Source organism: Arachis hypogaea, chromosome 8, assembly GCF_003086295.3.
Source record: "Arachis hypogaea cultivar Tifrunner chromosome 8, arahy.Tifrunner.gnm2.J5K5, whole genome shotgun sequence".
Lineage (NCBI taxonomy): Eukaryota > Viridiplantae > Streptophyta > Magnoliopsida > Fabales > Fabaceae > Arachis > Arachis hypogaea.
In genome coordinates, this window is record NC_092043.1 from 12,830,597 (window position 1) to 12,902,685 (window position 72,089).

Here is a 72,089-nt window from a genome sequence, read left to right on the forward strand (position 1 = left end):
TGTATTCTATACAGATATCCCATACAGGTGTTTGGTGGATTCGTACAGTATCAATCCAAATATGTGACGGACGATGCAAGCATGCAGGAGATGTTTTCAATGTATATTGAAAACCGGTCTCAGATCTCGTTCATCGAGTTGTATGTTGAGTTTGAACAATCTGAGGCTGACCGGAATATTCTACAGGAAGATTATAATAGTGACAGTGAAGAAGAGTTCGAAAGCAACTATGAATTTGCTATTCCAGATGGTGATGAAGATCAAGGTGAGAGAACCATGTGCCCAGATGTGACAAAAGTGGCAAATGCACTTGCAAACGAAGTGCCGTTTGAGGAGCCGTCATTCATGCGAGTTTTAGACTTGGAAGCCATGCATGTTCCTGAATTTCTGGAATATATGACTGCAGGTACGTAATCGTGGTATAACTGTTTTTGTAGTTAGTCATTGATTGAGTTATGAATATTTTACCCTTTTTTTAGCATTATTTAATCATGCGTTCTGTGTCGTAGTTGTCAGGATCTAACCGGTCCTCGACCCGTTAAGGAATTTATTTTTTTCTTTTATATGCTTCATGTGTTTATTAGGAAATAATATTTATGTTGTATAAGATATGGTTGTAGCAAATTGCATGAGTTTGTAACAATTATCGGCACAACTTCGATCTATTGTACGGTTCAAATGGCATGAACCGGACAGGACCGACACGGTTCATTTGGTTTTCCGGTCGAACCGGCCGGTCCGGTCCGATTTTTTACATTTGCTGCTGATGTGCTTATGTTGTTTAGTGTGATATCATAAAATGTTGAACGTTTTTGATTTAAAGCATACTGGTTTTTTCCATTTGCTGCGTATTAATGAAATTTATCTCATGGCATTTGTCCCAGCAGAAATTCCTATGGTCGCAGACAGTGAATTCGTTGTTGGGATGGAGTTCAGTTCTAGGGAAGCTGTTATTAAGGCGGTTAAGGAGTATACCATACGACGAAGCGTAGACTACCGGGTATATGAGTCTGAGCCGTTGACGTTTTATGCCAAGTGTACACAGTATGGGTCAAGGTGTGATTGGCTTATCAGGGTTAGCTTGATCAGTAGGAAGTACTGTTGGGTTATAAGGAGGTATAATGGTAGTCACACCTGTACCACAGCCACCATTTCACAAGATCATTCGAAACTGGACACTATCACAATTGCAGAAGCAATAAAGCCACTGGTTGAAGTTGACCCCTCCTTAAAGGTAAAATCGGTAATAGCAGAAGTGCAATCGAAATTCAACTACACCATCAGTTACTGGAAAGCATGGTTGGCTAAGCAGAGGGCAATAGAAAAAATATTTGGAGGTTGGGAAGCATCGTATGAAGCATTGCCTATATGGTTTGAGGCCATGTGTCACAAGGAGCCATCAGCTGTTGTCCATTTTGAGACTATGCCTGCATATCAAGGCGATGACTTGGTGGGTGATATTCGGGTACTGCATCGTGTATTCTGGAGTTATTACCCTTGTATTAGGGCATTCAGACATTGTAAGCCAATTGTCCAGGTGGATGGTACTCACTTGTACGGAACGTATAAGGGTTGTCTACTTGTGGCAGTTTCCCAGGATGGAAACAACAATATCGTTCCGATTGCGTTTGCTATTGTTGAGGGAGAGACTTCTGATGCATGGCATTTTTTCCTAAGTAACCTCCGTCAACATGTTACTCGGGATGGAGTGGGTCTAATATCTGACAGGCACGAGTCCATCAATGCAGCTGTCGAACGAAGTAACGGAGCTTGGTCACCTCCTAGAGCTTTTCATATGTTTTGCATCAAGCATATAGAGTCGAACTTTCTGAGAAAATTCAAGGCACCTTACCTACAAAAATTGGTCGTTAACATCGGTAAACATTTACTAAATTTAAGCAAATTATTAATAGATGTGCCTTAAATAAATCTGTTGATTTTAATTACTTTGCTTTCTACATGCTTTGATCTGCTAGGATATTCGAGGACGGTGCGGGAGTACGAAGTGCGTTACCAGCGTTTAAGGGACCGCGGCGAGGCATACACAAACTGGTTAGACCGAATTCCTCGCAAACAGTACGCACTGGCCTTTGATGGCGGGTACCGATGGGGTCACATGACGACGAATCTAGTGGAGTGCATCAACTCAGTTTTGAAGGGTGCCCGCAATCTTCCCATTACTGCTCTTGTGAAGGCAACATTCTACAGGCTAAATGAGTTGTTCACCTGTAAAAGAGCGGATGCGGAAGCCCAGATCAATGCTGGCCATGTGTTTTCTGAGATAGTGACATCGAAGTTGCATACAAACCAACTTGCATCAGGAAACATACAGGTTAGTTGCTTTGACCGCCAGAATGAGGTCTTTGAGGTTCGTGAGATGCCAAGTGGGCAAGAGTTTGCAGTTGATCTACGTAGCCTTCGATGTGACTGTGGTGAGTTCCAGGTGGACCGGATCCCCTGTCGACATGTGTTCGCATGTTGTGCCAACCAGCGACTTGATTGGCGACTTTATGTTCATGATGTGTATAAGATGGATCAAGTGCAGCAGGTGTACCGAGCACGGTTTAGGCCACTAGGTAATCCCACTACATGGCCTGCTTACAACGGACCTCGGTTCATACCGAATCCGTACATGCGACGGGTGTCAAAAGGTCGCCCCAGGATGACGCGTTTTCTGAATGAGATGGACACGAGGATGTTACGTCGTCCTAGGCGATGTACTCTATGTGGTGCTGAGGGACATAGTCGAAGCAGATGTCGTCGGTCTGTTGGTTCAAATACCAACAGAGAAGCCCTCTAGGTTCACAGTTTTAATATGATATTGTATAATAAAACATGACTGAGCAAATTGAGGTAACATGACTTACTATATGTAACCTTATAATTAATGACACTCTAGTATTATGACATATCTATAGCATTATATAATATGATGGTTAGTACATCAATTGATAAATATCTGTAGTATCATATTAAGGTTTTAAGAGACATTATTACATGCTCCAGATGACTAAAACATCAATAATGTCCAACACATATAAAGTACTCTATACAAGGTCCAACACATACAAATAAGTCTAAATGATAAAATATTTTCATCATTACATAATGTCTAACCAATACAAATAACTCTAAACATTACATAAAGTCATCAGTACATAATGTCTAACAAATACATATAACTACATAATGTCTAACAAATACATATAACTCATAACATTACATAAAGTCATCAATACATAAAGTTTAACAAATACAAATAACTCTAAACAAAAGGAAAGAACTATTTTCTCATTTTCCACTTTACATCCTTCACAAGGTTCTTGCATTTCTTGGCCGCTTTTTTGAATACAGAAGGGGTGAAACGATTAGCACTCCGACGTGGCGGATCAATCTTCAGATTGTAACCTTTGACGTTGTCATCTGGACTGCGTGCCTGACCTGTAAACAATTTTGAATAAACAAGTATGTGCAGCACATTACATATTCAAATACCAACATAAATATCACAAATCAAGAAGAAAAATCCAATAAGATATGCCATTTATGCAAAGAAAGTAAATAAGTCATGGAACTGTGTAAAGCAAAATAGTAAACATAATACCATCGTTGCGAGATTCTTCGTCCTCATCGAACTCTTCAATTTCATCGTCGTCATCATCGCCCTCTTCATCCGGGTCATCTACTAGATACGCATCGGTTTCTTGTTCGAGTGCGTTAGTATCTTCCTCAATGAGTCCCATATTACATCGGTTAGGATTTTGACTATTCAGAACACCTCGTCCACCCTCACTCCTACTAGAGTCAACAGATACAAAGCCTCCAGAAGCAACGGATGAGGTATGGCCTGGATACCTTGCATCCAACGAATACCTGCCAAGCATGAACTCAGACTGATCGCCATATTGTGAATGTGCTCCATCTGCAGACATGAACCCGAGCAACTGGCTAAAAGAAGTTCCATCACCTATTTCAAACTGTGACATACCCCAATATTGTTGTTGTACTGGAAATGATGGGGTGAACTATGTCTGAGGTAGATACTTGGTTGAGGCTTGAGGTTGTTCTTGTGGAGGCGGAATTGGGGGTGATATATGTTGCTCCTACTCTTCATTGTCCTCATCCATATCCTGACTACCCTCATCGGTATCTTCATTACCCTCATCCATATCCTCATTGCCCACATCCAGATCCTGGTTACCTTCATCATTCTCTTCACCCACAAGATTTGACAAGGCTAAGCGGTCCCCATATTTTGATCGGTACCAGTTCAGGTAGGTGTCCAACGGATGCTGTGAAGGCATGGGAAGTTCAGAGAGAACGTAGTGATACCTATTGGTCCAATGCATTACCCAATTTGAATGAGTCGGTGTCGTGGCCCAGTTAAGATTTTTAGGTCCAGTCAGAATCTCTCCATGAGCCTTATCCAAATTCTGTTCCTGAGAAGGTACTCCCTGAACGAAACCGAACTATCGCCTGAACCTATCCGTGGCATGCCACTCGATACATTCAAACGACACCAATGGAACTGTAGCGCTCCAGACAACAGATTGCATGTATATTTCAGCAGGAATTATATTCGGATCCACACTATCCACAGCATAGGCAACCTAGACAAATTGAAAAATTAAAGAAAACTCATGATTACAACCCACAATATATAACTCTAACACAATGACTGATAGTTTTGTCGAAGCCCAATATTCCCAAAAGTAATGCTTCTTTAATTAAAACACACCTGACTTTCCTGAAGTTCATCAAAGGCCTTCCTAAAGTGAGCTAGCTTCAGATATCTATATCGTCGGTCACCACGCTCCCAGTTACGCCACCTGATACGATGTCCTCAATTAGCTCAACTGAATCTTAAATATCAAGAAATGGATACATTGTAACATAATACTACCTGTTTGCAAGTGGAAAACTGCGAGGTTCTCTAGGAAGCGGCGATAGATATGGCAATCGGATCCAAGCCCAACCCAGCAGCAGTGTTAGTGGACCATCTATTTCCTTACAGTTATAACGAGATGCCCTGCATAACGCCCTGTAAAGGTGTGCTAGGCATGCCGAACCCCAACTATACTGTCCAATATTCACAAAATCACGAAGCAAGGGTAGAAATTTCCAGTGCACACCTGCCCCAGACTTATCCCCAAACAGTATCGTCCCAATCAGCAACATAATGTGACACCTCACATACCTAGTAATTAATGACAATCTAATATTATAACATATCTGTAGCATTATATAATACGATGGTTAATACATTAAATGAAAAATATCTAATGTAGCATATTAGGCTATTATGAGACAATATTACATAGTCCACATGGCTAATACATAAATAACTTCAGCAACATAATATGACACCTCACATACCTCTGTATACTGATTTCATCATTCAATTCTAAATTCTCTTTTAGATTCCGGAGCCATGTCAGTTTTATACAGCTTGATCTACAGTCCTCTCTACGAGGTGCAACCCCAAATTGAAGCAGACACTCCGCCTCCATGGCTTCAAAACTACTCATTGTCATCCCTGTGACTGGAAGACCATCTGTGGGAAGACCAAGTATTAGAGCCACATCTTCAAGAGTCACGGAACATTCACCAATGGAAAGGTGAAACGTATGTGTGTCTGGGTGCCAACGTTCGATTAGAGCATTTACCAATGCTTTCTGACACTGAACTATCCCAATCTGAGACACATGATAGAACCCAGTAATTCGTAAATGCTCCTCCGCCCTATCGTTGTACCGATCCGGAGGAACTGGATGGTTACATGTCAACATTCTTAATTTCTACAAAAAAACATAACAAATAACTAGTCATATAATTAACAGTTACTAACTTACCATCATCAATCATTTCAGTAAATCCTTATATAAATAATTCTTTTAACTTCTAAAATTATTTAATTAATCCTTAAAATTATTAATAATTAAAAAAAGTCATGACCTATACATTTATTTATTCTTAACGAATATTCTCAACAATATTACAACAATTTAAATATTATCTAACACTAATTACTCATTTGTGAAACACATTTTTTCCTCAATAATAAAAAATATTAACAATCAGTATATGCCATCATCAACAATTCTACAAAATATTAACATTCATATTCTAAAAACTATAAACATTGTCATAATTAAAAAAATAGCATGGCTTAATTAAAATAATCCTATTAATCATTAAACATTAACATTTTTCTCAGTCACAATACCAATAACAATAACATTAACATTTAAATTCTTCTCTAACAGTTATACTTACTTTTTTAAATAAATATTTAAATATGATTAATTAACTAAAACATATAATTATACTAAAAATTAATAAAAATTTAAAAAAAATTAACATTCTCTACTGAATAAGAGATCTATTTACTTCTTCTTTTATACCTACCGAAATCTTTTCATCATTAATAATGATAATATTTTCTTATTAATAATAATATTTCTTATTAAAAATCTGCAAAAAAAATTTTTAAAAATTTAAGAAATATTGAAATATTAGTCATAATCCATCTATTTTTTTATTTATCAACTGTATTTTTTACCAACAATCACCATCATAATAATTAAATTCTTAATATTAATAATTATAAATATAAATAAATTTCTAAAACTTAAAAATAATTAAAAAATACTTACATAATCAGGATTACTGAGATAATGAATAATATGAAGCTCACATCGATCAACATCTTTAATTTTATATTTTTTGGGCATGATTGCTTCTCCTCCACCATGCAAAGATGAGCTTCAGAAATGAAGAAGAATGTTTGAGAGTGAACTGTGTGTGCAGCTTTCGTTTTCGGATGGTGAGAGAAGAGCAAATGGGTTTCTTTATTCAAAGAGGGGCACCGTTCGGGGGAAAACCAGAGAGCGACGCGTGTTAAGTGTAAGTAGGAACTCGGACCGTGCGATTGGCTTCTTCAGAAATCGGACGGTCCGTGAGCTTCTTCAACTCAGAGAGTCCAAGTTCGAAAGTTGCTACAGGAGATTGCATGGAACTCGGACGGTGCGAATTTGGTTTAGAACTCGGAGGGTCCGAGTTGTTCCCCCTGACACCACCATTTTGTGTAGCACTCCCCTCCCCCATATCAGCGCACTTCACCAGCTGAGGTTCCATATGTAAATTAAAAACCGACACCATAAGTACTCGATAAATTTATATTTTATAAAATGAAATATGGTCATTTTATATATTACATGAAAGATGGCACTAACCTTTCTTATAAAATACCATAAAAACTATATCGATGTGTTTACAAAAAAAATGGAATTTATTAGTTGAATTTTGTATTAATTATTATGTTTAAAATAAAATAATAATTGATTCAATTAAAAATAATTTTTTATGTTTGAAATGAGTAACAATTAAATCGATTATTTAAGTTTAAAATATTTTATTTTTATTACGTATTCTCTAATAATAATTTCATAACAATCCATTATCATTGTCAAACCACCATGTGCTTTAATTTTGTCTGATCACCACCACCCTCTTGGTCTCTAAACTCTCTCTTTAAATTAGTGTCTAAAGAACAAATTATTCTCTTTATTTTTTAAATTTAAATTAACCAAATTCAATTACAACCAAATTCTATAAAAAAGAATATTGAGAGAAATTGAAATGACAAATAAAATAAACTCATGAGATTTCTAACTCAAGTCAATTCTCATTTTTTTCTAATTTCATATAAATTAATTGATTTGCAAATCAAATCAATTCTATGTTAGATCTATTTATGGATATTATTTCATATTAAATAACTTATATAACAACTTATATAACGATAATTTTATTTATTGTCATAAATACTAAATTGAATAAGTCATTATTATTTTTGATTTAAAATTAAATGAGAATAAAACTAGATATACTATTTTATTTGATATTAGAGTTTAACGAGTATCCAACTCAAATATAAATAACAACTTCAGAGTTTTTGTCTATAACACATCAAAATCGTCTCTGTGCCCTTTTCTTATCAAATGAGTTCCGATATATTTTAGCACTTTAAAATTATATTAGTTTACAAAAATTACATTGAAATTTGACTATAAAATTATTTTGGTACATATATTAAATATTTAGTTAAAAAATTATCTGCCCGTCTAGCTCAGTTGGTAGAGCGCAAGGCTCTTAACCTTGTGGTCGTGGGTTCGAGCCCCACGGTGGGCGTCTTATATTTTAACCTTTTTCCTTTAATATTTTATTTTATTAGGTGTAGTGGACATTGCAGCAGGTGCTTTGTTTGATCTTACACTTTAATGTTTGATTTGTGCTTGGTGAGTTGGGCTATTCAAAGGTTCTCGTTGTCATCTTCATTCATCTTCCTGCCGACACACAAATTATTATATCAAACCCCTTAGACTTGACCCATCACATACCAAAACCCATCAATCAATTGATTTTCTTAACACTTAACACCATCCACTTTTTATTCTGATTCAATCTAATCTTCAATGATTACTACACTGAATTAATGTTTAGCTATGAATCCAATCCTCACCAAATCTTATTTATTGCTTTTAAATTACAATAATACACAATTCATTGCAAATGAACCTCACGTTTGCTACTACTCCTATTGAAATTGAACCTACCACAAATACACATTGACAATACGATAATAATTAAGCATTATGGTTTTGAAGAAAATTGAAGGATGATTAATTAAACACTGGTGTATAGTGTATATATAAATTCATAACATGGTGGACCACAAGCAAGCAACAACACCTTATTATTTCTAATGCTTAATAGGTTGTTTGGTCACCCATCTCTATATTGAAATTATATTATCATTCATTCAAGTCCTTGGTAATCCAACTTTATTACTCATTAAATATTCAATTCTGATGGAGTTCATTTTTCAATTGCTTGCATTCTCTCCTCCAAGTAATGTATAAGGATTGAGCAATAGAGGTAGAAACTCAGGTGCAGTCGATTTTACGTGAAGTTGATATTTGAAAGTCGTTAGATGATTTAATTTATTTTACTAAATTTTCATTTAACGACTTTCAACTATCAAATTCACGTAAAGTCGACTGTACCTGAATTTTCACGGAACAGTGGATTATTAGGTACAAAGAGTGTATAAATATATTAAGAAGTGTAATAATATTTGGTTTGGTTGATGGAGAATATCAATAGACAATAATAAATCAATATACATGTCAGCTATAAAACTGTATACAAAATTAGCATTATTCCAAGAACTTTATTTGAGCACGTCAAACTAAATTAGTAAATTACAAAACACTTTTTTTTTAAATGACTAAAAACACCACCTTATCCAAGAATGCTGAACTTGTTTATCCGTTGGTCGGTGTAACGTTTTATTCTGAATGACGTGCCATTGTCACAACTCACAAGAGAGCTCTCTTTTAAATTTTGAGGCCATGTATACATGTGACCAAGCTTTAACATGATACAGACTTTTCATATTGGATCAATGCATAAGAAAATTTTTGAAGTATTGTGAAAATATTAGGGCTTCACAACTAGTTTTAGTTATTTGTGTTTATTTTGTGATTGGCATAGACAGCTAAAATTATTAAAATATCAATATTCTTAATATATTGCAAACTCTTCCTAAAGTTTAGTAGTTTAACTATTTTTTTAAAACTGATAAATGGAAACAGTGAATTCATGAGATTTCGATATTTTAATCAAAATTTTTACTGCGTATTAATTTTTTTTAAATGAATTCATGGCACGTCCACTCATAATAATCATAATATATGATCCGAAACTGTCCTATGAATTAGTACTTTTAATTGTTTAATATTAATGATCATCATGAGGTTAGCTGGTAAACATAGGAAATTTGATTTTAATGTACTATTCTAACATTGGTGGATCGGTGGAAGTGAAATCAAGGGTGTTAAAACCTACTTCAAGGAATCGCTTCGATTTGTTAGCTGAGTGTGCTTCAAGTTAGGTCGCACTGAGGTGTAATTGTAGTAGGGACATTGATATATATATTTGTTTGTGGTTTTGGGGCATTCTTGTTTTCTGGTCCTCAGTTCTTAATTTCCCCCAAAATTTTGGTCACCTAAATGCAAATGATGAATCATGTGTTTCTCCTACGTTCTAGCATAGTTACCTACTTTAAAAGAAAGTACAGTATATGATTACGACGCATAAAGTGGCACGTTCAAAGTTGCATTTCCTGCTAATTAATAATCGCTTGATTTATAAACCAGGTACGTAGGCTAAGCAAGTAAGCACAATGTTAGTACGATAATTTGTCTCCCATAATTAGTTTGGATTGGGTCGAGTTTACATTGTTTTTGTATGTGTACTCGAATTAAACTAAACCGAATAAGAACGAATTGATTCAGTTATGATCATTGGATACCTAATAAAATAAATATTTATAAAAAAACAAAAATTTTATCTTAAAAATCTTATAAATATAAGGGATAAGTATTGTTTTGGTCCCTAACGTTGAGGGTCAGAATCGTAACCGTCTCTAACGTAATTTTTTATTTAGAATCATTCTTAACGTTTTTTTTCGTATTAAAATCGTCCTTTTAACTTTTTTTGGACAAAAATACCATTTATCACTTCCTGCACCTTTACCACCACCAACACCCTCCTTACTCCACCACCACTACCTCCCTTACTCCCATCAAATACTAATAATCAGAATCAATCAAATTAAAAAACAGAAACAACATCAAAATCAACGAGTACCCAATTCAACAACATTAAATTCAAAATCAACAACATCAAATTAAACAATAAAATCAACACACAAAATTAATGACTAAGTAAATAAAAGCAAGAGGGACAAAGGCAGTATGTCCTTGAAAGTTGAAAGGGCATATTGGTAAAGCATAATGCCTAGAACAAAAAAGAAGTGAATTATTGGAATAAAGTCAAACTTTAGAAACCACTTGAAGATCCTCCTGTTGTTGGATTTGCATTTCAATGGTTTCTTTAAGGTTGATGCCTTTGTACCAGCGAGAATAGAACAGGTAAAGGTAAGGGTGGTAACGAGGTGGCTAGGGGCGGGTTTTTGCTCTACTCGACCCCCGCCCCGTCGTACAACAAGCCGCCTAGAATTTGCCTTACTTCTACCTACGGATAGTAAAACGTTGAACCTTAACCCGTTTCTGTGGGTATCCGTCCCTATAATTATTAAAATCCAATCAATAAAATAAAATTTCAAAATTTATATAATCATCATCACATACATAACATAAATTAAAGTAAAAAATTTAAATATGATACAATATTATTAATCATTTACTAATTATTTTACATGTATTATACATCTTATATATTAAAATTATATATATTATATATATAGCGGGGTGGGTATTACCTAAATCCGACCCACCCCTCTCCTCCCAAGAACCCGCCCCGCTAAAAATCCGCCCTGGTGCGGGACGGGTAGAGGCAGGGTGGATACCCGCAGGTTCGGATGATATTGCCATCCCTAAGTTGAGGAGAAAGTCAAAAGCAGTGAGCACCACAAAGAGGAAGAACCACCTATCCATGTGGCCTTCATTGAGGTTATTGGGAATTCAGCTTGGCCTCTCCCTTTTTGCAGTGATCCCCATAACCATCAAGATCAGCATGCTGCTGACATAGTTTCCAAGAGAAATTGAAGCTATGCAGAGTGAGCTCCCAAAGCTCTTAATCCAGTCTGGGGCTTGCCCATTGAAAAAGTCCAATTGACCCACGTACATAAAAACCTCTGAGGCACCAACCAAAACATACTGTGGGATCTGGCAGAATATGCTTAGAGAACTGGTTTTCTCCCCCAGGAATCACATGTTTGAACCTTTCTATCTCTGTGATACCAGCTGCAACCATTGATAGTATTCCAATGATTAGGCCAACTCCTATTCTCTGAAGCTCAGTCAGTCCTTGGGGTTACTGCTCAATCTCCAAGCCAACGGAACCAGAAATTGGCGATAAATTCTGGTGCATAGCAGGATGCTGGTGATATTAAAGTATAAATAAAGCAAAAGCAAATGCGGAAGCAAAAGAAAATGCAGATGCAGAAGAAAAAGCAGATGCAGAAGCCAAAGCAGAAGAAGAAGCAGATGTAGATGCAGAATCAGAAGCAGATGCAGAAGCCGAAGTAGAACCACCGGCAGCTCGTGGGCGACGGAGCAACGGCGGCTGGGCAGATCGGCGGTGGTAGGAACCCAGCTTAGCCTCAGAACCCTCTCTCTCCTTCGCGTGCCGCCCTCCTCGCGTCAGGCTCCCCTTCCCGGCGACGCACTCCACGGCGGCAGAAGCATACATGAACGGCGGCGACGTCTTCCTCTGTTAGGGGCTCCCCCTTCCCCTTCCCGCCTTCCCCCTCCTTTTCCGCTTTTTCTCCCCCTCCTGCGCGCGCCCTTTCCCCTTCCCTTTCTCCCCTCCCCCTCGGTCCTTTTCTTTTTTATTTTTAATTTTATAAGTTTTTTATTAAGATAGGGGTAATTTAGTAATAAAATAAAAAAATTTTATTAAAAAGAATGATTTTAATATGAAAAAAATATTTAAAATGATTCTAAATAAAAAATTACGTTGAGGACGGTTTCGATTTTGACCCACAGCGTAGGGACTAAAACATACTTATCTCTAAATATAGTAAACATGTAAAATCAACCATGGCTACATTTAGAGAGGATGAGCTTCCAACAATAGTGTCCATGACAAGGTTAGTTTTTTCCATTTTTAAAGCTGCGAAACACATAACAGAACCATCAACTATACAGAATTTTTATACATCTTAGTATTTCACAATAATTTATAAACAGACAGCAAAAATTAAGCAAATAAATTACCAACAAGAACTAATAATTCAGAATTTCAAAAAAAAAATTTAAAACACAATAAAAATTAACAACAAGAATAAAAATTGAATAGAGAGTAAAACAATTAACAGATAACATAAACAAAAAATTAACGCTTAACCTAAAAAAACTAGATCCTTACCTAACTAGAGAAGACAACCACCATAGACGCAGGAGACGGTGTTGTTGACGAGTAGATGACGCCATAGACGTTGTTGACGCACGCTGGACGAAGCACGCTGTTGGAGAGGACGACGGAAGACGAAGACACTGCCGGAGAAGATGACACTAACAAAGAAGACGACGCTACCACTACTGGATAAGATGATGCTAACAGAGATGACGCTGATGAGGACGCTGATAAAGACGCTAACGGAAAGGAAGCTACCACCGATTTGGTAGGATGAGTAACGGTGAGGTCGTGAGGGGCTGAGGGTGCTCTACTAGGATTCATACGATGGATGATTGTCGCTGCAATGTATTTATGTTAGGGTTAGAATCACTAAAATGTGTGAGTGTGTGCATATATATATATATATATATATATATATATATATATATATATATATATATATATATATATATATATATATATATATATTATTAATAAAGATTCAAATTTACAGGTTGGTTTGGGTTTCGCATCTCCAGAACTATTATCCGAACCAATTATTAAAAAGTGTCATTGATTTTTGTTCGAATTGTATTCGATTACCTATTGATTTTAGAATTAATTTAATTGATTTGGTTCAAAATCGAATACTCGCTACCATAAACACCCCTAACAATGAGAGTGATTTTTGACATTTTGTGCAGCCAACTAAAGCAGCATTCAACCAAGGGACGCAAGACCATATAACATCTCAATCTATTAGATTAGGCAACGGGGTTTTGATTGGCTAAATATACTGCTTTTTACTATGCTACATTAAATTTTGACGATAGTCATGTAATAATCAAGGTTCTGAAAATTGGTTCGAATTTGTCGGTCGAATCGGTTGAACTGTGAACCGCACAAAAAGACGATTCAGACAAACAGTGAAACCGAAGATTTCAAAAATTGGAATTGAACCGGTGAACTAGCCGATAACTGGTCGGTCGAATCGAACCGTGACCCGATCGGTTTTTTGGCTGGGTAGCCAAACTTTGCCGTTTCAACCTTTGTTTAGCCCTAAATCCCTAATTCGATCCTAAATTCCCAATCTCATCGAGCTTCCAGGTTCCAGAAATGAGAACGCCTCTCTCAGACTCTCACACGACAGGGGTTCTGTCCAATCTCATTGAGCTCGTTGTCCGATCATCCCTTACCTCCGTCCAGCCACCATCTCGTGCCGCTGCCGTCGTTCCTTCGAACAGCCACCTCCGTCACGCAGCAGCCGTCGTTTCTTCGAAGGTACTCCACCACTACTTGGTCACTCGATGTCTTTGTCTCCCTATTGCATGCTCTGTTGATGGCGTCTTCGAGCTTCCAGGTGATTTTTTTTAAGATATGATTGTTTGATTGAATAACTGTTGCATGCTCTGTCTCTCTGATGAGTATGATTGAATAGTTGTTTGATTTTGTGAAGCTCTGTAAACTGAAGTCACTGAAGTGTGAACTGATGAACTCTGATATACTAATATAGTGATACTGATCTGTGATTTACTGATATTTTATTTTTCTTTGAACTGTGAAGTGTGAAATTGTGAACTGATTCAACTGATCCTACTGAACTGAACTGTAAACTTTGTTTAATAATTTTTGTTTACTGAACTGATTTTTCTTTATTTACTGAACTGAATTTTGTTGTTTGTTAAAAAATTGTGAATAATTTTGGATGTTGTCTGTTGTGAACTTGAGATTATTGGGTTGGAGTGAGTTATTGTGATATAGAAATTGAAAAAAAAATCATTATTGGATTGCTGGTAATGTTTAGGTATGGATCAGAGTATCAACCATGAACTACCTAGGAATAATAATGCTGAAAATAATTCTGCTTCGAATGAACCTTCTCTTCCTCCCGGATCTTACGAAAGTCAATTACAAACTTCTAATGTTCGGGAAAAAATTGATCCTACTTGGAGATATGTTGCTTTATATTTTATTTATTATTTTATTATAAAAAAATTTTTTCGATTCAACCACAGTCGAACCGATTAAACCTATGAACCAATAAACTAGTAGCTAGAACGGTTCGATGACTAATTCGATTCTCAGAACCTTGATAATAATAGAATTTTTAAATATGTGTATTGACAGACCCAACAAATATTTAATAGTAGAGACAAAAATATATTAAAATAAAATTTAAATAAAATATATTTATAGTTTGAAATTAAACAAAATATATATATATATATATATATATATATATATATATATATATATATATATATATATATATATATATATATATATATATATATATATATATACGTACATAAATTAAGATAAAAATATATTAATTTAAATTATGATGAAAAAATAATTTATAATAATTATTATTTTTTTATTTTTAACAAGACTAAATATTATTTTTGTATATGTATTCTTAAACAATTATTCAACTATTTATTATCTCCTATTTAATTGTGATATTTATTTATTATAATATTACGGTAAAAATAAATTTTTTTAACCAAAATAATTATTACAGAAAAGACTATTTTAAAAAAATATTAATATATAAATAATGTGTTTTTATATTTAACTAATATTTAAAAACATTACTACTAATTAAAGTTACATTTAATTATAAAATTAAGTTTTAATATAATTATTAACTAATTTGCTATTGTAGTGAAATTAATTATAACTATTTGTTGATTTATTTATTTATTTTTTAAAAAACCATAATCTAATAAGAAGATAAATATATACATCTATATATATATTTATTAAGAATAAATGACCATTTGTACCCATGAGAGATGAAAACGCTGATATTTGTATCCATCGTAGATGGAAATTGACTTTGTAACTATGAGAGATGAGTTCCGTGTGACAAAAATAGCCTGACTTGGGTTGGCACTTACTTCGGATTTGTAGGACCCTACGTGGCTCTCCGAACCTTCCAAAGCCCTATCTACGTAGATCTGAACGTTTCTATTTGAAGGTAATGCTTGAAATGAAAACTCTAGCTCATCTTCTTCCCCAATTCGAATCATACCCCCAAAATGAAATATTGGTGAAATTCAAGCGCACCCAGAGATAACTCATAACCCCAGCAATGTCACCACGCAGATTTAACTCTGATGCAAATTTTAGAAGTCGCAGTAGTTCTTCAAGTTGGAAGAAGATGAAGGAGAAGAACAAAACACAACAAAGAAATGATAGTGTGAAAGGCAAGTTGGCAGTGATCCAGTGAAAGTGGAATAGCGGCAGCAGATCGCAAACAGTATTTAAAGTGTTTAGATTGAGAGCTGTTTTCTCATCTTTCACCATTTAAATCCCTCAATGGCGGCTGCTTCTTCTACCTCCCTCTTCCACGCATCTTCCCCTTTTCCCCTCAAAACCAACCAACCCAGGCCCAGGCCCAGGCCCACCCACTTCCCTATCAAGGCCCAATCCTAGCCCACCACTCCTCTCACCTCCCCCAAGCAGCGCCGCCCTGCCGGCGAGAACATCCGCGACGAAGCCCATCACAACAACATCACCCACGACAACCTCTTCTCAGCCTGCTACGTCCCCATCAACGCTGACCCTTCCTCCACCGAGTGCTACGCCCTCGACGGCGAGTACTAGCGCAACCTCTTCGATTCTCGCGTCGGTCGCACCACCTGGTCCTACGGCTCCGGCGTCTGGTCCAAGAAGGAGTGTGTGCTCCCCGAGATCGATAGCGATGGCATCGTCAGTGCCTTTGATTTTTTGTGTTACTGATTTGTGGAATGCTTGATTTTTTTCAAAGTTTAAATTTTTTTTCCATAATTGATGAAGAGGAGAATGAGTTTGGGAAAGAGATAGATGAAGACGAAGGGGACGATGATGATGTTGTTTTTTCTTGAGAATTCTTACTACTTACTGGGCTGGCTTGGTTGACCGGTATGAAGAGATGGTTGAGAAGTACCATCCCGGATTTGGAGTGCGAAAGAAGAAGGGGAGGTGGAGAAGGTGAGGATGAAGGAAGAGTGGTTGGAAAGCATGAGAGTGAGGAGGGTGTCCTTGATGGGGTCAGAGGTGGTGGGGAGGGATAAGAGGATGGCTTTGTCGGCATGAAGGACGGAGTGGATGGTGAGAGAGCGAGTGTTAAGGAAGAAGAGGCCAGAATGGGGTTTGAAGAGTGAAGAGTGGGGTTTGGAGAGAGAGAGAGAGAGGGTTTGAAGATAAGGGACGAAGTGCCACGTAGTATTGGAAACCCACAAACCAAGCTCAGATCCAAGCCAGGTTATTTTTGTCACACAGAACTCATCTCTCATGGTTACAAAGTCAGTTTTCATCTACGATGAGTATAAATGTCAGCGTTTTCATCTCTCATGAATACAAATGGTCATTTATTCTATTTATTAATTATTTTATAAAATATTTGTGGGGATAAGTATCCCCTCTCTCTACTATCTCGATCGGTTTCGGAATATGTGTATAGATGTATAATATGTGTGAATATATAATGTAATATCTAAAATTAAAGATTGTTGAATCTATTTAAAAAAAAGGCTAGTAGATTAGAAATTGCTCAAATTAGGTTACAACTTACTTCGAAGTTGATTAGGGCAGGTGGGAAGATCTTCTTCTCAAAGAAATAAAAGTCTATGCCTAAGATCAAAATTAAGTAATTTTTGTAATTACTAAAAAAATATCATTAAAAAGTTACGTGAAAATAAAAAAATTAACTACATTAGAAAAGATAAAATATATCTTTTGTTTTTAAAATTTATTAAAAATTTTTAAAATATTTTTAAATTTTATTTTGTTTTAATTTTATTTCATAAATTTTAGATTTGTATCAAATATATTATTAGTAGCTAAATTTTTAAAAAATTTAAGACCAATCAAATAATAATACATGACAATTATATCTGATTTATTTGTGTTAAAGATTATTCTTGTAAAATTGTTATTGAATTGGTCATAAATTTTTTAAAAAATAGACATCAAAAATATATTTGATCAAAAACGAAAAAATATTAGGACAAAATTAAAATAAAATAAAATTTAAGAATAATTTAATAATTTTTAACAAATTTCAAAAACAAAAAAACATACTTTATTTCATTATATATATTATTTCACATATTTTTAATATATATTTTGCATTCTATTATATATATTATATAAATAACTAAGTTGGTGGTTGCTTTTTTTATTTATATATAATATGACCAAATATTGTCCATTTTATCTTTGAGTAATGTTGTATAGCTAAAAAATTATAAATAATAAATAAAAAAGAAAATTATTTTAAAGGACTGTTAGGAAGATTTAATTATTAAAAAGGATCTTTAATACTAAAATTATTAAGAATGATCAAATTTTTTATAATATTTAAGAAGAAGACTAAATCTTTTTATAAGGAGATAAATATATCCTTATTTATTTATTTATTTATTTTTTATAATTTTTAATATATGCTGTTTGATTTTTAAGGCTATATAGATATGTATGAATATTCACTTGAGATTAATTAGTTAATTAATTTAAAAAATTACTCTAAAAAATTATTAGAGAAATTTAATTATCAAAATATTAATTATTTTTTATAATTTTTATATTAACAATTTTTATTTTTTCTAAATTTTAGTAATTTTTATTATTTATTTATTACTTTTATGGTCTTTTGTCTTTTTTTTCGTTAGGTAAAGATCATAAAGATAAAAATAAATAAATAATTAATAAAAATTACTAAAATTTTAAGAAAAATAAAATTTATCAACATAAAAATTATAAAAAATAAATAAAAAATAATTAAAAATATATTTATTTCTCTATAAAAAAAATTTAATTCGTCTTCTTAAATATTATAAAAGGATTTGATCATTCTTAATAATTTTAGTATTAAAGATCCTTTTTAATAATTAAATCTTCCTAACGGTCGTTTAGAATAAATTTTTCAAAACGGTCGTTTAGAATAAATTTTTCAAATAAAAATGTATATGTAATAACATTTTCATTTACAAGAGAGTATAGATAATTTTTTTTAATTAATTGTTATAATTAATTTTTTTTATAAATATCTTCTTTTATTTAATTATACCCAAAACCAATTTAAATTTGATGGTAATCAAATCCCAAAAATTCTTCTGTCAACATTAACTTGCATCTATAATTATATAATTTTTATTTTAAATAAAACTCTTAAATCTTCATATTATGAATCCTAAACAATATTTTCAAATTATAACAACACATCTTATAAAGAAAAAATCCAAAATCTCAAATTCGTTATTCTTTATTATTAGAAGTAAAAAAAATACAAAAAACTGTTGGTTTATAATAACCTGCAAAATAAAAAATAAATAATAACGAATTAATTTTAAGTTGTGGATTTTGGATGTTATATGTTTAAAGTTATTGATGTTATATAGACGTGCTAGGTTGCTCAACATTTTTCGTCGTCGATAATAGACTCATTTGGCGGTTCGTCATTTTTGTTAGATTTTAATATTTTATCATCTTCTAAAAATTTATTTGTCATTTATTTGAGATTTTCGAATATCATTTTAATGAATTTTAAATCCAAGTATATTAACATTAGGAATTTAATTTGACAGTGGGGCAACTTTTGCTAGATATTTTTATTTCCTGGTTTTAAATATGAATCTATCCCACCAAAAAATACTTGTTATGAAGATTCATTCTGCGAATACGGAATACAAACTCATATTGCAATCTTTAATTGGATTGGATTTAACTCGAAAGTTTAAAAAAAAAAGAATAATGTACAGTTAACTAGTTAAGTGAATTCATCCTTGTTGATTTGTTGTGAACCAAAATAAAGTGAAAAAAAAGTTGATAGGTAAATACCAGGTAGGAGAAATAATTTTGAAGTTGAGGTGCACAATATTTTGAAATTTGAAATTGAAACGTAATTAGCGTCTACAAGATTTTGCTTTCCAACGGATCACTCTATCGTTACATTGCATGCCGTTAGGCCGTTACACTTCCTCAAACCAAAACCTACGTTGCACTTGATTGACCAAAATGTCCTTATACCCACCGTATATATTCACCTGTTGACAATAAATGTATAAATTTAAATAAATTTCATAAACAGAAGGTTTAACTTGTTTCTTAAAAATACTTATTTGTAGATGTTTTACGTTTCTATTCTATTTGTGTTTTTGGGGGAACTTTTTTAAGTTGGGATTGGGATTTGGGAGTGTGGACGGAAATTTCCAAAGAAGGAAAAGAAAAGGCTGAAAAAGTAAAACCTTAGCTTATGAGCATGTGAAGGAGGGGACGACTTTCTCACTTGATAACACAAAACCGATCATATAGTCTTAATCATGAATCACACAAGTTGGCATTTGGCAAAGAGATGCTCATTCACCACACGTGACACCTTTTCTTGTTTATTGCTTCTGTCCCACGAATGGTTTCTGATTCATTCAAATATGTATTACATAAGGATAACCAAGAAAAAAAGGGAATTTCACTTACCAGAAAAAAAAAAGATAGAATTAAAGCTCAATCTATTAATTCTGGAAGAAAGTTCACTTGATTTAATGCTTGTTGCTTCTTTCCCTCTTAGATTATGTTATGCTAGTGTATAAGAGAGAATATTAATTTTCCAAAGTATGACAAATTAGTTGGCAATGCTTGACTTTTTGCACATGAACATCACGAGATTTCTGAGCACAAAGAATGTGTAGCAGCTGTAATGTTCGTGTGTAGAAGTAGAACCCACTACACTAGCCACTAATATCGGGTTGCCAACAAGCTCTATAGAACAATGGTCATTAGGAATGTGCCTTAATAATACGGAAGGAGAGTAACGGAAAGAGGGTTTTTGAGGGGAGGGTAAAAAGGTAAAAGGGGAGGAGCGAGCCGGGAGTAATGGCGTGCTCATCTATAGCAACCGACATGTGGCGGTACGTGGTTACCGTCCATAATTAAGTTTAAATAGAAAAGGGTAATACAAAAACTAGAAACAGAAATACACGAATATGGGCGGTATAAGATTCAAAATTTTAGGGGAGAGAGTGACAGTAAAGGGCAAGAAAAGAATTAAACGAATTAAATAAAATAAAAAAGAATAAAGGAAAAGGGTGAGGTAAGGTAAGAGAGGAGTGGGGAGTGGATAATAAATAAGGGAGATATGCGAAGCGAATGGTATTGTTGGCGTTTGCTTTGTTTTTAAAACACAACCAAGTAGAGTAGCTTCTACTGCTTCTTCTACTTGTAGCTGCTTTCTTTTCTTTTATACTTTGTACTGGTCCTGTTCTCTCTATTTTCCCCCAATTCTCTCATCGTATAAAATCGAGTGTGTCCTCTCATTCCGAAAAGGAATCTTCGAGATCAGCAAGGTCATCGTCGTCATTTGCTCACTGCAGAGAGAGAGAGAGAGAGAGAGAGATTAGTACTAACATTAACAAGACACACTCACTCATCACCAACAGGCACGTCTCTACTTCTTACTTATTTCTTTCTTGTTTGTTTGGGTAAAGACTAATGAGTGTTTGGTTGGGTGGATTGGGAGAATAGGAATAAGAAGAAGAAGAATAGGAATAATGGAGAGGAGCACTCCGGTGAGGAAGCCACACACATCAACGGCAGATCTGCTTGTTTGGTCCGAGATTCCGCCAGCTGATTCTCCAGCTCCTTCCTCCGCCCTTCGCTCTCACCAGGTTTCTCTCTCTCTCTCTAGTAGGTATTAATGGAATAATAGTAATAATAATAATAATAATTTCTGTGATGGAATGATTGTAGCCGTCCGATGGGATCAGCAAGGTGGTGTTTGGGGGTCAGGTCACCGATGAGGAGGTCGAGTCCTTAAACAAACGGTGAGATCTGCTCCTCATTTTCTCCATTTCTTTTTTTGTTTAAATTATTACTTATTATCATTATCTAATTAATAACATTCCTGGAATAAAACTTTCCCAAAATTGTGTTTCTGTATTCCTATATATGTAGTCAATTAATAATTACTTCTTTTTTAGGCCATAGTCCTCCATAGTCCACTCACACATCCAGCACCCCGCAATAGAAAGCGAATGTCTGAGAATTGGTCTTATCTTTTTGCTTAAATTGTTTTACTTGGATCAGCGGATCTATCATTTCAAAATTTCAATCGTAGTTCCTAGTTTTCTTCTGATTTACGTTTATTCCCAAGTGTTCACCTGCTTTACTTTTTTTTTTCTTCTTTCTTTCGTTTTTCGTTCATCATTTCGGAAAGGAAATAGGGGAATGTGATGCTTCAGTTCAGTGTCATATCAATGTCATTCTAACATTAGAGTACGGAAATCTCATGTTAAAAACTTTTGGGGTTGGTTATAAATAGTAATATGAAATTCAATTCTGTGCTTCTTTGCTCTAATCCCATCCCGCCCTATAATAAGTATCGCCTCTATTTTTTCTTGGGACCGTATCAATGATGGTCCTAACATCATCGTAACTTCTAATTATGTCACGTCTCAGAATGAAGAAATCCCTTCACTTGTTTATCTATCCTTTCCACCAATTTGGCCCAAATCCTGGGGCTTGCAAAACAATGATAAGCCCCCAAAATATTTGACGCTGCAGAGATCCATTTCGATACAAAATAAAGAAGGGCTATTTCACTAATTTCTTTTAATTGATACTTTGTGTATGTGCTGCTATAGCTCTGCTTGCTGCTTATATGATTTGCAAACTAGTGTGAAGAAATGGATTTAATCACAATAAATATGATGACAGAACTATGTTTTTCCCATAAATGAAATCCCATATCAATTTGGTTTGTGGCTTTATGTTTTGCGGCATCTAACATTGTTTACATGTGGACTTTCCAGAAAGCCCTGTTCAGAGTATAAGATGAAGGAGATCACAGGTAGTGGAATTTTTGTGGGTGAAGGGGAAAGTGACGCATCAGAAGCTGGCAGTGCCAACCCTTCTGCAAATAAAACAGGATTGCGGATGTATCAGGTATCATTTTAATTTTTATATGAACATGGATAGTTGGTGAATTTCACAAATTATATTGATTCGTTATTGCGGTGGATCCCTGCTAACAAGCACTGTGATTGTTTTTGGAAATTGAAGCAAGCAATTGCAGGAATCAGTCATATCTCCTTTGGTGAGGAGGAGGCTATTTCTCCAAAAAAGCCCACTAGTTTACCAGAGGTGGCCAAGCAGCGGGAGCTAAGTGGAACTCTGGAAAGTGAAGACTCTCAACTGAAAAAGCAGCTTTCGGATGCCAAGTGCAAGGAGCTTAGTGGTCATGACATATTTGCTCCACCACCAGAAATCAAACCCCGGCCAATAACTCCTCGCATAATGGAGTTGAAAGGGAGCATAGATATTGGGGAACCCGCTGCACATGTATGCACCACTATAAGTTGCTAAACCTGAATTCTTGGGGGGAATATTTTTCAAAATCTAGTTAGATGTCTTTAATAAATTATGGATCATACTTCATCTATGCAAAAATGATTAGTGCTGTGATTCCACAACAAAGGGAAACTGAGGTTAATTGTGTCATAGAATGAATAATGGAGACTAGACATTATAATTGACTTTTTGAGATGCTAGTCCATGTTGCTTGTGCATCTGAAATATCTAAGTTGCTTGTGTTGTGGCTTTGTTTCTAACAGGGTGATGGGAAGTCTAATGGGGAACCACTTAAAACAGCAAAGAAGATTTACAACCAGAAATTCTCAGAGCTTTCGGGAAATGACATATTCAAGGGGGATGTGCCGCCTTCATCTGCCGAGAAATCGCTGAGCGGGGCTAAACTACGAGAGATGAGCGGCAGCAACATCTTTGCCGATGGGAAGGTAGAATCTAGAGACTACCTTGGGGGCGTACGGAAGCCGCCGGGTGGGGAGAGCAGCATTGCATTGGTATAATTTGTTAGGGTCCTAACAGAGTCATTCTCATATACTGTCCTTCGTTTTGTTAATTTAGTGGGGATGTGTTATTATATATTATTTGACCATGTATTTTCTGGGTTTTGGTCATTCGTGTCTTTAGGCTTCTTGATGTCTTCTTTGACTGGGAAAAGGACCATCTGCTAATTGGTTGTATGTCCATAATCCTGTGTTTTCCTCCGTGTTTGGTTTAATGGAAGTTTGGACTGTTTACCTGATTTAATTAAAACGTACCATTGTACTTTGCTATTCATTTTGCATTAATTAACTTGTATAAATTTGAATCGGCGCTGTGTAGTCTGTAGAAGCATGTACTATATCTGATATTAATGAGGACACCAATCACCATATTTATTTGGGTGATGAAGTCAAGAAGTTGCTGGAATAAGGAGGATTATTGTAGGTTGCATCCTCAAATTTGAAAAGCAGTCAGGTAAAGAAAAAGTCATCTTAGGGTAGCTTTCAAGCGAGGCAAAAAAAAAAAAAATTGAGTTATATTGTTATGTATATACTTTTTTTTTTTACTAAAATATGTGGGCTTTTTGGGGAAAAAAATTAGAGGTTTAATTTCAGTATTCTAAATTTTTATCTTTCTTATTTTGTAAAAAGTGAATTCGGATAGTCTGATTTTAATTTAAAAATTATTTTAATTTTTTAAACTGAAAATGGAATGATTCAATTTTAATTTTTAAATTTTTTAAATTTTTGAAAAATAAAAAATGTCTGATTTCAATTTAAAATATTTTAAAAAATTTTAATTTTCAGAAAACAAAAATCAAAGATTCCCCTATTTCTAATACTTTTTAAATTGGTGGGTGTAATATTTACGCATCATTACCAGAAATTGAATATTCTCTGTAAGTGTCAGCTGATTTTTTTCAATATTAAAGAAATTTCAATATTTTTTAATAAATTTTTTAGTTTTTCATATTTGCAAGAGTTGTTTTTTTTTTAAGGAAAAAAAAAAAGCTCAACACTTATGAAGCTTATTAAAAAATAAATAAAGACAACTAAAATGCTATTAATTCTATGTACCTCTACAGTACTCGTTATCAACATCAAACCAAAATCTATTATGATTAGGAGGAACTGTAACAAGGCTGGTAGCATGGACTTTATCTGCGGATATTTGTAAATATCTAATTTTATTCAATCTGGTCGGATAAAATTGTTAATTTAATTCGCTGCAGGTAAAATTAAGTGTAGAATAGATTTAAGTGTAGGTCGAGTAAAATACGTGTTAAGTTTTAATTTTATTCGATCAACTTATATTTTATATGTATATAATAAAAATAAAAATTTTTTATTATTAAAGTAAGATCATCAATTAATAATTTAACAATTTTGTAAATAAAATTAGAGTTAGATTATTTTTAATTTACTGATAGAAAAGAATTGAATTTTAATAACAAATTTAATATATGGATAAAATTAGAATTATGTTCAAACTTTATTCTACACTATTCTTTATTACCCTGAATTCATAACATGGCATGTAGAAATTTTTGTTATTAACATTTTTTTTATGGTGTTTATGATAAACATAACAAGGACTATCATCGGATGAACCCTTATGATTGGTTTGAATTTGAAATGTTTACCAGAAAATCCCTTTCATCATCATCATTAAATAATAAAACATATATAAATTAAAACAATAAAATAAAAGAATAATGTTAAGTAATTAATTTTTTTAATTGACATTAATAAAATTTCTAAAAATATTTTTTAATTTAAATTTTAAATTCAAATCATAAATTCTAAATTTTACATTAAAAAATATAAATTTTAAATTTTAAATTGACTCTATTTTTTAGTAATGAAGTCCTTTGATGTGTTACAAAGGATTATGGAATGATGATGTGTTTTGTAGAAAAGATTTTTTTTTAATTAAAAAAAGCAAATCAAAGGTTTCAATTTGACTTCTTTAAATTTTTATAGAAATTTGATATCAGATTTGTTAAGAAGAAAAAAAAATTAAAGATTTAATTTAGATTAGATATATAAATTTAAGGGTTAAATTTGTATATTAAAAATTTGAAAAAATTAAAATACACAAATTTAAATGTCAGATTTATATTTCAAGTGATAAATCTTATGGTCCGATTTATATTTTCCACATTTGAAATAAACATTATCATATTTTAACATGATTGTAAAATATCATCTTCTTCACATTCACAATATAAAAAATAAAAAGTGCTCCTAAATTTAGTTAGGTTTTAATATTTTTTTAAATAAAATAAAAAATAATATGTAAATAAAAAGAACAACGAATTCAGAGTATTCAACCGCCTAAGTAGGAATTCGAGATTGGATTCTCACAATTTTATCGGATCAGGCCAACAATTTGCACAATACTGCAACTAAAGCAAAGCTGAGAGAGAGAGAGAGAGAGAGAGAGAACAAAAAGAAGGAAATGTGGTTGTTCCTAGCGTGGGTGGCTCTTTAATTTGGGGGCGTGAGCAGCAGCAGCACCCAGTACACTCACTCCCTTAAACCTGTCACTCTTACTCTGTCACTGTCACATTAATCCCCTCAGTCACCACTACCCACTCTCTCTTTCTCTTTTTCTTTTCTCCCAAATCCCCATGACACTCAGACATTCCATTTTTCATTGTCCTTTCTAATTCTATCCCACTTTCATTAACCTAGTTTTCAATACCCCAATTTCTTTCTTTTTTGGTTCTTTGTCTCCCATTAACCAGTAATGTTGAGGATCCCGGACAACAACAACACCAATAGAAGGAACAACCTTGAAACTACCAGGAATCGCAGAGATGACAATGAATCTTCCTTGTTCGGTGTCGTTCCCAATAACACCTCGCCGCCATTGATGAATCTTCGCCCCGACCACGTTGCCGTCGGCTCACCTCTCACCAACAGAGCCCCTTTCACCACCACCAACAACAACAACGCCGCCGCCTCTCGTTTCGACGGTGGCCCTGTCGGCAGTTCTCCTTATCCAGCTCAGTTTCGCGGCGACCACTGTCTCTGGATGGACACCGATCAGGCGTCGGGATTCCACGTGGCAAACACCACCTTCGGCGCCGACAAATGGGTCGACGATCTGGGAGGAGGAGGAAACGCACTGGCCAACAACTTGTCAAGAATGAGCATCGTCGAAAACGGAACCACGAAAAGCAGAAGCCCATACGACGTCGTGGAGGCTTACAGCAACAACAACGCATGCTCCATTGATTCCAATAACCTCCCTTTCTTCGATGAAACAGCACCGCCTCCATTCTGCAACGCCGCTGCTGGGGTTCCCGTATCGGTGACCCCGGGTTTTGTTCCCAAAGGTTACGCTTTTGAAGCTTCTCCAATGGCTGCGCAGCATCATGATCACCATGTGTACCATCACCATCATCACATCATGGACCAGAGGATGATGAAACAGGCTACAAGCGATAACAACCTTCATCAGTTGCAGCAGAAGCCGCAGCAGCAGCCGCCGCCAACACCGGCTTTCGTAAACCCTTACGTTTGTGACCGTTTCGTTGGGTCTCATCAGCAGCATTTCGGCGTCGAGTGTGAACCTCCCAATGGATGGGGCGGCGGCGTCAAGAACCCCTTCAGATTCTCTCAGATAATGCACCCTAGGCTCCCGGCGAATGCGCCCAGGGATATGGCGGCAATGGCAGTTGCTGCTGCCGCCGCCGCCGCTAACAGCGGTGAGTTTCCTCAGTGTATTTCTCCGATGAGAAATGGTGGTGACCGTGCTGCCTTTAGATGCGATAACAGCGTCATTATTCAAGGAAGAGAAATGGTAAAACCCTGCGTGGAAAGCACTGGTTACGGTGGTTCTGTAAGAGGTTTCAAGAAGGGTCACGGTCAAGGACAGGTTCCATGCGATGAGCTTCATCATCATTATCATAATAATAATGGCCAAGGTGGTGGTGGTGGTGGTGGAAACAACAACAATAACACCAACAACAACAATGGCGGTTTCGTGAGGGATCCATCGTCGGTGCCATTGATGCTGGATTTCTATAACCTAGCTGAGGCGCAGGGTTACGTGTACAACATGGCGAAGGACCAGAACGGTTGCAGGTTTTTGCAGAGGATGGTTGAAGAAGGCACCTTTGAGGATGTAAGGGTGGTTTTTGAAGGGATCGTTGAGAATGTTGTGGAGCTCATGATGGACCCTTTTGGTAACTACCTTGTTCAGAAGCTTCTAGATGTTTGCAATGAAGATCAAAGGTTGCAAATTGTTCTCATGCTCACTAAAGAACAAGGCCAGCTTGTCCGAATCTCCTTGAATACCCACGGGTATGTACAACCTAGACCTTTTAGCTTCCAATTACTCACTTAATTAACAACATTTGAGTTGAAAAAATGTTTTCATGCATTTCATATGTTAAAAGCTTAAAGTTTTTATTTTTCTATCAAAAACTTCATATTTTACGGATTCTTAAAAGTGCTTTTTGGTTAGTAATTAGTAAAAGCAGTTGTTGTTTTATGATCTTTAGTAATCCAGTGCTCTAAGACTACTTATTAGTAGAAAAACATGCATAACTATTTCTAGCTAAACACACTTGTTAATTATTGTTCTAATGAAGAAAAGTTCTCAAATTTTTATCTAATGAACACTTATTAGCAGTTTATACATCAAAACTTTTTCTAGTGAAAAACTTTAACAAGTCCTGTAAAGGCATTGGGTAACAACTTTTTTATACTATACACTATGGGGTAAGATCTGTTTACTGTTCACTAGAAAACTTTTTCTAGTGAAGAATTAATATGATTCAAAATTTGATGTATGTAATAAAAGTTGAAAAAAAAAACCCAACTTTTCCGAAATACTCTACATTGTTTTTGTTCTTGTGGTTCACTGAGGTGAATTTATTGTGCAACTTTTGGCAGCACGCGCGTGGTGCAGAAGCTGATTGAGACCCTCAACTCAGCGAAGCAAATTTCATTGGTGAAGGGTGCAATTCAACCAGGTTTCCTTGACCTTATTAAGGATCTCAATGGAAACCATGTCATACAACGTTGCTTGCAATGTCTTAGCTGTCAAGATAATGAGGTACTATTATATATAAAATACTAATAATTTTCTCTTTTAAGTGTTTACTGTTGATCAATTTTATCCATTACATTTGTGCATTCTTCTTGTGTACTTAATTCAATATCGTTTGATTTCATATGAGAATGAGACATTAAATTTGACTATGTAGCCTCCAAGCAAATGTTGTGAATGAATGTACTATTCAGTCTGATTGAAATGATTCCCAAGTGATAATAGTAATTCATGACATCCAAATTGGTAATGAAAATAGTTTTTTAGAGATTTTCTGTCCTCATGTTAATAAAAATGTTATTTTTAGGAAAAAAATTGATATCATCATAAGCTTTGTCTTTGGGTTAAGAGAATTTTCTTAGAAAATGTTTAAAGGAAAGCTTATAATATATATAGAAATATTATTAAAAAAAATAGCATAAATAACAATACTCTTTTGTCATTGTTTCCGTGGTAATATCATCATAAAACTATCATTTTTTTAACCTTTTACTCATGCATGCTAAAATCATAACTCATATATGCTTTTGGAGTGCATTATTCCCATAAATGCAGAAACCTAGCATTTGATTATGTAATAATTTAGTTTCGCCGAATATAATCTCAATTTTATTCAGTGTCATATGATGATTGCCATCAGTTTGAATCTTCATAGAAATCAACAACCTGGCACAACTTCACATGGAATTCAAACCATGGATGCATGCAAGCAAGTTATACAAACAAACTTGTTTTAATTTAATATTAATATTAAGTTTGTAGGATTTTTAAACACAACTTTTATGTTTGTTTTCCTTTGAAACTTATTGACGAAATTGCTTTTTATATTGTTCATCTTTATTGTTGTTTTTGTTGCAGTTTATTTTTGAAGCTGGTGTAAAGTTTTGTGTTGACATAGCTACTCATCGACATGGATGCTGTGTACTACAACGTTGCATTGATTATTCCGTTGGAAAACATCGTGAGAGGCTGGTCGCAGAAATTTGCAAGCATGGTCTTCTCCTCGCTCAGGATCCATTTGGGTAAATAAATAATACCCTTTGATCTTGCACCCTATAATTTTTTTTTTCTTTTTTTCCTTTGGGTAACTTGTTTCAATGATTTTTTCCATGGTGCAACATGTTCGTGTTCAATAGTTCTCCGTGCCTATTTGTCTTAAACACATCCATGGTTTTTCAATTTGGTGTTTAATAAAGACATTCGCTATTCTTCTATAATTTTGCATGCATGCATTAAATGCTTAATGGAAATTTTTAATCTGTAAAGTAAGTGTCTTTTTCCAATCCAATCAATTTTGCTTTGCCACATGAAAAGCACCAAGGTTTGAGAAGTTTTGTCCTTAGTTTCAAAATGGCAAATCATGATTTTCTGTATGACTGGAAAAGACATTATTTTTCTGTAATAGGTTTTCTATTACTATTAGTCACCGAATATTAGTGACAGTGATTTGATGATTTAAAAGACAAATGTTTGTATATTTTATGTATGGCAGAAACTATGTTGTTCAGTATATTATAGAGATAGAGAACCCAACTGCCTCAACGAAATTGATGTCTCAGCTGAAAGGGAATTTTGTGAACCTGTCTACACAAAAATTCAGCAGCCATGTGGTTGAGAAATGCCTCAAGCATGTTGCAGATAGCAGGTCCAGAATTGTCCGTGAATTGCTCTCTACACCCCACTTTGAGCAGTTATTGCAAGACCCTTATGCCAACTACGTCATTCAATCTGCTCTTGCATATACCAAGGTTTGACAAACCAAACTCATCTTATGACTTAATCATTTACAATGAAGAAAAGGTGCTTTCTTCTTAACATTAATATTCAATTGGGTGTACTGAAATGTTGTGATGATTAATTATATGTATAGGGTGCACTTCATGTATCATTGGTGGAAGCAGTTAGGCCATACAAGATCTTGCGCACTAGTCCATACTGCAAGAGGATATTCTCTGGAAGTCTACTTAAGAAGTGAGCCATGATGATCATGTTTACCTATCTGCAGTGATGACACAATTATATGTTGTTGTTCTCAAATAATTCCCCTCTAATTAGAAGAACTTCTTTCTTGCTGTTCTTGTTTTTCTATGTTGATTAGTGTATTTTGTGTCTGTTATGTTGCCAAGTGAATTACCAAGCCTACCCCTCATCCCTTCTCTGAAGGGTGATGGATGCTATGTGCTTTGGGTGATTCAGGTCCATCTTATCTTGTCTTTGTATTATTCTTATGTTGTCTTATGTGTTGTCTGTGATGTGTACGTACGCTTCATGCTATGGTCTCTACTGTTGAAGCTGCTTCCTAGGATCATGTACATTTTCTGGATTTTCTCCTTTTGTTTCTGGAGACTATGTTGTTTCGACTTTTGCTCCTCTCTTTTTCAATAATTGACACTTTAATTTGCTGCCATATATGCCTTTTGTTGCTTTCAATCATGATTCAAATTTCCAAGTTGATGTGCACAATTGCTCGTGTTACTAGCTACCTAAGATTAAAATTTTTTTGTAATATATATTTACTTTTGATTTTATTTGACTATCAATTACATATATGCTCGTTTGCTATTTTTTTTAATAAATACTACTCTATATTCTCTAAAATAATATATAAATTATTTTTTCTATGTGTCATATTTTAATAGATATTTATTTATTTTAAACTTTTAATAAAATTTATTAAATAATTAATTTATCTAATAAAATAAAAAATTAGTTTTGAGATATTAAAATTTATTGAAAATTTAACAAAATATTTAAAAAACAATACTATATATTACTCTTTCATTTTTCATACAAAATCTCTTATTTCTCACCATGTTTTCTTATTCAAAATTGCTTTCTTCTCTTTTTGTAGACGTATTCTCAATATCACATCGCAGCTCTCCTAGCACATGCTGAACCGAAGCATATAAAATTTAAAATAGTTAGATTAAGTCATAATGCAGAAACTTTAGCTAAGTATGTCACGAAAATTGAGATTTTGACTGAATTGGATTATTAATTAATTAGCCTTATTATACGGAGATTACTTTCAATACACTTATCCTGTTACTAATGAATAATAAAACAACTTGTATCAAAACCCAATCATCGACCTGTCTTGTACGGATATCCTTCCATTTGAATAGAATTATAGAACTATATCAAAATAGATTTATAAAAAATATATATAATTTAAATTTGAACGAGCAATGGAATTAGTGATCAAATAATGAATGTACTCTCAATCTATTTGATTGCTTTATTCTATATGCTCGTGTAAATTATTGTATGCACGTTTGAACGTGTCTCTATAGAGGATTTAACTATGTAGAAATTTTCAACGCAAATAATAACACTATTATATCTTATCCGAGAGCTAGCTGGTATTTAATTAAGGGGATGGTTGAATTATATTATGGTCTACGCCTTCTATTGCGTCCAAAGAACAATAACAGCAACAAAACCAATAAAAGTACATACTATATAGCTGGCGACAATTAATAGAAATACAACCTCTCAATTTTTTTAATAATTAAAAAAAATAAAATATAATATTTAATATTTAATTTTTTATATTTTTATTCTACTTATAAAATTAATAATAAAAATTTATATTTTATTTTTTAATTATTAAAAAAATTGAAAAAATTCATTCCCATAATTAATTAGTAAGGTTTTTATGGACTGCAAACAAAAAGGCTGGCTATGGTTAGAAAAAAAGAAATAAAAAAAGAAAATAAAAAAAGAAATTTAGTAAATTTTTATTTTCTTTAGATGTGTTTAGATGAAAAGAAAATTAAAAAATGTTATAAAAAGATAATTTTATTTTTATATTATAAAATATATTTAAAAAATAAAAGAATAATATTAGAAGTAGAGAAAAAAATAGTTTTCTCTTTATTTTTTTTATTGTTGGAGAAAAAAATTAGTAGGTCCTACTAATATTTTTTCATCCATTTTTCTTTTTTTCTTATTTTTCTCCTCAACTAAACAAGAAAAAATAACTATTTTCTTTCCAATTTCTTTTCCTTCCTTTTTTTTTTTTCTCCTATTTTTACCTCAAACAAACACACTATTAATTACGATCACTATGTACTATTAGCACCGTTATTTCTCTTTAACCACTTTTTTTCAGCTTAAACATTTAAAAAAAATAATTCTGTAATATTAAAATTTTATAATTAAAGAAATTTCAAATTTAATTTTTATTATTTAAAAAACATAAAATAAAAAATTTATAAAAATTTTAATAAATAGAAAAATTCTTATTTAAAAATATATATAAAAAATATAATTATTTATATATTTCTTCTAAGCGACTAAAACTTAAAAGAAATAAAATAAAATTCATGACCCTCTTTATAAGAAACCACCAAATCAGTCGCTACTATATACTTAATTATTTCAATGAAAAAACACTAATATCAAGTTAGCACTATATATCCTTGATTCATCACGGTGGTTAAATATTTTCGTGAATAAATATTTGTCAAAATATGTGATTCCTTTGTACGTCATGCGATGCTCCATATTATACAGAGATTAATTTTCGTATATAAAAGTGTCACATACCGTTATCTTAACTTATATAATGGACGTATAAACAATGTTATATTTTACATGACCCATGATTAATTAATATTAAATATAAACAAAACAGTACAGCTGCACTTTTCCGTTTTGTGATTTCAAACTTGCTCTTACAACTTGTTAATTTTCTTTTCAATTAAGTTGGCAATTCTTTGAATAATTCCGTTAGATAATTAATAAGGGATGTAGTCAATTTCAACTAACTTATATTTGAACTGCATTCTAAAATTTATAAAGAGAGCTGTGGGTGTTTTTTTTTACTAATGGGATATTTCATTACGTAAATATTGGATTTTTTTTAGTTAATTAAAATTTGTGAATTGGAAATTCATTCTCAAGGAATGATAGAAGTTTCTTTTTTATAATTGAATGTTTATTTTTTTTTATAAAAAATATCACGAAAAAACATCTACATATAAAAAAAATTAAATTACATCCAAAAAATCCAAATTACATCCAAAGAAGAGAGAAGAAGGGCGCGACGCGATGGAAGACGACGACGTGAGAAAAGGCACGAGGACGGGAGTGGCGCGATTGAGGACGGTGACGCAAAGGTGGAGGCGCGCGCGGTACGATTGGCGACAGCAGCAGGATAAAAAGCGAGAGCGAGATGAAAGAGTGCGATGTTGGATATTTTATAAAATCAGTAATTGACGTACCTCCAGCCATTACCAATAAATTCTTTGATTTAATTTGAAATTTACAATTCTTGAATCACAGAATCAGATGGAATCAAATTGTGTTTGTTTGTTATTGTGTAATCAGAATTGGGACCTAAATTTTATAAACAATGTAAACAATTAAACAATAAAAAAAGTACAGGCAGATAACAATTATTGAGTTTTGTTAGAGAATTAATTAAGAGTAAAACCAATTCCAACTAACTAATTAAGAAATATATATATATATATATATATAGAAAAAGTACAGGTAGATAATGAAAAATATTTTAAACAATGTGAATAATAAATATATCGAATATTTAATTTACTAGGTGTGCGGATGATTATTCTAATATTAAAATTTATGTGGATTATTTAAAGTGTAGTATATTTTTATTTTATTAAACCAATTTTAGAACTTATTATTCATATTGTTTTCAAAAATTATTATCTACTTAAAAGATTTTGTATATATATATATTATGAAAAAAAAAATTTCTACTATGGTAGTTGGTTCGTAGATTTTTTCTTATTCTTTTCTTTCTTCAAGTATTTCACTGTCACCTACGTAACGAACTATATTGCCGAGACTTTGCCGTCTATATTGTTTATACTTGAAAGATATTTGACAACAATATTTTGACTAAGTTCACTTGTGTATTGGACTCATAAACTCCCACAAAAATATGGCATTATGTTTAGTAGTTATTTGTGCAGTTGACCAGTTTTTTCTTTGTTTTTTCTTTGACCGTTCGTTCTGTATTGAATTTGTGGGTACATTTCTTTCAGTATCAATATTTTCAGAGTCTTAGAATGTTGTTGCAACGATTATCTATCTTGTATTTTAAATGTATATATATTAAGATTATAAATTAAATTTTTTATTAAAAATATAAAAAATTTAAATTTTTAAAATATTTATTTTATATTTATTAAATAAAGAATAATCTTTTTATTAATGATAAATAAAAACACATGATAACTACACCCTTATTATAAATGTCATGTCTGGTCTTTGCATAAAGTAAACAAGTGGTAGGTGCACCCAGAAAAAAAAAACTAAATAAATAAAATAAAGCTAAGGTAGCTTTCATTCTGTGGTCATCAGTGTTTGAAAGATCAGATTTGGCTGCTCATCATAAACCCGGTCTTCGTGTGGCGCTTACTTTGAAGAAATTCGAAAATTTTATTGTTACGTTAAAATTAGTTACTAAAATTAATTATTAATATATTTATGTATAAATATATATAATTTAATTTATTTTTAATATATATTTATATTTTAATATACACGTAACATATTTTTAAAAAATTTAATTAATGTTAAGATTGAACGTGCAATTGATGCAATACTGCTCTCTACATATGGCTTGTTCGCAAAATGAGGAGCAATAACTTCAACCCTTCTATGTTGTAGGAAGAAACTTTAATTTTAAACTGTTTCTAATCTCATATTTTTTTTTTAGAAAAAGTATGAAAAGCTAATAGAAGTATTATACAATGTATATAATAAAATTAAATTAAAAATTAAAATATATTATAGATAATTAATTAATTTTAAATTATTTTTAATTTAAAATTTAAAATAAATTAAGATTATTGTCAGTTATAGAATCAAAACAACAAACCTTTTTTTAATATACTGTTACTTTTTTTCTCTCCATTACTTTTTTTCTATCTAATCTTCATCTCTTTTTTTCGTTTTCTCAACTTAGATCACCCTAACTATCACTCCCAGCCAACCAATCACCGTCGTCCACTCTTTCTCTTCTCTTTCATTCCTCTTTTCACATTTCTCTTTATTGTGTTCGGTGCTCATGTTGGTCGCAATGAGCCTCACTAATTTAATGGGTTCATGTCTTTGTCAAGCTCATTCGACAATAATTAGTTTCCGTTGGACATTGCTTTCAGTACGTAATTCATGTATTAGATACTATAGACGAAAACGGTTATCTAGTCCGGAAAGAATGGATTTATTTTAAAAAAAATTGGATGTTCGTTTCTAAATATTAATGATGTTCACCGTTATTGTATCCATCTGGATGATTAATTTATTAGACAATATAGATGTTCATTCTAATTATATGATCCCACTTATTGATTACACGATTATCCCTACTCACAAATGTTGGATGTTCATCTTTACATATAACTGGATGTTCAGACCATGGTCACTATAGCGTACATGTTCAGGACGCTTCGTGAAATCTTGGTTCAATGTCAAAATTCAAGAACTCAATGCTTAACAAATTCAAGTCATTTGACTTTGAAAAAGTAAACATAAATCTCTCGATAAAGACTGGATGTTTGTTATAGTATGAATCTAGATAGTTACTTTCACAGGACAAATGGATGTTCACTTTTGTTGTAACATCTATTCAGAACGCTTCATGAAAACTTGACTCAAGTTCAAAATTCAAGAACTCAATGCTTAACAATTTCAAGTTGTTCCACTTTAGAAAACTAAAGATAAATCCTTTAATAAAGACATAGTTAGACAGATGTTCGTTTTAGTTAGAATATGGATGGTACTTTTCACAGAGAAAATGAATGTTCACTTTCATACATTTTTTAGAATGTCATGCCTGAGTGAATGAAGACCAACATATTCACAAAATTATAAAAAGGTAAAAGAGGGTCCACAGTTACGTCCTCCTGATTTCACATAAATAAATTCTCAAGACTAGAACCAGTGTATAAGAAAAACAAGCAGATCAAAAGTTATACTCTAGTATGAGTATGCTAATTTTTTCTGCCCTTGACCTTTTCCACATGTGGTAATCCTTCAGCCCTTCGCGTCAACGTCCTCGTACTAGGTGTTGTGAGTATGCTAACACATTATCACGCAATTGGTTCTCTGCAATGCAATGCAAAGTTATTTTTACTTTATAACAAGAAAAAAAAACATAACATGATAAATTAACAATTAAATAATCCAACTGCTATTTTTGACTCAAATCATATTCCCTACAAAAATAAGTAGAAACAATGTGCAAACACCCTCTAGTACGCACATTAAACATTGATCACTAGTTCATCATTGCATGTTTGAATAAGTTGCTAGACATAGAAACTACACTATATAAACCATTGCAATATTATAACAAGAACAACTCGAACAACGGTCACGTCAAATGACTTAACAAATAATTAATATAATAGAGGGAGTAGCACAGCAATAAAAAAAGATCTACATAGAGCACTCCTACATGCCAACAAAAGGTACTCGTATACAAGAGCCAGCAACTATAACAAAAAATTGAGTACATATTATTCTTCCCGCGCTAAACTTAAATCAATTGCAACCATCTAAACCAACATATTATTCTACATGTTCAAACTTACTGAAACTGCAACTATTGAATACATAAGAAATAAGGCAATCATCTCAGCAAAATAATTTGAATCTATAATAAGATGAAATAAAAACAGAAATCATTCACACTAGAAATTGACCCACTAACCGTAGATTTTTTACGACGCTTGGGGTTAGGTGGCCGTAACAGATCTGAGACCGTAACCCTTTCAATGGTCACGGCTTCAACTAGCAGGCACAAGAAACAAGGCCCATGCCTCAGTCAGACGCCGAGATGTCGCGCGCCAGGGGTTTGGTGCTGCAATTCATGTTGGCGATGATGGATGTTGACTCCTCAGCAGACGGATGTTTAGCCGCGTGAGGAGCAATGGAGTTCCTTCCCGCGAGGGCGTAGGTGCGACGAAGTTGGGCGCTACAGCTCCGGTCGGAGAAAATAGAGGCTCCACGTCACACGGGAGCGGATCGGTTGGCTGCAGGTTGCTGCGCGCGGACAGCTGGACGGCGACTGGAGTGGGTGGGATCTTACCGAACGAACAATTGGGGTTTGGGGGTGGGGGGAGGGTAGGGTTACGTTGGGGGTAGAAGGGTTAAAGGAAAAAAATTTAAATTAGGGAAAAATTAGGGATAAAAGGCCATATGAAACGAGAGTTACTGATAGTTAAATTGCATTATTAATTTAGATTGGACCAATAAACAACTCATTATATGTATTGTATAGATATCTTATTATCTCTCTAGCGAAATTCTTTCTAAAATTTAAGTATTTTCATATCTTTTTAAATAATGAGTAAATAAATTTGACTATACTTATTCATTTCTAAAAGGAATTGAAATCTAATATGTGCACTGTTTGTTTATCGGATAAGAAAAATTAAAAATTTAGTTGGTAATTAAAATTTAATTTAATTTTAATACATTATATCAGTATAAAACAGTTTTATACGTACATCCAATCACATAATATTATGTAAGTTAAAATAACTAATTTTTATATTTATCGTATAAATAATTATTAAAAAATATAAATTTTGATTGAACAATTATATAAAAATATTTTATACTATCAATATATCAAAATTAATTTTATTAAAATTTATTAATAAATAAAAGTTTAATTATTCTGTCGATTTCTATAATTTTACTGAATTTTTAATTAAGTCCTTATATATTTTTTCTTTTCGATTGAGTCCCTATACCATATTAGATTTTGTAATTAAGTCGCTGTTGTGACAAAAACGTTGGAATTAACAGAATATTCCGTTAAACAAAATGAATATGTCTAATACTTGACTAAATATTTTGTATAATTAAACAGAATATTCTGTTAATTCTAATATTTTTGTCACGGTAGAGATTTAATTACAAAATTTTATATAATATAAGGACTCAATTAAAAAAAATTATATAAAAACCTAATTAAAAGTTCAATAATATTATAGACAGAGTAATTGAACCATAAATAAACTATTTGACTAAAAAAATGAAAAATGATGATTTGAGAGTAATTAATTGGCTAAATCGTTGTTTATGAATCAACTCAACTAGGTATCCTTTAAAATCGGTACAATATTCAGCTTTTTCTTACAATAATTCAAAAAAATAAAATAAACACATCTAAAAAATGTAAATAGATTTAGTGTCTTTAAAAATTAAATCCATATTTAAAATTTAAATTAAATCAAACTAAAATTTAAAATTTAAATCTTAAATTTTCGTTTCAAAATTAATACATTTAATATAAAAATATATTATAATTTAAGTACACAACTAAAATTTAAATGAATCAAAATTTAAAATTCAACTTTAAAAATATATTATAACGATTATGGATGTGTTTTAAAAATATTTTGTATATAATATCATACTATTAGATGTGTTATAATTGAAAAATAAAAATACAATTATTATGATTATACCAACTACATCTTCTCTCGTAAACTCTAGATTTTTTATTTGCTTCTTTACTCAAACTAATTAAGTATAAAATAATTTATGTGCATTTTTATTTAAAAACTAGAAATTTACGATTTTGAAAATGTGTATATTTAAAAACTAGATTTTTACGATTTTAGATGTGTTTTAAAAATATTTTGTATATAATATCATACTATTAGATGTGTTATAATTGAAAAATAAAAACACAATTATTATGACTATACTAGTTATATTTTTTCTCGTAAATTCTAGATTTTTTATTTGTTTCTTTACTCAAACTAATTAAGTACAAAATACTTTATTCGTAACCATTCTATTAATAAAATCAAACTTGTTCCAATTAAATAAGAATGGAATTTTCTTGTTTATTTTTAAATATAATTAAAAATGATGAATATGATATTTCATAACATTAATTAAGCACAAATATAAAAAGTGGTGATACCTTTCACCAATGAAGATTAAAGGATGTTTCAGCTACCTTCACGGATGAAAATGAGAGAGGCTTCGGCTCGGAGGTTTCTGTTTTTGAAATTCACTAATGCAACTAATAACAAATCATGTTTGATTGCGAGGGTGCTTCATAGTGTGAAAGTTACGATAAAAAAAGGAACAACAAATCAAGTTTGTTATAGGAGGTTGGGTAAAAAAAAGCAAAGTTCTAATAGTTAACTATGAAATTGGAGAGAAGTTAGATTGATTTATGTTTTTATTATTTAAATTAAAAATATTTATAGATATGTACCCTAAAGATAGGGATATATTTTAATAAAAAAATAATTAAATATTAATAAAGACCGATTAAAGGCTAATTAGTGTTGTACATGTAGCATTTTCCTTTTCCTTTGTGAATTAGAATTTTTGAGAAAAAGAAAAGGGCCATGGCATAAAAATTTGAGGTTACAAAATCTCAATTCATAGATAATTTCCAAATAAGCACGAATTATACGTACATATATGGATCATAAATTCAATTTTGATACTGATACATATCTGCTCTGAGGTTGACTCGAATTCTTTTTTTCATAGCCACATATAGTCAATGGACATTGTATGTATTGTGTAGACGTGTATAAGCTAAGAAATTCTAAACATTGAATGCTAATAATTACTAACTAGCGTTCATTTTTCTCTTTTTATCAGAATTCAAAATTAATTATGAGAGATTAAACTAGTTAGACAGACATGTAAGTAGACTGAATGGTTAGAATTTAGAAAGAGGAAATTGAACATGAAATTCAAACTCAAATAAGACAGACAGAGAATTATATTCGTTATTATAAATGTATGAAAAGAAGACTGATATGGATGCATGGTGAAACTAACATAGAAGACTTATACGTGATAATGATATCATTCCTACAAGAAAAACGAAGCATCAATAATCAATTAGTAGGTTAATATGGGGAACAAATTATCTTGGAAGAGAAAACAAGGAACAATTATTGTGTGATAGTAGTACTGTATACGTATCGTAGCCAAGACTAGCTAGCTAAAAGAATGAATCATATAGTACTAGATATTCAACAATTTTTAAAAGATTATTTAATTCATGGTTGTAATTACTAATTGGTACTATGAATCAATCAACAAATTATAGATGGTGTTACGGTGGCCTATATAATAATTTTTTAAAAGAATACTATTAATATATTAAAATAAGTCCCTAAAATTAATTTTATATATATATATATATATACACGTGTAGTTTAATTTATTTTTAATATATATTTAATATTTTAATATATATTCTATATTAGTAACTAATTTTTTTTTATTTTTTCTGATATTTTTTAATCTAACAAGTCAAAAACTAATCTGTTACGGTACTGAATTTTATTGAAAAGTTTGTCGTTGAGCAAGCTAGTGAGACTGATTTTAGTGATTAATTTTAGTATACATCTTAATTTTTTTAAAGAAATTTTAAATAAAATTAAAATGATTTCATATATATATAAACATATATATGAAGATATTTGCAAAAGAACAAAAATATGAAAATATTTACAAAAGGACAAACGTGTGCACAGGCTACGACCCTATAAATAAGTTTCCACACACTCGTCTGTTGAGTGTGTCCTTCCACAGAGTTAGACTCAATTACAAAAGCAGCAAAAACCTTGCTGCTATTTGAATCTTATAGAGTCAAGGAAAGAGACTCACAGAAAATGGCGGGTGGCGGATTTGCGGTTGATACCCCGGGCGGTAGCTTCGACGGCAGGGTGACACTCTCAGTTGTCATCACTTGCTTTGTTGCTGCATCCAGTGGCCTCATTTTTGGATATGACATCGGAGTTTCAGGTTCTTAATTCATCTTTTCCCATGTTATTAATTTGCCTTGTTATTATGACATCAGTCAATTTTTTTTAAATTATTTTATTTATCATACATTTTAGATTAATTAGTACTCGGTACTTTTTGCTTTGATAAATACCAGAGGAGTTAACTAATAATTGTTTGTATAAAAAATTCAGGAGGTGTGACAACAATGGTACCGTTTCTTGAGAAGTTCTTCCCAGACATACTGAGGAAGGCAGCTGGTGCTAAAGTGAACTTGTACTGTGTGTATGACAGTCAAGTGCTTACTTTGTTCACGTCTTCTTTGTATCTGGCTGGCTTGATGTCGTCGCTCGTTGCAAGCCGAGTCACGGCGGCCCTTGGCCGCAGGATCACCATGATGATTGGTGGCGCCACCTTCCTTGTCGGCGGTGCTTTCAACGGAGGAGCTGAAAACATTGCCATGCTCATCTTGGGTCGTATCCTTCTCGGCTTTGGGGTTGGTTTCACTAATCAGGTTAGTCAACGCTCTTTTCTTTATTTTAATTTTTCCTAAAAAATTGTTAACATATCTCTTAAGAGTATATTTTAAAAGACTTTAGCTATAAAATTAATTGATATCAACTAATTTTTTAATATTATTTTTATTCTATGTTTCAAATTTTAAATAATAAATTTTAAATTCTCTAAAATATAAAGTTAAAAAAATAATTTTATAATAAAAAGTTGACCAATATTAATTACTCTTTAAAAGTATATATTTAAATAGATCTTTAAAAAAATTTTTATGGAATTTTTTTGTCTTTAAAAAAATTTATTATATTAAAGTCTTTAAACTTTATAAAAATAAGACACATAAACTCTTACTTTAGAATTTAGTCATACTCTTTGTTTTTACTTAAATAAATAAATTCTAAAAAATTTGAAAAACTAATCTATATATCTTATTTTTATAAAATTTAAGATTTAACATATAATTTTTTTTAAACGAGAACATCCCACACAAAATTTCTTAGACTCTCAAATTAATAAGTATATAATTAATTAAAAATATTATAAAATATTTAACTAATTAAAAAAAATAAATTAATTTTAGTTTTTCAGTAACATATACTTTTAAAACACATTCCAGATATATTTTTTTTGAAAATAGCGGATTCTAAAGGAAAACATTTTTTAAAAAGAATATTCTAATAACAACCAGGCCATTAATTATTTGTGTACCTAGCTTAAATTGCTAGTTCACTCATTTCTTATCATGTCCAACTTTGACCATGAGTGATAAGTCCATGAGTCACATGCAACAACAAGGGAATACTGCCAAGTCCAATATTATAATGAGCAAATCATAGAGATCTTTAATTTCAGGAGGTCTTTTCATATTTACACTAACTCCAAATTATACTTTCCTCATCTTCATTGAGGAGAAGGTCAAGGAACTAATTTTTAGTGTAAAAAAAGTGATCAATATTAATTTAAAAATAAGATAAAAACCAAACATTATGTTAATCACTTAAATTTCTTAATTTAAGTAAGTTCCTTCATTACTATTTTATATGGAACGAAAATGTTAAAAAATTAATATCTAAAATTATATAATTATTTTAATAAATAATTAATAAATATTAAATAAAATAATTTTAAATTAATTAGACTAATTTTTTACTGATCGCCAAACATTGTTGATAAAAAAAAAAAAAAAGAAAAAAACTAGCGTTCCTTCCACAATCAACCCACCTACTCCAAACTCCAAAGTCCATTATACTGAAATGAGTTTACATATGGCATCTTATGTACACTATCTTAGTGTTTCTTGTTAAAGGTGGAACTAATTAGTAGGTGGGAATTTGATTAATCAGGCAGCTCCACTGTACCTATCCGAAATCGCACCACCAAAATGGCGAGGCGCATTTAACGCAGGGTTCCAATTCTTCTTGTCAATCGGAGTGGTGGTTGCGGGCTGCATCAACTACGGCACAGCCAAACACACTTGGGGGTGGCGCGTCTCCCTGGGGATCGCCATCGTCCCTGCCGCCGTCATCACCATTGGGTCCTTCCTCATAACCGACACCCCCAACAGTCTTGTCCAACGTGGCAAGATAGAGCAAGCAAGGAAGGCTCTTCGGCAAGTGAGAGGGTCCGAGACGGATGTGGAACCTGAGCTGAAAGAACTGATTAGGTGGTCTGAAATCGCGAAATCTGTGGAGAAGGAACCGTTTATGATGATATTTGAGAGGCAGTATCGCCCTCACTTGGTCATGGCCTTTTTAATACCTTCTTTTCAGCAGCTTACTGGTATCAACATCGTGGCTTTCTATTCTCCTAATCTCTTTCAATCTGTGGGTTTCGGACATGATGCTGCTTTGCTCTCTGCTATTATTCTTGGAGTTGTTAACCTTACCTCCATCCTCTTCTCTACTACTATTGTTGATCGCTTCGGTCGACGGTTCTGTTTTATTTCTGGTGGCCTTGTCATGCTTTTTTGTCAGGTAACAAACAAACAACTATTTTATTCTTTATTTTTTTTTCAGATAATAACGACAGAGACAGAAAATAAAAATAGTCTAAACTTATTTTTATTTAGTATTTATTAATTGCAGCGATAATTCTTAGTACTAATAGTATTGAGATGTGTGTGTTGCAACTACTATGAATTCAGATTGCGTTGGCTGCATTGCTAGCTGCGGTGACCGGTGTTCACGGCACAAAGGACATGTCGAGAGGCTACGCCGTGATAGTACTTGTGCTGATGTGTGTATACTCCGCCGGGTTCGGGTGGTCGTGGGGGCCTCTAGCGTTCCTGGTTCCAAGTGAGATCTTCCCATTGAAGATCAGAACCACCGGACAGAGCATAAACATCGCCATGGGATTCCTAACCATTTCCGTATTGTCGCAATCATTCTTGTCCATGCTTTGCCACTTCAAGTTCGCCGTCTTCTTGTTCTACGGCGGTTGGATCGCCATCATGACTCTCTTTATCTTCTTCTTCTTGCCGGAGACCAAACGGATCCCTCTTGAATCAATGTACACCATTTGGGGCAAGCATTGGTTTTGGCATCGCTATGTTAGTAATGAAGAGTCTCGCCAATATGATAATAATAATAATAATATATGAAATGAACCAAGTACTACCATTGGTATAATGTTTCTAAGAAAAAAATATAATGGGGAAAAAGTGCATGGTAATTACCTCTTTCCTAATATATTAATATTATTCCATAGGTATATCATATATGGATATGGTATATATAATATTTTTGTTTTTAGTATTAAAAGTAATTAATATAAATAAAAAGGATAAAAAATTTATTTTCAATAAAAAAAATGTAAATAAAAATGTGCATAAAAATTTGATGTAAATATCATTTCTCTAAAAATAATACTTTTTTTTTGGGCCTGGTAAAAATAATACTTCTTAAAAGGGAACATGTTTCCTTTTATTTTTTGTCATAATTCACCTCAGACTACACATTTACATACACATCAATGGGCTCAGATCAATCGATCAGTTAGTCTTTTTTTGGGTATATCGATCAGTTAAAGTTATTCATTTATTCTCGAACTCAGCATGTAATTTTTTCAATTTTTTGTTTTGATATTGCATGTGATTTTTTAGAATAGAATAATTTGTTTCATAAATTGAGGGCCCAATTTGGATTTCATATTTCCTTCTGGCACTCTTCTATACGATGTTTATGCACTGTTCTATGTTAGAGACGGGCTCTACAATTCATGGCCCAAAACAAATATTTTATACCCCTTTTCTGTTGGAGCATGTTTTGATAAAAAAACTTTAGATGATTAGAATTTTTCTTTTTCTTTGAATGCAACCCAAAAAAAAAAAAATATTTTTCTTTGAGTAAATTAAGGTTTAATTACTCCGTTAGTCTCTATAATTTTATTAAATTTTCTATTAGATTTTTATATTTTTTTTTTCCGATTGAGTCCCTAATACTTGATTGAATATTCTGTATAGTTTAACAGAATATTCTGTTAATTCTAATATTTTTTTGTTATTGTAGGGACTTAGTTACAAAATTTGATATAGTATAGAGACCTAATTAAAAAAAAAAAAGTATAGGAAGCTAATTAAAAATTTGGTGAAACAATAGGGACCGACAGAATAATTAAACCATAAAATAATAATAAATACTCAAATTAGTCTTTAAGAAAATTTAAATCAAATACTTTAATTTTTAATAAATTTTTATTCTCTATAAGTTCCTGAAAATTACTCATGTTGTACAGATTAGTCTCTTTGTCATTTTGAAAGGAACTAATTTGACTTATAGTGATAATTTTGTGACATAACTGTCTTCTAATAAAATTTATTAAAAATTTATTTGTTTAACATATATATTAAAAATTTGATTAAATTAAAAGCGATGAAAGTATCAATCTGTCTAACAAAAATAATTCTTAAAGTCTTCTAATAAATAAAAAGTTGTTAAAATCTAAAATATCCAATCTAAAATTTTAAAAAAAGAACAATTTGGACATTTACTTTTTTCTTTTATATTTGTCTTACGTTTGAATCAATAAGTTGTTTTACATCTAAAATTCCCTAAAGATCACAAATACTTTGTTTATTCTGAAAATGATGGATTATTTATTAATAATGTCATTAATAATCCTATTAAATGAAAGAAAGAGTAATTGAAAAGAGAAAGCACCCATAAAAAAGAGAAATTTTAATTAACTAATCAATTAATAAAGATGGGGGAGGGAGTATATTGGTTTGCATGTTTTGTAAAAGCATTTGTGTCTCATTAAGTGCTTCATATGTGGGAGTAGTGGTGGTAGATAGGATAGGAGAACTTATTATAAAGGGGGTGTAGGATTTAGCTGAGGTAGTTCAGTAGATTCTGACAGTTTCTAATATGTGGGAAGTGATTGAAACTGCGAAGAAATTAAATTGAAACATAAATGAAGGGAAGGCAAGGTGGGTTGGGGCATTTAACTGAAGAAACCTGCCGCTGAGAGAGGCTAAGAATTGAAGCTAAGAGAGCATACAATTCTTGTTTTTAATTTTTGGTGATTGTTGAAAGAAAAAGTCTGCATTTATGTGAATTCAAGAGTGGTTTTAATAAGGCAGGTAGCCTCTCCTCCTTCATATATCTATCTATTCTTTCCTCAATGCCTTCAATTTAATGGCCTCGTAGTAGTTGGCAACTTTCTTTAACTTGGATTTCTATTTTTCTCCCCTGTCAATTTTTCATGTGGTTTTAGTAATTCCTATTATTATATGCCTTTCACTCTTTCTTTTCTTGTTCAATTAGCCATCAAGCCATGCATGCATTTAATAGATAGTAATTCTATTTAGAGCTCTTTTTTTTCTTATTTATTTATTGTATATTAGCTCTCGTGATACAAATATAAGGTAAATTATACTAATATCATATGTGGATAGGTGATATCATAATAACTTGTTTGATATTTAGATTGTGTGCGTAGCATTGAACAAATAACATTCATATATCTGAATAAATAAATAATTTGAATGAGTTTTAAATTTATCTGAATATTCTAAATTCAAAGAAATTACATAAATGTCTCAATTGCATATTTATATAAATCAAATTCAATTGATTCAATTTACATTTTTTTTAATATAAATCGAATTTATAAAAGGTACTAGTAAATTGAATTTATTAAAATAAATTTACTGTGAAAAACCATGACGTAAAACAAAGTTTATAACTTTGATTTATAAAAGTGGAACCACGTAAATCGAATTTATTGGCTTCGGTTTAATGATTTTGATGCCTATGATAGATCAAAATCACTTCATTCGATTTATTATATTTTGATATACACACAAGTAAATTAGAATACATTATAAATTTTTATAATACTCATAATATCTTCTAAGTCATTTATAATAATTAAAAAATATTTATAATAAATATGCAATTGAGACATTCATGTAACTTTTTTATATTTAAAATATTCATGTAAATTTAGAACTCATCATTTAATTTGTTTATGTAATTTATTCTATATTTATATAATAAAAATAATAAATATTATGTTTATACTAAAATCGGCTAATTAATATATATCTTAATTTATTTTTAATTTATATTTTTAACATATATTTTATGTTGATAATTAATTAATTTATCTTAATGACTAATTTTGATAACATTTAATATGGTTGAAAATAAATAAAACTATCCTCATGAATGCATGTAACCTGTATCTCCGCTTTAAATTAAAGAGGTGAATGTAAATATCACAAATTAAGAAGTGTCATAAGTAATACTACAGCTTAATATAGACCAGTACAATTTATCAGTAAGAGTATATTAAGTGATATCACTAAATTCAGGATTCCACTTGCACTTATTATCATTTGGATTTAGTTATCTAGTACTTTAAGAATATATTTTAATAGTACAATAATAAAATTTTAATTTTTTTATATATTTAATACAATAAAAATATAAAAATTTTATTTTTGAATATTTTAAAAAAATATATTTTATATTATTTTTAAAATATTTTTTATAATACATATTAACCAAATTTTTATTATTTATCAATCACGCACCTTTTTTACCATGAGCAAACTTCATCTGATTGAAAAGAGTGATTAGTTATACTGTAAATTAATTAATAGAGAGAAATACTAAATTAATAAAATTTATTATTTTTGATATATTGATCACTCTAAATTGTAAATTTTAATAATACAAAAATTAAATATCTAAAATATTAGTTATATAGATAATAAAAAGTGTTCGCTTTATATATATAAATATCAACATCGTATGAAGTACAACAGAATAATATAATATTAATGTATTATACACCTAAAGATATATTATACTTAATGTTTCTGACATAAATTATTAGGGCCGTTGAGTGAAATAAAGTTATAGGGTGTTCTTATGTAGTAGACAAAAGAATTACTTGCAATTAGCATTTCTTATATATAAAAAAGATATATTTTAAAATAAATAAATATACAAATTTAATTTTTAATTTGTTAATATTAATTAAATTTTAATTATAAAAATTCAAATTTTTAAAGAATTAAGATTTAGAATTTAGAATTTGAAATTTAATATTAAGAATTTAATAAGAATTTAAAATTTAACATAGAAATATAATTTTTATAAAGTTTGTTGATATTGACTAAAAATATTGATTTTCTAAATGAATTCTTTTAAAATATATAGCACATAGAACAACAAAAATATTAAAATCTTCTAAAATAAAAAATTGATAAAATAATAAAATAAAATTTTAATTAATTATTATTAATAATTTTTATTATATGTGAGTTTTACTATATATTAAACCACTCTTCTACCTTAGTCTATAACAGCAATAAAAAATTCGTGGCCTACAAATTCAACCTAACAGGATACATAAATTCAGTTACAATTTTGCTCTTTATGGTTTTATCTTATCTTTATTTGCTTTTATCTTTATTAGGTCAATGCTCTATATGTATTTAGTTTTACCTTCATAATACAATTTAATTCAATCAATCAAAAAATACAAAATATAATATTCTTCCTCTCTTCTTTTCTTATTCTTTCACAATTTTATCACTATATTAATCTAAATTAGTTATATTTTTATTTTCTTATTTTACTAATTTTATCAGTTTAAAAGAAGAATTTGATCCTAGTTTTTGTAGCTGAACAATATTTTCTTCAAATATCAGATTTTGCATATTAGGAATTTTTATTTTAACAGTACAAATATTTAACTTATAAATATCTAATTTAATTAAGTTATGAGGAAACGATTTATTATTGATTATCTTCGATGTGTTAGGTTTCAGATATGGTTTTAGTAAAATTTAAATAAGGTTTTTAATCTTTTAAGTGTTGCTTAAAAATACTAATATATAGTTAATAAGACATCTATTAATTTATTATTTTTTAACGAGTGTAATAATAATAAAGTAAGAGTTTGTTTTGGCGTTATTAAATTGTTAAAAAAATATTTTTTTTAGTATGTTTGATAAAATTTTAGTAGTAAAAATAAAAATATTAAAAAAATAAAACAAATATTTTTTTAATTAAAATAAGGTTTTTAGTTTCTTAATGTCGCTTAAAAGTACAAAAAAATTTTAAAAAATTATATCTTCAAAAAATACATATTTAATATTTTTTGATAATAAATAGTATATAAAAAAATTAAGAATCTTTTACTTTATTTGAAAAAAATAAATGATACCAACCTCTTTTCAAAGCAAGTAATGATATTAGGCACAGCCACAATAAAAAAACATCAGGCACAATATTTTTAAGATTCTTTTCAATCTTCTAAGAATACCTCATATATAATTTGTGAGTAAGTGTGTGAGATCAGGCTAAACTTTTCTATTTGTAAGTAGTGATGTGTGACGTTTGAGGTTAAATTTTTCTATTGGACAAGTAAGATCATATGTATTTTTCTTTTATTCTTCCAATGTAAAAAATACAGTCTTAAATTCTCTAAATGCAAATGTTTTTTCATATCTTTCTGCCATAGTCCTATAAAATTTTTCTTCTAGCTTAAGTTATATTAATAAATTAATATTTACCATTTATAGTTATTAAGATATCTATTAATTCATTATATTTTAATGAGTATAATAATAATAAATTAAAAGTTTGTTTGAATATTATTAAGTTGTTAAAAAGAAATATCTTTTAATAATTTTTATTTTTTATATGTTTGATAAAATTTTAATAGTAAAAATAAAACACTAAAATAATAAAACAAAAATCTTTTTAATGAAAAAGATTTTTAGTTTTTTAAGTGTTATCTTAAAAATTTAAAAGTTTAAAAAAATTATATCTTAAAAAAATAATTATTTAATATTTTTTATAATAAATAGTATATAAAAAATTAAGAGTCTTTCACTTTATTTAAAAAAAATAAATGATACAAACCACTCTTAAAAATAAGTAATAATATTACACACAATCACAATATATATATCAAACATAAAATATTCAAGATCCTTCTCTAATTTTTTAAACATGCCTCGTATATAATTTATAAGTACATAATTTGTTATGTGTGACTGAGAAGGTATTAGAAACTCTATAGATATGAGAAGAGAAGCTAAGAGTAGAAAAAAAGAGATGAAGACAAAAAAAAATATAAAAAAAAAATGTGTGAAAAAATATAAAAAGGGAGCTAGGTCCTTTTAATAGAATTGTGAAATCAGCATAATTATCTCCTTATCAATTCAACTGAGCTATAAACTAACTTTTAATTGTTAGCAGTTCTATCAGCCACTAACGTTTTCTTTTCTACTTACTTTAACATTCCTCCTCAAACTGATCTTGGATTGTTCAACCAATCTTAGTTTGGTTTTGAACCTTAGAAAAACATCATGAGTTACCGGTTTTGTTAGTGCATCAGCAATTTAATCTTGTGATGGAATGTAAATTACAAATGCCTTTCTATCTATAATTAGATTTCAAAAAAAGTGGAGATTAATCTTAAAGTATTTTGAACAACTATGTAAAATTGAATTCTAGTTCATAAAGATTGTGTTTTGATTGTCATAGAATAAGGTTGGAGGTGGTCTAGTTGAAATGTGCATTTCACAGAAAAGTTTTGCAGTCATGGTATCAGCAAGGGCTTTAAATTCGGCCTTTGCACTTGATCTGGTTATTGTTTCTTGTTTCCTGCTTAACCAACTTATGAGATTTACTCTAAGAAATAGAGAGTAGTCTGAAGTTGACATTTTATCTACTGGGTCCGCTGCCCAATCCAAGTCACAAAAGACAAGATTTTGAACTCCTTGCTTTTATGTATTTGAAGACCAAAGTCAACTATCCCTGCCAAGTAGCGTAGTCTTCCAATGTTGTTCCATGGGAGCATGCATAAACTGAGATACCTTGTTCACTGAGAATGCGATATCAGGCTTACTGATGGTGGCATATTATAATTCACCCACTATAAACTTGTATAGAGAAGACTTGTCAAAGGCAACACCCGAGTTGTCAAGCTTAAAAGTACTAGTCATTGGTGTTGCAATGGGTCGAGAATCAAGCATCTTGGCCTTTTCAATAGTTCTTTTACATATTTTGAATGCTTTAGGACTAGAGAATCAACTTTAGTTCGTTTAAGGTAAAAACCCATTCAATTGTTTGATCAGACTTTCAACCTCAATTTAATCTATGTCAGTCATCAATATGTCATTGACATAAGCAAGTTGGTAAGAGAGGAAAGGATCTGAGATAGTGTTTTCAAACTCGAAGCTCTTGAATGTGCTACTGAGTTTTAAGAACCAAGCTCTTGAAGCTTGTTTTAGTCCATACAAAGCCTTCTCCAATTTGCATACAAGCCCATGCCCTTGTTCATAGCTCTCAGATTGCATCATATACACTTTTTCATTTAAATCGCCATTGATAAAAGCGTTGTAAAAATTGAATTACCTTACGTTCCAACTGTTTGAGACGGCTACAGATAAAATTTTTCAAATTATTTCAGCCTTTGCAACTAGACTAAATTTGATCATAGTCCAGACCTTCTCGTTGGTGAAATCCCTTTGCCACTAGTCTCGCCTTGTATTTCTGAATTGTATTGTCTGATTGTCATTTGATTCAAAAAATTCACTTGCATCCAATTGGTTCTACCTTAGTTGTCACCTCAACCAAGTTCCAAGTCTTGCATTCCATGATAGCCATATACTCCTCATCCATTGCAGCCTTCCAATGTGGAAAAGATATGGCTTGTGACACAAAGGTAGGTTCAATTTATGTTAGATCAAGTGCATTATGCTGAAATTGTGTAGTGTGTAGTTTGGGCTTGAAGATGCCAACCCAACTTCATGTAATCATTGAATGTCCATGAGTGTCTATGTGATGGGGGCAACAGCTTGCCCTCCCTCAGTTGCTTAGCTAACCTTGCATTGCTTAAGAAAAACATAGACGTCGAAGGAATCATAGCGTTATTATTAGTTAATGAATAATTATGTGTATCAATAATATTGATAGAAAACTCGAGTTGGTCTAAGGATTGGAGAGTTGGTGTGGAGTTGGGGTTTGTGCATTAGAGATTCAGGTGTAGAATTCTAATTAGAAAGTACAGGAGCATGTTCAGATGCTCCGTCTTCTTGTACTGCTGAGTTAGTACAGCTTGTGATATTAGTTGCTAATGAAACTTGCGTATTGCTACTAGATTGTTGAGAAGTAGGGGTGGTTTTGTATGAGCTGGATTAGTGTTAAGGTGATTGTAGATAAGTGAGGGACAACAAATTTTGATGTTGGAGTTTTATTAAAGAGAAATTGATAAGGGAATTCGTTTTCATCAAAAAGTACATGTCTGGAGATGTACAATTTGCCTAAAGAAGAGAGACACTTATATCCTTTGTGATGGGAGGAGTAACCTAAAAAGAGGTATTTGTGGGTCTTGAAATCAAATTTGTGAGTGTTTTAGGGTCTGACTTATGGGAAGCAGGCACATCCAAAGGTCCTAAGAAATGGATAATCTGATTTCTTGTGATTTACGAGTTCAAAGGGTGATTTGTGATCTGTGATGGATGAGAAAAGTAGATTAATAAAATGAGTGGCTGCTAAGAAGGCTTGACCCCAAATTTTAAGGGCATTGAGGCTTTGGAGAGTAGTGCAAGTCTCATTTCAATTATGTGTCTGTGTTTTTTCTCGGCTCTACCATTTTGTTGGTGAGTGTGAGAAAAACTTAATCTATGAGCAATAACATGTTGGGTTAGAAATTGAGTGAAGCTGTGTGAGAGGAATTTCCTTCCATTGTCAGTTTGAAGGTTTTGAATCTTATGTTCAATTTTATTTTTAAGTAATTGTTTGAATTGGATGAAGTCTTGGAGAGTTTGAGCTTTATTTTGTAATAGGTATAGGCAAGTGTATTTGGTTTTGGCATCTATAAAGGTTATGTAATATCTAAAACCTGAATTTACAATGATGGGTGCTGACCCCAAAATGTCAGAATATACTAATTCTAAAGATGTAACATAGTTGGTATTTGAATCTCTAAAAGGTAAATTATGATATTTACTCTGACAACAAACATTGCATAAGGGAATAATAGTTATTTTTTTACTCATTTCATCAATCTCAATATTACACCGTTGCATTATTTTTAAGACTATTTTTGCAGTTGGATGACCTAACTTTCTGTGCCACACATCAAACAATGACACTAAGGCAATCTTGCAACTTTCTTTTTCTTTTTCAATTTTTTTACTAGGTTCTCTTTCATTTTTATTGCCTAGTTTTTCTTGTTCATCTTCTTTTTTTTTTTTACTATTTGTTTTCTTGCTCTACTCCACCTAACTAAGAGATTGAAGGGTTGGCTGTGAGTGTTGATAGCCTTTGTCTGATGGGGTAACTTTTATTACTTGTAGAGCTTTGTTCTTTTCTTTTAACTGAGGTACACACCTTGGTGGTATTTTCTTGGCCAGCACACTAACATTATCAGACTGATAAAGGCCTTCTCTAAGGGACTCTCGTAGCAGCAATTTCTTCGTCTCTTGAGCCTTAACAAAACAATCATAAGGATGAAACTCAAAGAACACATGATTGTCTTGTGCAAATTTAGCCACACTAATGAGATTCATAGTAATAGAAGGGACATGAAATAGGTTTAACAGTTTAAAATAGTGTGAGTAGGTTCTGTGAGATAGATTAGAGTCAGAGAATAACATGATTTTGCCAATACTATTAATACACATACCTTGGTCATTACCTATGAACACTTGTTGTATGTCTTCGTACTCTAAGCGAGCCTGTGACTAGATTGTTGCCATTAAAGGTAAGATGGTGAGATCTCTTGTGTCCAAATACCATGCTCTATCTATCAAAGGTGTGGTTAGTGGTACATCTACAATTAGTGCTTTTGGTTGTGATTGAGGCTGATAAAAGGCTAAATATAGTGGAGGTGGTGGATTTGAATCTGCCTCATATAATGTGCCCAATCCTACCGCAAAGCTAATACTATGGCCTGCTATTATCATAATAAAAGCACTATAATTTTTATTTAGACTTTGAGCTACTGCTTCTACAAATTTCTCACTCATAAGAGGTGCTTCTAGAGTATAGAGTGCATTGATTATATTTTTTTATATTGTTCATGTAATCTAATACAAATCCTTGAAGCTTGATTGTCTTGATTTGTGTGTTGAACTGCTTTACCCTTAATTTCATTCTTTTTGTAAAATAATCCTCTAGTTTGTACCAGATTTTGTATGCGAATTCGCATTCAGCTAGATAGCTAGTGAATTCTAGACGCGAAAAACCACGAGACTAGGAACTCATTTTCTTGCTCCCATGCTTCAAACTATTTTGTTTATGTGTTTGTTAGTTGATCTTCTCAGATCCATATTTTATTCGTATTTTTTTGGATTGAGATGGTCATTGAGTCTGTTTGATTTAATGAATACCAGAGCTTAACGTTTTTACAGTACGAAATTGTCTTTATTGTGCTTAAATTAAATGCTACTGTATTGATCGTTGTTCTTGAATTTACTGTTGCGGAAGCTGAAATTTTATTTGATGCTGCCATGGATAAAAACTTAGAGCTCTGATACCATGAGAGATATCAGAAATTCTATAGATCTGAGAAGAAAAATTAAGAACAGAAAGGAAAGAGATGAAAACAAAGAGAAAATACATAAAAATGTATGAGGATTCATTAGTTTTGAATTACAACCGAAAAAGGGAGCTAGGTCCTTACATTTATAGTAGTAACTAGGGATTTAATTTTCTAATTAACAACTTTTTTAACAGAATTGTCAGATCTGCATAATTAACTCCCTACTAACTCAACTAAGATAGAAACTAACTTTTAATTTTTAGCAGTTATATCTGTCGTTAACGTCTTCTTCTTTACTTACTCTAAGACTAAATTTTTTTTATTTGTAAGTATCTAATTTATGATGGTGAGATTTGGAGTTAAATATTTTTGAATGTTAAGTCTCTATATGTACTCTTTTCTTATTTTTTTAGTGTAAGAAAATACAATCTTAAATTCTCTAAATGCAAATATTTTTTCACATTTTTTGCCACAATCCTATAAATTTTTTTTTTTACTTGAGTTGTATTAATGAATTAACATCTATCATTAATAATTATTATGATATCTATTAATTTATTATTTTTCTAATGAGTATAATAATAATAATAAATTAAGAATTTGTTTGAATATTATTAAATTATTAGAAAAAGATATTTTTTATTTATTTTATTTTTTGTATATTTAACAAAATTTTAGCAATAAAATAAAAATACTAAAAAAATAAAACAAACATGTTTTTTTAATTAAAATAAATTTTTTAATTTTTTAAGTATTGCTTAAAAATACAAAGTTTAAAAGAATTATATTTATAAAAAATTATTATTTAATATTTTTATAACAAATAGTATATAAGAAAATTAAGAACTTTTTATTTATTTAAAAATTAATAAATGATACCCAGTCTCTCTTAAAAGCAAGTAATAATATTAAGTATAATCACAAAAAAAAGAATATTAGACACAAAATTTTCAAAATTCTTCAATTTTTTAAGAATATCTCGTATATAATTTGTAAGTACATAATTTGTTATGCGTAATGTTTGATGCTAAACTTTTCTATTTAAAAATATGTAATATGTTACATGTCACGTTAACTTTTCTAAATGTTAAGTCGGCCGATTTGTTATGTGTAATGTTTTTTGTAAGTATACAAGACATCATGTGTAATGGAGCTTCTTATATCCTTTCATGTAAATAATTTTTTTGGTTGGCTTTTCAAAAAATGATGGGGTATTTGTCTTCTTTTTTTTTCAGAAATAATAAAATGGAGCCGTGACCATTTTTTTATTGTGTTGCGGTATGCAACTCAAAATTTTGGAATATTATTACATTTTGTTTCTGGATTGAGTAGAACATGGATATACGAAGTTCATTTTATTTTTCTGTGCATATCTGTAATGTGAAAATTTCTATGAATAAAGGGACAACTTACAAGAGATGATTTATACATAATGTTAATTTAAGTGATTAGAGTTAATTTCTCTGAATGCTAAATCTATCGATCTGTTATGTGTGACAAGTTAACTCTCCTAAATATTTTATGTACTCTTCTTTTATTTTTTCAATATAAAGAAATACAATTTTAAAATGCAAATATTTTGTCACATCATTTTGCCATGGCTATAAAATTTTTCTTTTTGCCTGAATTGTATTAATAAATCAATAGCTACCATTAATAGTTAGTAACGAGTGTTACAATAATAAATTAAATTTTTATTTGAGTATTATTAAATTGTTAAAACTTTTTTTTTCATTTTTTAGTATGCTTGAAAAAATTTTAATAATAAAAATAAAAATACTAGAAAATAAAATAAACATCTTTTATAAAATTATAATTTATTTTTTTAAAATATTTTTTTACTTAAAAAAATATTTTAACATAAATGTTAAGTCGGCCGATTTGTTATGTGTAATGTTTTTTGTAAGTATATAAGCCATCATGTGTAATGGAGCTTCTTATATCCTTTCATGTAAATAATTATTTTGGTTGGCTTTTCAAAAAATGATGGGATATTTGTCTTTTTTTTTTTTCAGAAATAATAAAATGGAGCCGTGACCATTTTTTTATTGTGTTGCGGTATGCAACTCAAAATTTTGGAATATTATTACATTTTGTTTCTGGATTGAGTAGAACATGGATATACGAAATTCATTTTATTTTTCTGTGCATATCTGTAATGTGAAAATTTCTATGAATAAAGGGACAACTTACAAGAGATGATCTATACATAATGTTAATTTAAGTGATTAGAGTTAATTTCCCTGAATGCTAAATCTATCAATCTGTTATGTGTGACGAGTTAACTCTCCTAAATATTTTATGTACTCTTCTTTTATTTTTTCAATATAAAGAAATACAATTTTAAAATGCAAATATTTTGTCACATCATTTTGCCATGGCTATAAAATTTTTCTTTTTGCCTGAATTGTATTAATAAAGTAATAGCTACCATTAATAGTTAGTAACGAGTGTTATAATAATAAATTAAATTTTTATTTGAGTATTATTAAATTGTTAAAACTTTTTTTTTTCATTTTTTAGTATGCTTGAAAAAATTTTAATAATAAAAATAAAAATACTAGAAAATAAAATAAACATCTTTTATAAAATTATAATTTATTTTTTTAAAATGTTTTTTTACTTAAAAAAAATATTTTAACATAAATGTTAAGTCGGCCGATTTGTTATGTGTAATGTTTTTTGTAAGTATATAAGCCATCATGTGTAATGGAGCTTCTTATATCCTTTCATGTAAATAATTTTTTTTGTTGGCTTTTCAACAAATGATGGGGTATTTGTCTTCTTTTTTTTTTCAGAAATAATAAAATGGAGTCGTGACCATTTTTTTATTGTGTTGCGGTATGCAACTCAAAATTTTGGAATATTATTACATTTTGTTTCTGGATTGAGTAGAACATGGATATACGAAGTTCATTTTATTTTTCTGTGCATATCTGTAATGTGAAAATTCCTATGAATAAAGGGGCAACTTACAAGAGATGATCTATACATAATGTTAATTTAAGTGATTAGAGTTAATTTCCCTGAATGCTAAGTCTATCAATCTGTTATGTGTGACGAGTTAACTCTCCTAAATATTTTATGTACTCTTCTTTTATTTTTTCAATATAAAGAAATACAATTTTAAAATGTAAATATTTTGTCACATCATTTTGCCATGGCTATAAAATTTTTCTTTTTGCCTGAATTGTATTAATAAATTAATAGCTACCATTAATAGTTAGTAACGAGTGTTACAATAATAAATTAAATTTTTATTTGAGTATTATTAAATTGTTAAAACTTTTTTTTTTCATTTTTTAGTATACTTGAAAAAATTTTAATAATAAAAATAAAAATACTAGAAAATAAAATAAACATCTTTTATAAGATTATAATTTATTTTTTTAAAATGTTTTTTTACTTAAAAAAATATTTTAACATAAATGTTAAGTCGGCCGATTTGTTACGTGTAATGTTTTTTTGTAAGTATATAAGCCATCATGTGTAATGGAGCTTCTTATATCCTTTCATGTAAATAATTTTTTTGGTTGGCTTTTCAAAAAATGATGGGGTATTTGTCTTCTTTTTTTTCCAGAAATAATAAAATGGAGCCGTGACCATTTTTTTATTGTGTTGCGGTATGCAACTCAAAATTTTGGAATATTATTACATTTTATTTCTGGATTGAGTAGAACATGGATATACGAAGTTCATTTTATTTTTCTGTGCATATCTGTAATGTGAAAATTTCTATGAATAAAGGGACAACTTACAAGAGATGATCTATACATAATGTTAATTTAAGTGATTAGAGTTAATTTCCCTGAATGCTAAGTCTATCAATCTGTTATGTGTGACAAGTTAACTCTCCTAAATATTTTATGTACTCTTCTTTTATTTTTTCAATATAAAGAAATACAATTTTAAAATGCAAATATTTTGTCACATCATTTTGCCATGGCTATAAAATTTTTCTTTTTGCCTGAATTGTATTAATAAATTAATAGCTACCATTAATAGTTAGTAACGAGTGTTACAATAATAAATTAAATTTTTATTTGAGTATTATTAAATTGTTAAAACTTTTTTTTTCATTTTTTAGTATACTTGAAAAAATTTTAATAATAAAAATAAAAATACTAGAAAATAAAATAAACATCTTTTATAAAATTATAATTTATTTTTTTAAAATGTTTTTTTACTTAAAAAAATATTTTAACATAAATGTTAAATCGGCCGATTTGTTATGTGTAATGTTTTTTTGTAAGTATATAAGCCATCATGTGTAATGGAGCTTCTTATATCCTTTCATGTAAATAATTTTTTTGGTTGGCTTTTCAAAAAATGATGGGGTATTTGTCTTTTTTTTCCAGAAATAATAAAATGGAGCCGTGACCATTTTTTTTTTCTGTTGCGGTATGCAACTCAAAATTTTGGAATATTATTACATTTTGTTTCTGGATTGAGTAGAACATGGATATACAAAGTTCATTTTATTTTTCTGTGCATATCTGTAATGTGAAAATTCCTATGAATAAAGGGACAACTTACAAGAGATGATCTATACATAATGTTAATTTAAGTGATTAGAGTTAATTTTCCTGAATGCTAAGTCTATCAATCTGTTATGTGTGACGAGTTAACTCTCCTAAATATTTTATGTACTCTTCTTTTATTTTTTCAATATAAAGAAATACAATTTTAAAATGCAAATATTTTGTCACATCATTTTGCCATGGCTATAAAATTTTTCTTTTTGCCTGAATTGTATTAATAAATTAATAGCTACCATTAATAGTTAGTAACGAGTGTTACAATAATAAATTAAATTTTTATTTGAGTATTATTAAATTGTTAAAACTTTTTTTTTCATTTTTTAGTATACTTGAAAAAATTTTAATAATAAAAATAAAAATACTAGAAAATAAAATAAACATCTTTTATAAAATTATAATTTATTTTTTTAAAATGTTTTTTTACTTAAAAAAATATTTTAACATAATAAATAAACAAAAAATATATTGTTATACTCAAATATAATTATTAGATAGAAAAATATTTTTACATAAAATATCTAAACATAAACATAAAGTACTTTTATTTTTCTAAAAAATCATTTGAAAAAAGACCACTTTAAAAATATTTTTTTTGTAAAAATTCACCCAAACAAATTTTAAAATTATTAATAAGATAATAATTAAAAAACTTGACCTTTTAAGTTTTAACCAATAGTTTAGATTAAGCTTTTGGAATTATAAATTAATTATTTTATTATATTTTTTAAATATGTTATGAATTATTTTATAATAAAAAATATATACTAAAAAGAATCTTTTATACATCGTATATAAGTAACTTTTAACATTTTTTTATTATTTTCAAAGGATATTGTCAAGTAAATTATTTGGTTAGACTATAATAAATATTAACTAGAAAATTAGCAAATTACAACTTATTTCGAAGTACATTAATTTAGCTTAGTTCATATAACTAGGGAATTAAACAAATTAGTAGAAGTTGACTCAATTCTCTTTCTTTTTTTTAAATAAACACGGCATAAAAATTTAATTGACAACTTTATGTTGAAGATACTTACGTAAAAATGTCAAATTTTTTTTTTGAGAAATTTGGAAACTATAAATATAAAGTGGAGCTAATATATGTGAACGGTTATTTTGATCAGTATTGAGAAGAGAGAACAATAAATTTGTATAAAAGGATTTTTTTTATCAAGTTAATCCTGATTTGATATCCTTAGTTTAAATGAACAATATTCAATTTCAAAAACTAGTTTATGAGATAAAAAAAATTATTTTTATAAATTCTCTAACAATTTTATGTTAAAGAGATTTAAGACTTGTAATAATAACTATGAGATGCTTTGATAATAATGATCTTATTTTTTTAGAATTTTAATCTTAATTTCAATGAATCTTGTTTAGTACTGAATATTTGAATAATATATATGCATGTATAAATTATATAAAATAATAATTTTAATATGTGTTTTTAATGCATAAGTAAACTAAATTCTGTATTTATAAAAAAAAATTAACAGTCTTTTACATTATTTAAACTAAAAACTCTCTTGTTTTTAATATCAGGTACAAAAGAAATAGTATCAAGACAAAAATTTTTAGATTTTTTTTAGTTTTTGTAAGAACACATTGTATATAATTGCTAAGTATGTGTATGAGGTGAGACAAACTCTCCTATTTATAATTAGTGTTAAGTGGTTTGATGTCTTAGATTAGATCATTTTTTTTAGTAATTATTTTATTTGTTTCAGATTTTAATTTTAATTTGATTATACCTTATTTAACACTGGAGTACTAACTACTATATATATATATGAGAAATTATGGAGAGCTTGTTTCAAGAATTAATTAAAAGAGAGCGCGTAATAAATTTATATAGAAAGGTTTAGTTAACTTATGCACTAAGATAGAATTATCAAAATAAATCTTACTCATGAGTTAGCTTCATCATTAATAAAAATTAACAAATTATTTTTTTAAGAGTGGTTAATTTAATCCGATTTGTTTAATTCGTGAGTTAAATGAGTCAACACGAGTTGACTTGTCTAATTCATTTTTTTATTTTTTTTATATAAATTATGTGTGAAAATAGGCAAGTATCACTTGAAAATTCAATTGCAGGTAAGAAATAACTTTGTTTTGAAATCAAACTTTTACAAAAAATTCAAGAAGATTGAACATGAAGCGCAGCATAGGTATGAAAGAAAATGTGAAGCAATTTTGAGGATGATTAAGAACAGAGAAGAGAAAATAATAAATTTATATATAAAGATATTTTCAATTTTGAAATAAGTGGTGGGCACCTATACATCTCTACCGTAAGGGCACTATTATAAGAAAAACGCTGAATATCGTCAGAATTATTATCGAAAAAATGAATAAAATCTTACTGTAAGTTGATTACCGACAAATTTATTATCGAAAGAAATCCGATGGTATAAACTTCGCAGGTAATCAGTTATTGTCAGGTTTTTTCGTCAGACGGTAATTACTGTCGAATTCTGCGACAGATTACCTGTCCGAAAAATCAGTTACCTGCAAATTTTTCGACAGTAACCTTGGCGCTACGATATCTTGTATCCCGCACTATTATCGTTGGATTATGCTCTCGGTAAATCTGACGGTAATGTCATTTTTTAAATATTGTGACGCAATTTTTTAAGCTTTTTTTATTTTAATTTTTTATTTAAATTTATTTTTCACACAATTAGTGGTCAAATTATAAATAATAGAAACTAATTATGTAATATTAAACACAAATGTTCAAATAAATTAAAAATAAAAAAAATCAAATACAATAAAAGAGTAAAACAAAATCCTAATCACTAAAGATCCTGGTAGTCGTTGTTGTCATTCCCGTGTCCTGCTGAGACAGTAGAAAAGGCGGTGATATTTGTGTCCTACCAGGAGCACTGCTGCCATCAGCAGCACGGCTCCACCAGCAACGACGCTGCCGCTAGCGCGTAACTAAGTCTGGTACACTGCCATCTGCTGCTCCATCCGCTGAAGTCGCTCCCTCTACTCCAGCCTGAGCTCATCCATGTTCGTCACCCATGTGAAGATCTTCTGATACCTCTCCCGAGTTTCGTTCAACTTGTGAGCCTGTTCGTAAAGGCTTTGGGTGAGCTCTTGCACCTGCAGCCTCAAATCAATGCCTTCTTTGGGATCGACTGCTCGAATGGTGGTAGAGGCAGACAATGGCCTCAACATGAAGGTGTGGAGGATGCTGGCGAAGAACGACCCTAGCTCGTATATATAGTTCTTGTTCCACATTGAGGCAGTCTCGCGCCAAACTGCATCAGGATCGACGATTGAAGCAGCAAAGCCACTGGTGTCCTCTCCACTTTATTGAGATTGCTGAGTTGCGACCTCTAGTCTCTGCGTGTAGGACTCCTATGTAACACATGTTATTATGATTAGGACGACAGCTGTACAGTTAATTAAAAATTTTATATCACAAAATCAGATGTTTACTCACATAATGATCCACAGACTTTTGATCAGTAAATCTCTCTTTGTTCTCCTTCAAAGTGTAGGTGTGCTTGAAGTTCGCCACCAATATCACATCGTGATCCAATGACTTTGACTACACATGTTGCATTGAAACAATATGTTAGGATGCCTACTAATGATATGTCAATGAATATAACTAAGTTAATAATAAAATTAGAGAAGTTAGATACCAGTCTGGCCTTAGTCTTTGTGAAGGTCACTGGCCGCCAGTATACTTGGACGACCTGGCCAATGCCATGTTAGCTCTATTTGTGAGATGCCAATGCCTGAATCCTTCATCGGTCTCCCAATGAATGTATATAGCCTTCTTGATATTCGGCAGACCCAGGAAGTGAGATGGTCGTGCCTCTCACGTACATCTTCCAGCATCTGTTGTAGCCGCCTACCCATTCAATGGTCGCATATCTTCCTGATGAGGGTATTGTGCCCCTTGTCCCATACAAAGTTCACCTGCACAAAGAAACTTTAAAATTAGTTAATTAAAATATATCATATTAAACAAAATATAAGATATTAACTAGCTAATAAGGTTTGACTATATTAAGATTTTACCGCGCACTTCTGAAACCATCGCTCTCTGGTCTCAGAGGGGATCTTCTTGTAGCTCGTTCATGGATGGTCGTACATTAGCTTGATGACGTTGGTCATCTCTTGAGTAGAGGTTTTGAAAACCGATTCATACCGAATAAAATCAACCAATTTAACTGAAAAAATTGAAAACCAAATAAACCAAAAATTGAAAAAACCATGTTTTGTTGTTTTTCCTGCGATTCGGTTTGATTTTTGGTTCTAACCTAAAACCCTCACCGAATCAAACCAGTACACTTAAAACCCTAAACAAAACCATTGAATTAATCCCCCAAATCAGATAACTTAGCCTAAAGTCCTAAACCTAGTGCAATGCCGCAGCCTCACTCTCTCAATCTCTCGAAGAAACCTCAAGCCCTAGTGCGGTAGCACCGAACCCCAGCACCGTCGTCCTCCATCATTGCTGGTCCTAAACCTAGCACAACGTCGTAGCCTCACTCTCACGAAGAAACCTCAAGCCCGAGTGCCGAACCCCAGCACCTCCCAACACCTCCAAGCACCGTCCTCCTCCACAATCCACAGTACCGTCGCTGACTCATGGACAACACTTAGCCACCCACAGCACCGTTTTCGACATCGTGGTCAAAACCCACAACACCATCTCCTCCACACCCTCTCTCTTGCCATCTCCTCTATCGTCTTCATACACATCAGCCGCCGAGTCATATATATATGGAGCTTCCGAGTCAGGTATTCAATTTCTATCAATGTATTTGTTTAACTATTTGTTCAATGTATTTGTTGCTAATAGTTTTTCATTATTCAATGTATTTATTGTGCTAAAATTGCTAGTAATTTTATTTTGTTGTTGATGTATTTGTTAGTATTTTGTTGTTGATGTATTGTTATGTTGATTGTTGTTCATTGTTCAATGTATCTATTGTGCTGAAATTGCTAGTAATTTTATTATTAGTTAGTATATTTGTTCAATGTTTTGTTGTTGATTTTTAATTATTTGTTCAATGTATTTGTTTATTGTAGTTATTATTGATTTTTTAAAATTGCTAGTAATTTTATTTTGTTGTTCAATGAATTTGTTTATGCAATTTGATATCAGTTCAAGTGAGAATATGGACGACACTAGAGGAGCATGCAATAGGAGCTGTTGTTGCTCTTCCAAATGAATCTGCAAGCATCAGATCTCTGACTGCATTGCCTGCTATGCCAACTCCTTGTAGAAACACAAGGAAGCTTGCTAATAAAGGTTGAAGGAAGAGGTGGGCTGTTGAAGAAGCTGTTGTTGATGACACCACTGAAATTAAGACTGACGAAGGTAAGAGAAAGCCTTGTAGACCTAGGTCTTAGACATGAGATCACTTTACTAAAGATGAAACTAGTAATCCATAGTATCTTAGAGCTAAATGCAATTAGTGTAGGGCTAGTTATACTTGTGATACACATAAAAATGGCACCAGTAACATGAAAAATCACTTGTTGTCGCAATACAAAAAATTTCCTAAGGAGGAATTAAATCCTACTCAAAAGATTCTTCATTTTCAAGATGTGATAAAAGATTATGAGAAAGAAATAGGTAGTTCATTTTCTACTGTGTCTTTTGATATTGGTCTTTGTAGACAAGCCCTTGCTAGAATGTTTATTGTGGATGAATTGCCTTTTTTGCATGTTGAGTGGGAGAGTTTTCATTATTATATGAGTTGTTTGCAACCCAAGTTTTCAATTTCTGGAAGGACCACAGTTGCTAAGGATTGTTGGAAGTTTTATTTGAATGAAAAAATTAAGTTAAAGTCTATTTTTAATCAACCAAATCAAAATATTTGTTTGACAACTGATTGCTGGTCATCTGTGTAAAACTTGAACTATCTTTGTCTTACTACTCATTACATTGATACTAATTGGAAACTGTAAAAAAAGAGTTCTGAATTTTTATGCTATCAAGAATCATAAAGAAAAAATAATTGGTATAAAGATTGAGAGATGTTTATTGAGCTGGGAGATATCACATATTTTTTTCTATAACAGTTGATAATACTAGTTCAAATGATGTTAGTATTTCTTATTTGAAAAGTAGAATGGAGGATTGGAACTCACATCCATTGAAAACAGAGTTTTTACATGTTAGATGTTGTTCTCATATTTAAAATCTTATTGTGAATGATGGGTTGAGAGAAATGCATTATTCAATTTTGAAGATTAGAAATGCAGTTAGGCATGTGCATGCATTACCAGGTTGTACTAAGAGATTTAAGGCTATTATTAAGGAAGCTAGAATTCAAGAAAAAGGCATTATGCATATAGATGTTTCTACCAAATGAAACTTTACTTTTTTTTTAATGCTTGAAAGTGCTTTGAAATTTCAAAAGGCATTTAAACGATTAGGGGGAGGGGGAGACTCAGAATATACTATAATGGCTGATGGGATCCCTAAGTCTGAGGATTGGGAGAATGCAAGACATTTTGTCAAGTTTTTAAAAATATTTTATGATATAACCAACAAAATTTATGGTTCAACATTTGTTACATTTTCTCAACATTTTAATAATTTTTGTAAAATATTGTTTACACTTAAGCATTGGATGGGAAGCTTAGATCTGGTACTTTCAGGCATGACTGAGGAAATAAAGTCTAAGTACAATAAATATTAGAAAAATATAAAAAAATAAAAATATGATAATTTTTATTACAGTGGTTCTTGATCCTAGGTATAAGCTTCAGTTGATCAAGTGGAGTTTTGAGAAGTTGTATGAAAAAAGAAGATGATGATTTCTTGACTTCAAAGCTGAAGGAGACGCTTTTCAAGGTATTTGATAGCTATAGGCTATTTGGTGGGATTGGTAACTATCAAAGATCTACTTGTCAAGATCCTCTTGAAATTAGCACACAAGAGCTTGATGTAAATAAAACTTCTTTTGCTATAGAATTTGAGAAGGAAATGCAATTCAATGAGAGTGTTAACAAGAATGAGGTGATTTTATATCTTATGAAGGCTTTAGAGAAGAGTGGCATGCAATTTGACATCTTAAACTGGTGGAAAGTGAATTTTACTAAATATCCAATTCTTGGGTAGATTACAAGAGATTTCTTAACCATACTGGTTTCTACAGTAGTTTTAAAATTGACATTTAGTACTGGAAAAAGGGTGTTGAATAATCATAGGAGTTCTCTAACTCCGATCACAGGTAAGGCATTAATTTATACACAAAATTGGCTCTGATACTCTCCAAAACATGTTCTTAAGGAGTTTATTGAGGATTTAGAGAAGTTGGAATGAATTAGGTATGGTCAAGCTTGGACTAATAATTTTTTTTATTACCTTTGAATAATTTTTAATCTAGTTTTTATTTATATATATTATTTGTTATGATTGTTACTTGTTTTGTATGTTTTATAGAAGTTGCACCCACTCCTGATCTAAATCAAGAAGATTCTGGTGTTGAGTCTGATTGAGTACATCTTATCATGATATGAATTATTCTCCTTAATATTAGAATATAACTAGATTAGAATATTTTTTAATGGTGTTATATTATTATTGTTGTTGTTGTTATTGTTGTTGTTGTTGTTGTTGTTGTTGTTGTTGTGTAACTGCCTTTTGATTTCAGGTTGGTTTGCTTAAAAAAGTTTTGTTTAGAGAGGACACCAAAACGTGGCTCTTCTTTCTGGAAATTTATTTTTATGTTTTGTTGTGTTGACTATTTAGCTTTTATACTTCTTTAATTGTCGTATTTTACCTTCTTTTGTCATTGAATTTCATTGGATCAAGACTTTTGTTAGTTATTGTGCATTTGTATTCAATGATTTCAATGTTATGACTTTGTGAAATAGTATGGTAGGTTTTTGTTTAAATTGATTGAAAAACCGAACCAAACCAAAACGATTTTAATTGGTTTAGTTTGGTTCGGATGGCGTTCATAAAAAACTGAATCAAATCGAATTGCAGTTTAATTAAACGATTGGATCAGATGACTTTTCTCTAAAAAACTATACCAAACCGCACCGCAAAAGCACCATATCTAAGCCAACAATTCACAAACCTACCAACAATTCACAAACAAACCAATATGGCGATATAAATTAAAACTTCAGAAGCAAATAAACATAATATATAAAGATTTTTTTAGAAATTTTGGTAGAATTTCATCTATAATAGGAATGTGTCACAAACTCTATCAATCAACAATTAACTTAAACAGTGTAAATATTAATTAAAAAGTTCAAACTCGCACTTATTTCCAGTGCGCGCTCTCTCAAGTAAAGGAAACAGAGTTGAAGTCTTTTGAGGGCCGCCGCCGCCGTCCTAGCCTGGGCTGCGGTGGCCCTCCTCCTCTCCTCTAATACTCTTCTTCTCCGTAAAACTTCCTCCCTTTTTCCTTCTTGTCCCTTTTCTTTTCTCTTCCTCCCAAACCCTTCATATCTCCCTTCTCAGCTCTTTCTCTCTTCTTACCAGCCACAACCTTCCACTACCCTTCTCTTACTATCTCCTGATTTCTCTTCTTCCTTTAGTAACCCTTCTTTTTGTTTCTCCCTACTTATTCTGTTGTTACTTTGTTGCCTATTTCGTTTTGTTATTTTCTATTTTTAGAGATCTAGATCTGAGATCCAGATCTAGATTAAATAACCCCTTTGTGGTATTTCTCTCCCCTTTTGTGGTGTAATGGTCCCTTTTATAGGTGTTGTTGGTGATGTTTTCGCAGGTTTGGGATGAATATACAACGAGGGCCTTTCATCTATGAAAATATTTACATTTTTAGATAGCATTTAGACCAATTCTGAGAAGAAGAGAAGATAAGTTTCTGTCGTGCAGCACTTTCTGTGTAGATTTAGAAACAAAAGAGATTGTATCGAGTCTGTGTTTCTCTTGTATAAGATTCTTTGTAATCGAACTTTGCACCTCCTCTCAGACAATAGTTCAACATAGAACTTATCCATTTTTTTGTTTAGTTTCAGATCTAATGTTTCTTCTGCAATATGTAAGTGCCGTTTGGCTATTTTCTTAAATGAAAGTTTTCTTCTATAAAATAAATAACTTAAACAGCACCAATTATCAACAACTATTGAACAACAGTCAATAATCAAGAAGCAACATCCATAAATCCACTAAACTAGAATCAATAATCAAGAATCAATAATCACGATATATCAAATACTTTCATAAGTTCAATCCTACAATCCTAAATCCACTAAAATTAGAATCAACAATTAAGAATCACTAATCACGATACCAAACACTTTCAACAGTTCAAACCTACAATTCTAAATCCACTAAAACTAGAATCAATAACCAAGAATAATTAATCACGGATTATCAAATACTTTCAGCATATATATAAAAGACTTAAAGTAGCACTTACATCGTTCTGCCATTAGGTCAAATCGTCATCCGTACGATGGGAGGTGGTGGAGGGGCATCAGCTGACTGGTTTTCGTGAGAGGATTCCAGTGCCGCGGTGTCCGTCACCGAGATAGTGGACTGCTAAGCGGATGGAGGCAGCGTCATTGCCGTAGACGTAGGGATGTAGTTGAGGTTAGGCACTATGATGATCAGTTGTTCTAATGTACTTGCAACCTGTGACGTCACCGAGGTAGTCGGATTACAGGGAGAGAATCCAGAATTTCCAGGGGTACTGGCAGAAATTCTCCCTCTACCACAACCACGACCACTAGGCTGATCCACAACACCTCTACCTGTTGTCATGTCTGCATAGAGCATACTAATTAAAAATATGCTAAAACATATTTACAACATCATTCAAAATTATTAGCTTAGTAAAAATAAACTACGTTAAATTTAGTTAAAAAGTACATTATCCGTTGAAATCAAATAAAATAAAAGAGGTAAATGCACATTTCAACTTCACAAACATTTAGCAATATATATTGTTACATGTATAATTTTGTCCGTATGAAAATAAAAATTTATCTATAAGTCATTTAAAATGATCTCATATTTGATTTTTTTTTAATTTTCTGTCATTTTTACTCTTAAAATATATTTAAAATATAATATCATTAATTGTACTGAGTAGGTATAAAATAAAGAATTACTAGAATGATAGAGAATTAATTATTTAATTACACCGATAAAATTAGTTTAACCAAAAATTGACCCGTATAAAAGTAAGTTTAACCAACTTCAGAAATATTTAGCAATGTGCCTATTTGAAAAGAATAACTTGAACTATGTGAAATATATGCATTTAAGTTTGAGCATCGCCAATTTACTAAATTCAATTCCAATTCAAAATCAACAACACAACCACAACAATATTACATCATTACAGCATTAGACTCAAAAGAGTCTAATAACCTAATCTAATCCTATCTTAATCACTTAAATTCACTATACAAACAAATTATTTCTAACTAAATTATAATACTAATTAACAACTAAAATCTAAATTAATTCCAAATTTAACGAAAACAAAAACAAATATTTTTTATCAAAGAATGCAGACACAAAGGTAGATAGGAGAATGTTGATAGTGGCCGGCGTTGTTAGTGGCGGCTGGCAGAATTGGATGCGACAAGAGGGAGAGGGGCTGCCAGAGAGGATGCGGCGGTGGGGCTAACACGCGATGGGGCTGATGGAGCGGCTAGGGAGGGAGAGGGTTAGAGAGAGAGTGGAAGAAGAAAGGGGAGAGATAAACAAATTGAGGAGACGGCGGCGGAACTGACGGAGTGGCGGGAGGGAGAGGGTTAAAGAGAGAGTGGGAGAGGAAAGGGTAGAGAGAGAGACGGATTCGAAATGAAGGAGGGGAGCGTTCGCACTTCGAAGTCAGGACAAAATTACCGTCGAATTTATTGTCAAAAAAATATGATGGTAAATCATTACAGATTACCAAAACATAGCGTTTTTACTAAATGGGTTTACCAGTGGATTTATCTGATGGTAAATTCAATACTAACTTACGCACCTATTTTTTTTTTCTAATTATTATCGACAAATTTACTGTCAGAAACATAAATTCACCAGTAATAATATTTTAACCTGCCGAATTCGATATCTTCTCCACCGATAAATTTGCTATTATTCTATGCGACGGTAAATCTGACAATAGTCAACATTTTTTTTTGTAGGGCACATGTTGAATAGACTTAAACGAATAAAATTCAATTTCAAAAGTTAGTTTATGAGATAAAAAAATATTTTATTTTTATAAATTTTTTAAAATTTTTATATTAAAGAAATGTAAGACTTGTAATAATAATTATGAGATGTCTTCGTACGTAATAAGTATCTTATTATTTTTAGAATTTTATTTAATCTGTGTACTTTGTTTAGCACCGAGTACTATATACTTATTATTTTTAGAATTTTATTTAATCTGTGTACTTTGTTTAGCACCGAGTACTATATATATATATATATATATATATATATATATATATATATATATATATATATATATATTATGTGAAATATATAGTAATTTTAACCTGTATTTTTAATGCACAAATTAACTAAATCCTATATAAAAAAGGTTAAGGGTCAAAATGTTTAGCATAAAAAAATACTAATATTAATTTAAAAGTTGGACAAAAAGATATTGATTATCTAAAATTTCTCAATTTGTATTTATATTTTTTATAATAAGACTGAATTAAATGTTGAGAAATATTATTTTAATAATTAAAAGTAATTTGATGATAACTAATAATTAGAGGATAAACTATATAATTGATTTTTTAGTTGTTAAATATTAATATAACTTAAAAATAATTTGAATAATTTAATTTTAGTTATTAATTTTCAAGCTATTTTTAATTGTTAATTTTTTTTCTTAAATTTGATGGACTAACATGTTTAAAATTTTAATAATTGTCCATTCAAATAAATGTAAGTTATTTGGTAAGAATAGTTAAAAGTGAAAAAATTTGGAACCTTTTATATAACAAACATTAAAATTTATATTTTTTAATAATTAAAAAATTCATATTTATGATAATTGGTGTAAGGACACTTGCTAAATAAAATTACAAATATAAAATTTCAATTTAACAAAAAATATAAAGTAAATAGTATTTTTTATTTTTTTTATATATTTAATATATTAAAAAACTAAAACTTTTGTCTTTTATCCTGTCAAACTAATATTTTTGAAAGAAAAATATTAGAAGCCAATAATATTTTAATTTTAGTAAGAAAAAAGGGGAAAACTGACTAGTGTCCCTCAAATACAAGGTAAACACAAAAGATTTTACTTTAATACCAATTAAAAGATTTTATATAAAAATATAAAAAATAAATTATGAATATACTTGTTATTTATGTATTAAAGTAAAAGTTTAAAATTTTCTACAAATAATAACTTTAACATATGTTTCTAAGACACATTAATTAATCTCTTATTGAAAATTAAAATTGTTACATTTTCAATGTACTTTTAAATATTA

The 72,089-nt window shown here is 30.9% G+C and overlaps 3 protein-coding genes and 1 non-coding gene across 4 annotated transcripts; all 4 read left to right on the top strand.

Annotated features, from left to right (window-relative positions):
- Positions 1-8,120: 8,120 nt before the first annotated feature.
- On the top strand, positions 8,121-8,193 carry TRNAK-CUU (transfer RNA lysine (anticodon CUU)). The gene has a single exon. It is a non-coding gene; the product is annotated as a tRNA-Lys (tRNA).
- Positions 8,194-20,881: 12,688 nt separating this feature from the next.
- Positions 20,882-24,050, top strand: LOC112706167 (uncharacterized). Its single transcript, XM_025757326.3, has 6 exons — positions 20,882-21,353; positions 21,439-21,581; positions 21,664-21,737; positions 22,725-22,857; positions 22,975-23,253; positions 23,526-24,050. Exons 2-6 carry the CDS (start codon positions 21,465-21,467, stop codon positions 23,778-23,780), a joined length of 858 nt encoding a protein of 285 aa, XP_025613111.1. The 5' UTR covers positions 20,882-21,353; positions 21,439-21,464; the 3' UTR covers positions 23,781-24,050.
- Positions 24,051-26,511: 2,461 nt separating this feature from the next.
- LOC112708334 (uncharacterized) lies at positions 26,512-31,273 on the top strand. The gene is made up of 5 exons (XM_025760508.3): positions 26,512-28,073; positions 28,668-28,830; positions 29,683-29,846; positions 30,317-30,572; positions 30,695-31,273. The coding sequence occupies exons 1-5, from the start codon at positions 26,512-26,514 to the stop codon at positions 30,797-30,799; spliced, it is 2,250 nt and encodes a 749-aa protein (XP_025616293.3). The 3' UTR covers positions 30,800-31,273.
- Positions 31,274-41,286: 10,013 nt separating this feature from the next.
- LOC112706168 (sugar transport protein 5) lies at positions 41,287-44,769 on the top strand. Its single transcript, XM_025757327.2, has 4 exons — positions 41,287-41,607; positions 41,781-42,100; positions 43,443-44,072; positions 44,243-44,769. Exons 1-4 carry the CDS (start codon positions 41,475-41,477, stop codon positions 44,696-44,698), a joined length of 1,539 nt encoding a protein of 512 aa, XP_025613112.1. The 5' UTR covers positions 41,287-41,474; the 3' UTR covers positions 44,699-44,769.
- Positions 44,770-72,089: the final 27,320 nt, after the last annotated feature.

Coding starts and splice junctions, on each gene's coding strand:
- LOC112708334 (XM_025760508.3), top strand. CDS start 26,512: ATGTTGAGGATCCCGGACAACAACAACACCAATAGAAGGAACAACCTT. Junction 28,074..28,667: donor ATCTCCTTGAATACCCACGG/GTATGTACAACC, acceptor AACTTTTGGCAG/CACGCGCGTGGTGCAGAAGC. Junction 28,831..29,682: donor TTAGCTGTCAAGATAATGAG/GTACTATTATAT, acceptor TTTTTGTTGCAG/TTTATTTTTGAAGCTGGTGT.
- LOC112706168 (XM_025757327.2), top strand. CDS start 41,475: ATGGCGGGTGGCGGATTTGCGGTTGATACCCCGGGCGGTAGCTTCGAC. Junction 42,101..43,442: donor GGGTTGGTTTCACTAATCAG/GTTAGTCAACGC, acceptor TTGATTAATCAG/GCAGCTCCACTGTACCTATC. Junction 44,073..44,242: donor TTGTCATGCTTTTTTGTCAG/GTAACAAACAAA, acceptor CTATGAATTCAG/ATTGCGTTGGCTGCATTGCT.
- LOC112706167 (XM_025757326.3), top strand. CDS start 21,465: ATGGAGAGGAGCACTCCGGTGAGGAAGCCACACACATCAACGGCAGAT. Junction 21,738..22,724: donor GTCGAGTCCTTAAACAAACG/GTGAGATCTGCT, acceptor TGGACTTTCCAG/AAAGCCCTGTTCAGAGTATA. Junction 23,254..23,525: donor TTGGGGAACCCGCTGCACAT/GTATGCACCACT, acceptor TGTTTCTAACAG/GGTGATGGGAAGTCTAATGG.